General features: G+C 32.5%; 1 protein-coding gene across 1 annotated transcript; it reads right to left on the minus strand.

Annotated features, from left to right (window-relative positions):
- Positions 1-42,649: 42,649 nt before the first annotated feature.
- On the minus strand, positions 42,650-47,933 carry LOC142235776 (uncharacterized). The gene is made up of 5 exons (XM_075307035.1): positions 46,889-47,933; positions 46,658-46,837; positions 43,230-46,577; positions 42,810-43,174; positions 42,650-42,742 (listed from the first exon to the last, which is right to left on the minus strand). Exons 1-5 carry the CDS (start codon positions 47,931-47,933, stop codon positions 42,650-42,652), a joined length of 5,031 nt encoding a protein of 1,676 aa, XP_075163150.1.
- Positions 47,934-71,525: the final 23,592 nt, after the last annotated feature.

The raw sequence follows: 71,525 nt of genomic DNA on the forward strand, positions 1-71,525 counted from the left end.
CCTCCAAATAGTTGAATGAGCCCTTGAATATTTGTAGGTTTTTACCCACCATAGAAATATCGAATTGAGCCATAGTTGGTAAATTTCTTATTTCCTTTATATCTTTTGTTTTCACTTGTTCAAGTAGTAGCCAAACTTCCTCTTTCAATTCATAAAATTCTACTTTTAACTCGGATAATTCCTTGCAATCGAAATCAGTATCATCCACCGTATCTTGTAAAACCTTTATCCTTTTTAATTTAGATTCTTTATAATCTATAGAAAATACTGTATTTTTACTTTTCTTTAAATTGGACTTCAATGATTCTAATTCTTTTATATATTCTTTCAACTTTTCCATTAATTCGTTTTTTTTTATACTTTTTTTTTTGCAACTATACAAATGTTCTTATCATACTATTTCTTTTATATTGTACACTTTTCTTTTTCTACTATCTGACTTCCTTTAAAATCTTAGAAATTCAAATACATATAATTCCAGTGTGAACATTAAAATGTGAATGCAAGATTTTATGTGTGAACGCAAATTTATATTCAAGTGTGAATGCAAAACATAAGTGTGAACGCAAAATTGTACAATGTGAACGACAAACTTTAAGTGTGAACAGCAAATATTTTACAACCCTATTCAGTGTAAACCCTCTTCTACGTTATAATCGATTATTTAGTATTCGATAATCGATTACCATTCATAATATTTGACGTTTTACTTTTACTTTCGTGTTTTGATGACGATCATTGTTACATTCGCGCGTGTTCTACAAATATTTCATTTAATTTTATAATAAATCTCTGCCGCTTGTAAATTATTTCATAGTGCTAAGAATAACAATAATGAAAATTTTAATTCATTGTGATTTTTGTATTTCTTTTTTCAATTAATAAATAAATATATGTAATACATATACAAAATGTATATCAGTGTTGTATTTTATGGTGTTTGTACGGTGTTTATTGTTTCATTGTTGGTTTTTTCTTTGGCATCTGTGTCTCAAGCTCATCAATCCTTTGCCATATTTCGCATGCACGATTCCAAGGTGGTGGTGGATCTGCATTTACCAGTTCTCTCAATGCAGCCAGCTCCCGACGCAATCGTACAATTCTTCCACCTCTTCTGTGTTTGGGTTTTTGTGTCTGTGGTATACGGGTCAGTCGCTCTTCCACAGCTCGCTGCTGTCTCTTTAAATAATCTTCAATGGATAGCTTCCTTGGGCCTACGTTCAACGCAGCTGGAGTAGCTTCCTCTTTTGGCAGCAGCTTTTGGTCCGATGTGGGCAGGATCGCCATGAAATGTTTGTCGTTTTAATATTGTTTTGTTGTGGATTAGTTGGTGAAATAGTGTTTTTTTCTTTTGTTTATAAATGCCTGCCTATGTGGTTTTGCCGGCGCTTAATAACGCCACGGGCAGAAAAGGGGTTTTTGCTTTCCTTTGCAGGCACAACCAGGTGCCACAGCAAAAATAATTATTTAAATAGAAAATGCCGGTTTAGGCTTTCAAAACTGAATGATTTTCTTTATTGAAAAATGTCCTCTTTTATACTTAAATAACGGTATTTCTAATTTCTAATTCTTTTTTCATATTTATCCTTAAAAATAAACAACAATCCTTAAACATAACATATGATCTAAACTTATAACTAAACAGCTGATTAAAAATACAATTATTCTCAAACTACTTAACAGCTGATTCATACATATAATACCGTTTACACTACATAGGTTTTGGGTGGATTTTTCAATTTTTTGGGGGTGGTCACGAATTAAAGTCCTTTTCGCTCTAGGACGCATATTTAAGGAGATATGGGCAAAAGAAGTTTTTCATATAAAAATTTCAATTTTTTTAGGTTTTGGCTGGATTTTTTAATTTTTTGAGGGTGGTCACGAATTAAAGTCCTTTTCGCTCTAGGACGTATATTTAAGGAGATATGGGCAAAAGAAGTTTTTCATATAAAAATTTCAATTTTTTTTAGGTTTTGGGTGAATTTTTTAATTTTTTGGGGGTGGTCACGAATTAAAGTCCTTTTCGCTCTAGGACGCTTAGTTTAGGAGATATGGGCAAAAGAAGTTTTTCATATAAAAATTTCAATTTTTTTAGGTTTTGGGTGGATTTTTCAATTTTTTGGGGGTGGGCACGAATTAAAGTCCTTTTCGCTCTAGGACGCATATTTAAGGAGATATGGGCAAAAGAAGTTTTTCATATAAAAATTTCAATTTTTTTAGGTTTTAGGTGGATTTTCAATTTTTTGAGGGTGGTCACGAATTAAAGTCCTTTTCGCTCTAGGGCGCATATTTAAGGAGATATGGGCAAAAGAAGGTTTTCATATAAAAATTTAAATTTTTTTAGGTTTTGGGTGGATTTTTCAATTTTTTGAGGGTGGTCACGAATTAAAGTCATTTTCGCTCTAGGACGCTTAGTTTAGGAGATATGGGCAACAGAAGTTTTTCATATAAAAATTTCAATTTTTTTTAGGTTTTGGGTGGAATTTTCAATTTTTCGAGGGTGGTCACGAATTAAAGTCCTTTTCGCTCTAGGGCGCATATTTAAGGAGATATGGGCAAAAGAAGTTTTTCATATAAAAATTTCAATTTTTTTAGGTTTTGGGTAGATTTTTCAATTTTTTGGGGGTGGTCACGAATTAAAGTCCTTTTCGCTCTAGGACGCATATTTAAGGAGATATGGGCAAAAGAAGTTTTTCATATAAAAATTTAAATTTTTTTAGGTTTTGGGTGGATTTTTCAATTTTTTGAGGGTGGTCACGAATTAAAGTCCTTTTCGCTCTAGGACGCATATTTAAGGAGATATGGGCAAAAGAAGTTTTTCATATAAAAATTTCAATTTTTTTTAGGTTTTGGGTGGATTTTTAAATTTTTTGAGGGTGGTCACGAATTAAAGTCCTTTTCGCTCTAGGACGCATATTTAAGGAGATATGGGCAAAAGAAGTTTTTCATATAAAAATTTAAATTTTTTTAGGTTTTGGGTGGATTTTTCAATTTTTTGGGGGTGGTCACGAATTAAAGTCCTTTTCGCTCTAGGACGCATATTTAAGGAGATATGGGCAAAAGAAGTTTTTCATATAAAAATTTCAATTTTTTTAGGTTTTGGGTGGATTTTTCAATTTTTTGAGGGTGGTCACGAATTAAAGTCCTTTTCGCTCTAGGACGCTTAGTTTAGGAGATATGGGCAAAATAAGTTTTTCATATAAAAATTTAATTTTTTTTAGGTTTTGGGTGGATTTTTCATTTTTTTGGGAGTGGTCATGAATTAAAGTCCTTTTCGCTCTAGTACGCATATTTAAGGAGATATGGGCAAAAGAAGTTTTTCATATAAAAATTTCAATTTTTTTAGGTTTTGGGTGGATTTTTCAATTTTTTGAGGGTGGTCACGAATTAAAGTCCTTTTCACTCTAGGACGCATATTTAAGGAGATATGGACAAAAGAAGTTTTTCATATAAAAATTTCAATTTTTTTAGGTTTTGGGTGGATTTTTCAATTTTTTGGGAGTGGTCACGAATTAAAGTCCTTTTCGCTCTAGGACGCATATTTAAGGAGATATGGACAAAAGAAGTTTTTCATATAAAAATTTCAATTTTTTTAGGTTTTGGGTGGATTTTTCAATTTTTTGGGGGTGGTCACGAATTAAAGTCCTTTTCGCTCTAGGACGCATATTTAAGGAGATATGGGCAAAAGAAGTTTTTCATATAAAAATATAAATTTTTTTAGGTTTTGGGTGGATTTTTCAATTTTTTGGGGGTGGTCACGAATTAAAGTCCTTTTCGCGCTACGACGCATATTTAAGGAGATATGGGCAAAAGAAGTTTTTCATATAAAAATTTCAATTTTTTTAGGTTTTGGGTGGATTTTTCAATTTTTTGAGGGTGGTCACGAATTAAAGTCCTTTTCGCTCTAGGACGCTTAGTTTAGGAGATATGGGCAAAAGAAGTTTTTCATATAAAAATTCAAATTTTTTTAGGTTTTGGGTGGATTTTTCAATTTTTTTTAGGGTGGTCATGAATTAAAGTCCTTTTCGCTCTAGGACGCATATTTAAGGAGATATGGGCAAAAGAAGTTTTTCATATAAAAATTTCAATTTTTTTAGGTTTTGGGTGGATTTTTCAATTTTTTGAGGGTGGTCACGAATTAAAGTCCTTTTCGCTCTAGGACGCTTAGTTTAGGAGATATGGGCAAAAGAAGTTTTTCATATAAAAATTTAAATTTTTTTTAGGTTTTGGGTGGATTTTTCAATTTTTTGGGGGTGGTTACGAATTAAAGTCCTTTTCGCTCTAGGACGCATATTTAAGGAGATATGGGCAAAAGAAGTTTTTCATATAAAAATTTCAATTTTTTTTAGGTTTTGGGTGGATTTTTCAATTTTTTGAGGGTGGTCACGAATTAAAGTCCTTTTCGCTCTAGGACGCATATTTAAGGAGATATGGGCGAAAGAAGTTTTTCATATAAAAATTTAAATTTTTGTAGGTTTTGGGTGGATTTTTAAATTTTTTGTGGGTGGTCACGAATTAAAGTCCTTTTCGCTCTAGGACGCATATTTAAGGAGATATGGGCAAAAGAAGTTTTTCATATAAAAATTTCAATTTTTTTTAGGTTTTGGGTGGATTTTTTTAATGTTTTGAGGGTGGTCACGAATTAAAGTCCTTTTCGCTCTAGGACGCATATTTAAGGAGATATGGGCAAAAGAAGTTTTTCATATAAAAATTTAAATTTTTTTAGGTTTTGGGTGGATTTTTCAATTTTTTGAGGGTGGTCACGAATTAAAGTCCTTTTCGCTCTAGGACGCTTAGTTTAGCAGATATGGGCAAAAGAAGTTTTTCATATAAAAATTTCAATTTTTTTAGGTTTTGGGTGGATTTTTCAATTTTTTGAGGGTGGTCACGAATTAAAGTCCTTATCGCTCTAGGACGCTTAGTTTAGGAGATATGGGCAAAAGAAGTTTTTCATATAAAAATTTCAATTTTTTTTAGGTTTTGGGTGGATTTTTTAATTTTTTGAGGGTGGTAACGAATTAAAGTCCTTTTCGCTCTAGGGCGCATATTTAAGGAGATATGGGCAAAAGAAGTTTTTCATATAAAAATTTAAATTTTTTTAGGTTTTGGGTGGATTTTTCAATTTTTTGGGGGTGGTCATGAATTAAAGTCCTTTTCGCTCTAGGACGCATATTTAAGGAGATATGGGCAAAAGAAGTTTTTCATATAAAAATTTCAATTTTTTTAGGTTTTGGGTGGATTTTTCAATTTTTTGAGGGTGGTCACGAATTAAAGTCCTTTTCGCTCTAGGACGCATATTTAAGGAGATATGGGCAAAAGAAGTGTTTCATATAAAAATTTAAATTTTTTTAGGTTTTGGGTGGATTTTTCAATTTTTTGAGGGTGGTCACGAATTAAAGTCATTTTCGCTCTAGGACGCTTAGTTTAGGAGATATGGGCAAAAGAAGTTTTTCATATAAAAATTTCAATTTTTTTTAGGTTTTGGGTGGATTTTTTAATTTTTTGGGGGTGGTCACGAATTAAAGTCCTTTTCGCTCTAGGACGCTTAGTTTAGGAGATATGGGCAAAAGAAGTTTTTCATATAAAAATTTCAATTTTTTTAGGTTTTGGGTGGATTTTTCAATTTTTTGGGGGTGGTCACGAATTAAAGTCCTTTTCGCTCTAGGACGCATATTTAAGGAGATATGAACAAAAGAAGTTTTTCATATAAAAATTTCAATTTTTTTAGGTTTTAGGTGGATTTTTCAATTTTTTGAGGGTGGTCACGAATTAAAGTCCTTTTCGCTCTAGGACGCATATTTAAGGAGATATGGGCAAAAGAAGTTTTTCATATAAAAATTTCAATTTTTTTAGGTTTTGGGTGGATTTTTCAATTTTTTGGGGGTGGTCACGAATTAAAGTCCTTTTCGCTCTAGGACGCTTAGTTTAGGAGATAAGGGCAAAAGAAGTTTTTCATATAAAAATTTCAATTTTTTTAGGTTTTGGGTGGATTTTTCAATTTTTTGGGGGTGGTCACGAATTAAAGTCCTTTTCGCTCTAGGACGCATATTTAAGGAGATATGGGCAAAAGAAGTTTTTCATATAAAAATTTCAATTTTTTTAGGTTTTGGGTGGATTTTTCAATTTTTTGAGCGTGGTCACGAATTAAAGTCCTGTTCGCTCTAGGACGCTTAGTTTAGGAGATATGGGCAAAAGAAGTTTTTCATTTAAAAATTTCAATTTTTTTAGGTTTTGGGTAGATTTTTCAATTTTTTGGGGGTGGTCACGAATTAAAGTCCTTTTCGCTCTAGGACGCATATTTAAGGAGATATGGGCAAAAGAAGTCTTTCATATAAAAATTTAATTTTTTTTAGGTTTTGGGTGGATTTTTTAATTTTTTGAGGGTGGTCACGAATTAAAGTCCTTTTCGCTCTAGGACGCATATTTAAGGAGATATGGGCAAAAGAAGTTTTTCATATAAAAATTTCAATTTTTTTAGGTTTTGGGTGGATTTTTCAATTTTTTGAGGGTGGTCACGAATTAAAGTCCTTTTCGCTCTAGGACGCATATTTAAGGAGATATGGGCAAAAGAAGTTTTTCATATAAAAATTTAAATTTTTTTAGGTTTTGGGTGGATTTTTCAATTTTTTGAGGGTGGTCACGAATTAAAGTCATTTTCGCTCTAGGACGCTTAGTTTAGGAGATATGGGCAACAGATGTTTTTCATATAAAAATTTCAATTTTTTTTAGGTTTTGGGTGGATTTTTCAATTTTTTGAGGGTGGTCACGAATTAAAGTCCTTTTCGCTCTAGGACGCTTAGTTTAGGAGATATGGGCAAAAGAAGTTTTTCATATAAAAATTTAATTTTTTTTAGGTTTTGGGTGGATTTTTCAATTTTTTGAGGGTGGTCATGAATTAAAGTCCTTTTCGCTCTAGTACGCATATTTAAGGAGATATGGGCAAAAGAAGTTTTTCATATAAAAATTTAAATTTTTTTAGGTTTTGGGTGGATTTTTCAATTTTTTGGGGGTGGTCACGAATTAAAGTCCTTTTCGCTCTAGGACGCATATTTAAGGAGATATGGACTAAAGAAGTTTTTCATATAAAAATTTCAATTTTTTTAGGTTTTGGGTGGATTTTTCAATTTTTTGGGGGTAGTCACGAATTAAAGTCCTTTTCGCTCTAGGACGCTTAGTTTAGGAGATATGGGCAAAAGAAGTTTTTCATATAAAAATTTAAATTTTGTTAGGTTTTGGGTGGATTTTTCAATTTTTTGGGGGTGGTCACGAATTAAAGCCCGTTTCGCTCTATGACGCATATTTAAGGAGATATGGGCAAAAGAAGTTTTTCATATAAAAATTTCAATTTTTTTAGGTTTTGGGTGGATTTTTCAATTTTTTGAGGGTGGTCACGAATTAAAGTCCTTTTCGCTCTAGGACGCTTAGTTTAGGAGATATGGGCAAAAGAAGTTTTTCATATAAAAATTTCAATTTTTTTAGGTTTTGGGTGGATTTTTCAATTTTTTGAGGGTGGTCACGAATTAAAGTCCTTTTCGCTCTAGGACGCTTAGTTTAGGAGATATGGGCAAAAGAAGTTTTTCATATAAAAATTTAAATTTTTTTAGGTTTTGGGTGGATTTTTCAATTTTTTGGGGGTGGTTACGAATTAAAGTCCTTTTCGCTCTAGGACGCATATTTAAGGAGATATGGGCAAAAGAAGTTTTTCATATACAAATTTAAATTTTGTTAGGTTTTGGGTGGATTTTTCAATTTTTTGGGGGTGGTCACGAATTAAAGTCCTTTTCGCTCTAGGACGCATATTTAAGGAGATATGGGCAAAAGAAGTTTTTCATATAAAAATTTAAATTTTTTTAGGTTTTGGGTGGATTTTTCAATTTTTTTAGGGTGGTCATGAATTAAAGTCCTTTTCGCTCTAGGACGCATATTTAAGGAGATATGGGCAAAAGAAGTTTTTCATATAAAAATTTCAATTTTTTTAGGTTTTGGGTGGATTTTTCAATTTTTTGAGGGTGGTCACGAATTAAAGTCCTTTTCGCTCTAGGACGCTTAGTTTAGGAGATATGGGCAAAAGAAGTTTTTCATATAAAAATTTAAATTTTTTTAGGTTTTGGGTGGATTTTTCAATTTTTTGGGGGTGGTTACGAATTAAAGTCCTTTTCGCTCTAGGACGCTTAGTTTAGGAGATATGGGCAAAAGAAGTTTTTCATATAAAAATTTCAATTTTTTTTAGGTTTTGGGTGGATTTTTTAATTTTTTGAGGGTGGTAACGAATTAAAGTCCTTTTCGCTCTAGGGCGCATATTTAAGGAGATATGGGCAAAAGAAGTTTTTCATATAAAAATTTAAATTTTTTTAGGTTTTGGGTGGATTTTTCAATTTTTTGGGGGTGGTCATGAATTAAAGTCCTTTTCGCTCTAGGACGCATATTTAAGGAGATATGGGCAAAAGAAGTTTTTCATATAAAAATTTCAATTTTTTTAGGTTTTGGGTGGATTTTTCAATTTTTTGAGGGTGGTCACGAATTAAAGTCCTTTTCGCTCTAGGACGCATATTTAAGGAGATATGGGCAAAAGAAGTTTTTCATATAAAAATTTCAATTTTTTTAGGTTTTGGGTGGATTTTTCAATTTTTTGAGGGTGGTCACGAATTAAAGTCATTTTCGCTCTAGGACGCTTAGTTTAGGAGATATGGGCAAAAGAAGTTTTTCATATAAAAATTTCAATTTTTTTTAGGTTTTGGGTGGATTTTTTAATTTTTTGAGGGTGGTCACGAATTAAAGTCCTTTTCGCTCTAGGACGCATATTTAAGGAGATATGGGCAAAAGAAGTTTTTCATATAAAAATTTCATTTTTTTTAGGTTTTGGGTGGATTTTTTAATGTTTTGAGGGTGGTCACGAATTAAAGTCCTTTTCGCTCTAGGACGCATATTTAAGGAGATATGGGCAAAAGAAGTTTTTCATATAAAAATTTCAATTTTTTTAGGTTTTGGGTGGATTTTTTAATTTTTTGGGGGTGGTCACGAATTAAAGTCCTTTTCGCTCTAGGATGCATATTTAAGGAGATATGGGCAAAAGAAGTTTTTCATATAAAAATTTCAATTTTTTTAGGTTTTGGGTGGATTTTTTAATTTTTTGAGGGTGGTAACGAATTAAAGTCCTTTTCGCTCTAGGGCGCATATTTAAGGAGATATGGGCAAAAGAAGTTTTTCATATAAAAATTTAAATTTTTTTAGGTTTTGGGTGGATTTTTTAATTTTTTGGGGGTGGTCACGAATTAAAGTCCTTTTCGCTCTAGGACGCATATTTAAGGAGATATGGGCAAAAGAAGTTTTTCAAATAAAAATTTCAATGTTTTTAGGTTTTGGGTGGATTTTTCAATTTTTTGAGGGTGGTCACGAATTAAAGTCTTTTTCGCTCTAGGACGCTTAGTTTAGGAGATATGGGCAAAAGAAGTTTTTCATATAAAAATTTAAATTTTTTTAGGTTTTGGGTGGATTTTTCAATTTTTTGAGGGTGGTCACGAATTAAAGTCCTTTTCGCTCTAGGACGCTTAGTTTAGTAGATATGGGCAAAATAAGTTTTTCATATAAAAATTTAAATTTTTTTAGGTGTTGGGTGGATTTTTCAATTTTTTGAGGGTGGTCACGAATTAAAGTCATTTTCGCTCTAGGGCGCATATTTAAGGAGATATGGGCAAAAGAAGTTTTTCATGTAAAAATTTCAATTTTTTTAGGTTTTGGGTGGATTTTTCAATTTTTTGGGGGTGGTCACGAATTAAAGTCCTTTTCGCTCTAGGACGCATATTTAAGGAGATATGGGCAAAAGAAGTTTTTCATATAAAAATTTCAATTTTTTTTAGGTTTTGGGTGGATTTTTTAATTTTTTGAGGGTGGTCACGAATTAAAGTCCTTTTCGCTCTAGGACGCATATTTAAGGAGATATGGGCAAAAGAAGTTTTTCATATAAAAATTTAAATTTTTTTAGGTTTTGGGTGGATTTTTCAATTTTTTGAGGGTGGTCACGAATTAAAGTCCTTTTCGCTCTAGGACGCTTAGTTTAGGAGATATGGGCAAAAGAAGTTTTTCATATAAAAATTTAATTTTTTTTAGGTTTTGGGTGGATTTTTCAATTTTTGGGGGTGGTCACGAATTAAAGTCCTTTTCGCTCTAGGACGCTTAGTTTAGGAGATATGGGCAAAAGAAGTTTTTCATACTAAAATTTCAAGTTTTTTAGGTTTTGGGTGGATTTTTCAATTTTTTGGGGGTGGTCACGAATTAAAGTCCTTTTCGCTCTAGGACGCTTAGTTTAGGAGATATGGGCAAAAGAAGTTTTTCATATAAAAATTTCAATTTTTTTTAGGTTTTGGGTGGATTTTGCAATTTTTTGGGGGTGGTCACGAATTAAAGTCCTTTTCGCTCTAGGACGCTTAGTTTAGGAGATATGGGCAAAAGAAGTTTTTCATATAAAAATTTCAATTTGTTTAGGTTTTGGGTGGATTTGTCAATTTTTTGGGGGTGGTCACGAATTAAAGTCCTTTTTCGCTCTAGGACGCTTAGTTTAGGAGATATGGGCAAAAGAAGTTTTTCATATAAAAATTTCAATTTTTTTAGGTTTTGGGTGGATTTTTCAATTTTTTGGGGGTGGTCACGAATTAAAGTCCTTTTCGCTCCAGGACGCTTAGTTTAGGAGATATGGGCAAAAGAAGTTTTTCATATAAAAATTTCAATTTTTTAGGTTTTGGGTGGATTTTTCAATTTTTTGGGGGTGGTCACGAATTAAAGTCCTTTTCGCTCTAGGACGCTTAGTTTAGGAGATATGGGCAACAGAAGTTTTTCATATAAAAATTTCAATTTGTTAGGTTTTGGGTGGATTTTTCAATTTTTTGGGGGTGGTCACGAATTAAAGTCCTTTTCGCTATAGGACGCTTAGTTTAGGAGATATATGCAAAAGAAGTTTTTAATATAAAAATTTCAAATTTTTTAGGTTTTGGGTGGATTTTTCAATTTTTTGGGGTGGTCATGAATTAAAGTCCTTTTCGCTCTAGGACGCTTAGTTTAGGAGATATGGACAAAAGAAGGTTTTCATATAAAAATTTAATTTTTTTTAGGTTTTGGGTGGATTTTTCAATTTTTTGGGGGTGGTCACGAATTAAAGTCCTTTTCGCTCTAGGACGCTTAGTTTAGGAGATATGGGCAAAAGAAGCTTTTAATATAAAAATTTCAATTTTTTTAGGTTTTGGGTGGATTTTTCAATTTTTTGAGGGTGGTCATGAATTAAAGTCCTTTTCGCTCTAGGACGCATATTTAAGGAGATATGGGCAAAAGAAGTTTTTCATATAAAAATTTCAATTTTTTTAGGTTTTGGGTGGATTTTTCAATTTTTTGGGGGTGGTCGCGAATTAAAGTCCTTTTCGCTCTAGGACGCTTAGTTTAGGAGATATGGGCAACAGAAGTTTTTCATATAAAAATTTTAATTTTTTTAAATTTTGGGTGGATTTGTCAATTTTTTGGGGGTGGTCACGAATTAAAGTCCTTTTTCGCTCTAGGACGCTTAGTTTAGGAGATATGGGCAACAGATGTTTTTCATATAAAAATTTCAATTTTTTTTAGGTTTTGGGTGGATTTTTCAATTTTTTGAGGGTGGTCACGAATTAAAGTCCTTTTCGCTCTAGGGCGCATATTTAAGGAAATATGGGCAAAAGAAGTTTTTCATATAAAAATTTCAATTTTTTTAGGTTTTGGGTAGATTTTTCAATTTTTTGGGGGTGGTCACGAATTAAAGTCCTTTTCGCTCTAGGACGCATATTTAAGGAGATATGGGCAAAAGAAGTTTTTCATATAAAAATTTAAATTTTTTTAGATTTTGGGTGGATTTTTCAATTTTTTGAGGGTGGTAACGAATTAAAGTCCTTTTCGCTCTAGGACGCATATTTAAGGAGATATGGACAGAAGAAGTTTTTCATATAAAAATTTAAATTTTTTTAGGTTTTGGGTGGATTTTTTAATTTTTTGAGGGTGGTCACGAATTAAAGTCCTTTTCGCTCTAGGATGCATATTTAAGGAGATATGGGCAAAAGAAGTTTTTCATATAAAAATTTCAATTTTTTTAAGTTTTGGGTAGATTTTTCAATTTTTTGGGGGTGGTCACGAATTAAAGTCCTTTTCGCTCTAGGACGCATATTTAAGGAGATATGGGCAAAAGAAGTTTTTCATATAAAAATTTAAATTTTTTTAGGTTTTGGGTGGATTTTTCAATTTTTTGAGGGTGGTCACGAATTAAAGTCCTTTTCGCTCTAGGACGCATATTTAAGGAGATATGGGCAAAAGAGTTTTTCATATAAAAATTTCAATTTTTTTAGGGTTTGGGTGGATTTTTTAATTTTTTGAGGGTGGTCACGAATTAAAGTCCTTTTCGCTCTAGGACGCATATTTAAGGAGATATGGGCAAAAGAAGTTTTTCATATAAAAATTTCAATTTTTTTAGGTTTTGGGTAGATTTTTCAATTTTTTGGGGGTGGTCACGAATTAAAGTCCTTTTCGCTCTAGGACGCATATTTAAGGAGATATGGGCAAAAGAAGTTTTTCATATAAAAATTTAAATTTTTTTAGGTTTTGGGTGGATTTTTTAATTTTTTGAGGGTGGTCACGAATTAAAGTCCTTTTCGCTCTAGGACGCATATTTAAGGAGATATGGGCAAAAGAAGTTTTTCATATAAAAATTTCAATTTTTTTAGGTTTTGGGTGGATTTTTCAATTTTTTGAGGGTGGTCACGAATTAAAGTCCTTTTCACTCTAGGACGCATATTTAAGGAGATATGGGCAAAAGAAGTTTTTCATATAAAAATTTCAATTTTTTTAGGTTTTGGGTGGATTTTTCAATTTTTTGAGGGTGGTCACGAATTAAAGTCATTTTCCCTCTAGGACGCTTAGTTTAGGAGATATGGGCAACAGATGTTTTTCATATAAAAATTTCAATTTTTTTAGGTTTTGGGTGGATTTTTCAATTTTTTGAGGGTGGTCACGAATTAAAGTCCTTTTCGCTCTAGGGCGCATATTTAAGGAGATATGGGCAAAAGAAGTTTTTCATATAAAAATTTCAATTTTTTTAGGTTTTGGGTAGATTTTTCAATTTTTTGGGGGTGGTCACGAATTAAAGTCCTTTTCGCTCTAGGACGCATATTTAAGGAGATATGGGCAAACGAAGTTTTTCATATAAAAATTTAAATTTTTTTAGGTTTTGGGTGGATTTTTTAATTTTTTGAGGGTGGTCACGAATTAAAGTCCTTTTCGCTCTAGGACGCATATTTAAGGAGATATGGGCAAAAGAAGTTTTTCATATAAAAATTTCAATTTTTTTAGGTTTTGGGTGGATTTTTCAATTTTTTGAGGGTGGTCACGAATTAAAGTCCTTTTCGCTCTAGGACGCTTAGTTTAGGAGATATGGGCAAAATAAGTTTTTCATATAAAAATTTAAATTTTGTTAGGTTTTGGGTGGATTTTTCAATTTTTTGGGGGTGGTCACGAATTAAAGTCCTTTTCGCTCTAGGACGCATATTTAAGGAGATATGGGCAAAAGAAGTTTTTCATATAAAAATTTCAATTTTTTTAGGTTTTGGGTGGATTTTTCAATTTTTTGAGGGTGGTCACGAATTAAAGTCCTTTTCGCTCTAGGACGCATATTTAAGGAGATATGGGCAAAAGATTTTTCAATTTTTTTAGGGTGGTCATGAATTAAAGTCCTTTTCGCTCTAGGACGCATATTTAAGGAGATATGGGCAAAAGAAGTTTTTCATATAAAAATTTAAATTTTTTTAGGTTTTGGGTGGATTTTTCAATTTTTTGAGGGTGGTCACGAATTAAAGTCCTTTTCGCTCTAGGACGCTTAGTTTAGGAGATATGGGCAAAAGAAGTTTCTCATATAAAAATTTAAATTTTTTTAGGTTTTGGGTGGATTTTTCAATTTTTTGGGGGTGGTTACGAATTAAAGTCCTTTTCGCTCTAGGACGCATATTTATGGAGATATGGGCAAAAGAAGTTTTTCATATAAAAATTTCAATTTTTTTAGGTTTTGGGTGGATTTTTCAATTTTTTGAGGGTGGTCTCGAATTAAAGTCCTTTTCGCTCTAGGACGCTTAGTTTAGGAGATATGGGCAAAAGAAGTTTTTCATATAAAAATTTCAATTTTTTTTAGGTTTTGGGTGGATTTTTTAATTTTTTGAGGGTGGTAACGAATTAAAGTCCTTTTCGCTCTAGGGCGCATATTTAAGGAGATATGGGCAAAAGAAGTTTTTCATATAAAAATTTAAATTTTTTTAGGTTTTGGGTGGATTTTTCAATTTTTTGGGGGTGGTCATGAATTAAAGTCCTTTTCGCTCTAGGACGCATATTTAAGGAGATATGGGCAAAAGAAGTTTTTCATATAAAAATTTCAATTTTTTTAGGTTTTGGGTGGATTTTTCAATTTTTTGAGGGTGGTCACGAATTAAAGTCCTTTTCGCTCTAGGACGCATATTTAAGGAGATATGGGCAAAAGAAGTTTTTCATATAAAAATTTCAATTTTTTTAGGTTTTGGGTGGATTTTTCAATTTTTTGAGGGTGGTCACGAATTAAAGTCATTTTCGCTCTAGGACGCTTAGTTTAGGAGATATGGGCAAAAGAAGTGTTTCATATAAAAATTTCAATTTTTTTTAGGTTTTGGGTGGATTTTTTAATTTTTTGGGGGTGGTCACGAATTAAAGTCCTTTTCGCTCTAGGACGCATATTTAAGGAGATATGGGCAAAAGAAGTTTTTCATATAAAAATTTCATTTTTTTTAGGTTTTGGGTGGATTTTTTAATGTTTTGAGGGTGGTCACGAATTAAAGTCCTTTTCGCTCTAGGACGCATATTTAAGGAGATATGGGCAAAAGAAGTTTTTCATATAAAAATTTCAATTTTTTTAGGTTTTGGGTGGATTTTTTAATTTTTTGGGGGTGGTCACGAATTAAAGTCCTTTTCGCTCTAGGACGCATATTTAAGGAGATATGGGCAAAAGAAGTTTTTCATATAAAAATTTCAATTTTTTTAGGTTTTGGGTGGATTTTTTAATTTTTTGAGGGTGGTAACGAATTTAAGTCCTTTTCGCTCTAGGGCGCATATTTAAGGAGATATGGGCAAAAGAAGTTTTTCATATAAAAATTTCAATTTTTTTAGGTTTTGGGTGGATTTTTTAATTTTTTGGGGGTGGTCACGAATTAAAGTCCTTTTCGCTCTAGGACGCATATTTAAGGAGATATGGGCAAAAGAAGTTTTTCAAATAAAAATTTCAATTTTTTTAGGTTTTGGGTGGATTTTTCAATTTTTTGAGGGTGGTCACGAATTAAAGTCCTTTTCGCTCTAGGACGCATATTTAAGGAGATATGAACAAAAGAAGTTTTTCATATAAAAATTTCAATTTTTTTAGGTTTTAGGTGGATTTTTCAATTTTTTGAGGGTGGTCACGAATTAAAGTCCTTTTCGCTCTAGGACGCTTAGTTTAGGAGATATGGGCAAAAGAAGTTTTTCATATAAAAATTTAAATTTTTTTAGGTTTTGGGTGGATTTTTCAATTTTTTGAGGGTGGTCACGAATTAAAGTCCTTTTCGCTCTAGGACGCATATTTAAGGAGATATGAACAAAAGAAGTTTTTCATATAAAAATTTCAATTTTTTTTAGGTTTTAGGTGGATTTTTCAATTTTTTGAGGGTGGTCACGAATTAAAGTCCTTTTCGCTCTAGGACGCTTAGTTTAGGAGATATGGGCAAAAGAAGTTTTTCATATAAAAATTTCAATTTTTTTAGGTTTTGGGTGGATTTTTCAATTTTTTGGGGGTGGTCACGAATTAAAGTCCTTTTCGCTCTAGGACGCATATTTAAGGAGATATGAACAAAAGAAGTTTTTCATATAAAAATTTCAATTTTTTTTAGGTTTTAGGTGGATTTTTCAATTTTTTGAGGGTGGTCACGAATTAAAGTCCTTTTCGCTCTAGGACGCTTAGTTTAGGAGATATGGGCAAAAGAAGTTTTTCATATAAAAATTTCAATTTTTTTAGGTTTTGGGTGGATTTTTCAATTTTTTGAGGGTGGTCACGAATTAAAGTCCTTTTCGCTCTAGGACGCTTAGTTTAGTAGATATGGGCAAAATAAGTTTTTCATATAAAAATTTAAATTTTTTTAGGTGTTGGGTGGATTTTTCAATTTTTTGAGGGTGGTCACGAATTAAAGTCATTTTCGCTCTAGGGCGCATATTTAAGGAGATATGGGCAAAAGAAGTTTTTCATATAAAAATTTCAATTTTTTTAGGTTTTGGGTGGATTTTTAAATTTTTTGGGGGTGGTCACGAATTAAAGTCCTTTTCGCTCTAGGACGCATATTTAAGGAGATATGGGCAAAAGAAGTTTTTCATATAAAAATTTCAATTTTTTTTAGGTTTTGGGTGGATTTTTTAATTTTTTGAGGGTGGTCACGAATTAAAGTCCTTTTCGCTCTAGGACGCATATTTAAGGAGATATGGGCAAAAGAAGTTTTTCATATAAAAATTTAAATTTTTTTAGGTTTTGGGTGGATTTTTCAATTTTTTGAGGGTGGTCACGAATTAAAGTCCTTTTCGCTCTAGGACGCTTAGTTTAGGAGATATGGGCAAAAGAAGTTTTTCATATAAAAATTTAAATTTTTTTAGGTTTTGGGTGGATTTTTCAATTTTTTGAGGGTGGTCATGAATTAAAGTCCTTTTCGCTCTAGGACGCATATTTAAGGAGATATGGGCAAAAGAAGTTTTTCATATAAAAATTTCAATTTTTTTAGGTTTTGGGTGGATTTTTCAATTTTTTGGGGGTGGTCACGAATTAAAGTCCTTTTCGCTCTAGGACGCTTAGTTTAGGAGATATGGGCAAAAGAAGTTTTTCATATAAAAATTTCAATTTTTTTAGGTTTTGGGTGGATTTTTCAATTTTTTGGGGGCGTCGCAGTAGGACGCATATTTAAGGAGATATGGGCAAAAGAAGTTTTTCATATAAAAATTTCAATTTTTTTTAGGTTTTGGGTGGATTTTTTAATTTTTTGAGGGTGGTCACGAATTAAAGTCCTTTTCGCTCTAGAACGCATATTTAAGGAGATATGGGCAAAAGAAGTTTTTCATATAAAAATTTCAATTTTTTTAGGTTTTGGGTGGATTTTTTAATTTTTTGAGGGTGGTCACGAATTAAAGTCCTTTTCGCTCTAGGACGCATATTTAAGGAGATATGGGCAAAAGAAGTTTTTCATATAAAAATTTCAATTTTTTAGGTTTTGGGTGGATTTTTCAATTTTTTGAGGATGGTCACGAATTAAAGTCCTTTTCGCTCTAGGACGCATATTTAAGGAGATATGGGCAAAAGAAGTTTTTCATATAAAAATTTCAATTTTTTTAGGTTTTGGGTGAATTTTTCAATTTTTTGAGGGTGGTCACGAATTAAAGTCATTTTCGCTCTAGGACGCTTAGTTTAGGAGATATGGGCAACAGAAGTTTTTCATATAAAAATTTCAATTTTTTTTTAGGTTTTGGGTGGATTTTTTAATTTTTTGGGGGTGGTCACGAATTAAAGTCCTTTTCGCTCTAGGACGCTTAGTTTAGGAGATATGGGCAAAAGAAAGTTTTCAATTTTTTGGGGGTGGTCACGAATTAAAGTCCTTTTCGCTCTAGGACGCATATTTAAGGAGATATGGACAAAAGAAGTTTTTCATATAAAAATTTCAATTTTTTTAGGTTTTAGGTGGATTTTTCAATTTTTTGAGGGTGGTCTCGAATTAAAGTCCTTTTCGCTCTAGGACGCTTAGTTTAGGAGATATGGGCAAAAGAAGTTTCTCATATAAAAATTTCAATTTTTTTAGGTTTTGGGTGGATTTTTCAATTTTTTGGGGGTGGTTACGAATTAAAGTCCTTTTCGCTCTAGGACGCATATTTAAGGAGATATGGGCAAAAGAAGTTTTTCATATAAAAATTTCAATTTTTTTAGGTTTTGGGTGGATTTTTCAATTTTTTGAGGGTGGTCTCGAATTAAAGTCCTTTTCGCTCTAGGACGCTTAGTTTAGGAGATATGGGCAAAAGAAGTTTTTCATATAAAAATTTCAATTTTTTTTAGGTTTTGGGTGGATTTTTTAATTTTTTGAGGGTGGTAACGAATTAAAGTCCTTTTCGCTCTAGGGCGCATATTTAAGGAGATATGGGCAAAAGAAGTTTTTCATATAAAAATTTAAATTTTTTTAGGTTTTGGGTGGATTTTTCAATTTTTTGGGGGTGGTCATGAATTAAAGTCCTTTTCGCTCTAGGACGCATATTTAAGGAGATATGGGCAAAAGAAGTTTTTCATATAAAAATTTCAATTTTTTTAGGTTTTGGGTGGATTTTTCAATTTTTTGAGGGTGGTCACGAATTAAAGTCCTTTTCGCTCTAGGACGCATATTTAAGGAGATATGGGCAAAAGAAGTTTTTCATATAAAAATTTCAATTTTTTTAGGTTTTAGGTGGATTTTTCAATTTTTTGAGGGTGGTCACGAATTAAAGTCCTTTTCGCTCTAGGACGCTTAGTTTAGGAGATATGGGCAAAAGAAGTTTTTCATATAAAAATTTCAATTTTTTTAGGTTTTGGGTGGATTTTTCAATTTTTTGGGGGTGGTCACGAATTAAAGTCCTTTTCGCTCTAGGACGCATATTTAAGGAGATATGAACAAAAGAAGTTTTTCATATAAAAATTTCAATTTTTTTTAGGTTTTAGGTGGATTTTTCAATTTTTTGAGGGTGGTCACGAATTAAAGTCCTTTTCGCTCTAGGACGCTTAGTTTAGGAGATATGGGCAAAAGAAGTTTTTCATATAAAAATTTCAATTTTTTTAGGTTTTGGGTGGATTTTTCAATTTTTTGAGGGTGGTCACGAATTAAAGTCCTTTTCGCTCTAGGACGCTTAGTTTAGTAGATATGGGCAAAATAAGTTTTTCATATAAAAATTTAAATTTTTTTAGGTGTTGGGTGGATTTTTCAATTTTTTGAGGGTGGTCACGAATTAAAGTCATTTTCGCTCTAGGGCGCATATTTAAGGAGATATGGGCAAAAGAAGTTTTTCATATAAAAATTTCAATTTTTTTAGGTTTTGGGTGGATTTTTCAATTTTTTGGGGGTGGTCACGAATTAAAGTCCTTTTCGCTCTAGGACGCATATTTAAGGAGATATGGGCAAAAGAAGTTTTTCATATAAAAATTTCAATTTTTTTTAGGTTTTGGGTGGATTTTTTAATTTTTTGAGGGTGGTCACGAATTAAAGTCCTTTTCGCTCTAGGACGCATATTTAAGGAGATATGGGCAAAAGAAGTTTTTCATATAAAAATTTAAATTTTTTTAGGTTTTGGGTGGATTTTTCAATTTTTTGAGGGTGGTCACGAATTAAAGTCCTTTTCGCTCTAGGACGCTTAGTTTAGGAGATATGGGCAAAAGAAGTTTTTCATATAAAAATTTAAATTTTTTTAGGTTTTGGGTGGATTTTTCAATTTTTTGAGGGTGGTCATGAATTAAAGTCCTTTTCGCTCTAGGACGCATATTTAAGGAGATATGGGCAAAAGAAGTTTTTCATATAAAAATTTCAATTTTTTTAGGTTTTGGGTGGATTTTTCAATTTTTTGGGGGTGGTCACGAATTAAAGTCCTTTTCGCTCTAGGACGCTTAGTTTAGGAGATATGGGCAAAAGAAGTTTTTCATATAAAAATTTCAATTTTTTTAGGTTTTGGGTGGATTTTTCAATTTTTTGGGGGCGTCGCAGTAGGACGCATATTTAAGGAGATATGGGCAAAAGAAGTTTTTCATATAAAAATTTCAATTTTTTTTAGGTTTTGGGTGGATTTTTTAATTTTTTGAGGGTGGTCACGAATTAAAGTCCTTTTCGCTCTAGAACGCATATTTAAGGAGATATGGGCAAAAGAAGTTTTTCATATAAAAATTTCAATTTTTTTAGGTTTTGGGTGGATTTTTTAATTTTTTGAGGGTGGTCACGAATTAAAGTCCTTTTCGCTCTAGGACGCATATTTAAGGAGATATGGGCAAAAGAAGTTTTTCATATAAAAATTTCAATTTTTTAGGTTTTGGGTGGATTTTTCAATTTTTTGAGGATGGTCACGAATTAAAGTCCTTTTCGCTCTAGGACGCATATTTAAGGAGATATGGGCAAAAGAAGTTTTTCATATAAAAATTTCAATTTTTTTAGGTTTTGGGTGGATTTTTCAATTTTTTGAGGGTGGTCACGAATTAAAGTCATTTTCGCTCTAGGACGCTTAGTTTAGGAGATATGGGCAACAGAAGTTTTTCATATAAAAATTTCAATTTTTTTTTAGGTTTTGGGTGGATTTTTTAATTTTTTGGGGGTGGTCACGAATTAAAGTCCTTTTCGCTCTAGGACGCTTAGTTTAGGAGATATGGGCAAAAGAAAGTTTTCAATTTTTTGGGGGTGGTCACGAATTAAAGTCCTTTTCGCTCTAGGACGCATATTTAAGGAGATATGGACAAAAGAAGTTTTTCATATAAAAATTTCAATTTTTTTAGGTTTTAGGTGGATTTTTCAATTTTTTGAGGGTGGTCTCGAATTAAAGTCCTTTTCGCTCTAGGACGCTTAGTTTAGGAGATATGGGCAAAAGAAGTTTCTCATATAAAAATTTCAATTTTTTTAGGTTTTGGGTGGATTTTTCAATTTTTTGGGGGTGGTTACGAATTAAAGTCCTTTTCGCTCTAGGACGCATATTTAAGGAGATATGGGCAAAAGAAGTTTTTCATATAAAAATTTCAATTTTTTTAGGTTTTGGGTGGATTTTTCAATTTTTTGAGGGTGGTCTCGAATTAAAGTCCTTTTCGCTCTAGGACGCTTAGTTTAGGAGATATGGGCAAAAGAAGTTTTTCATATAAAAATTTCAATTTTTTTTAGGTTTTGGGTGGATTTTTTAATTTTTTGAGGGTGGTAACGAATTAAAGTCCTTTTCGCTCTAGGGCGCATATTTAAGGAGATATGGGCAAAAGAAGTTTTTCATATAAAAATTTAAATTTTTTTAGGTTTTGGGTGGATTTTTCAATTTTTTGGGGGTGGTCATGAATTAAAGTCCTTTTCGCTCTAGGACGCATATTTAAGGAGATATGGGCAAAAGAAGTTTTTCATATAAAAATTTCAATTTTTTTAGGTTTTGGGTGGATTTTTCAATTTTTTGAGGGTGGTCACGAATTAAAGTCCTTTTCGCTCTAGGACGCATATTTAAGGAGATATGGGCAAAAGAAGTTTTTCATATAAAAATTTCAATTTTTTTAGGTTTTGGGTGGATTTTTCAATTTTTTGAGGGTGGTCACGAATTAAAGTCATTTTCGCTCTAGGACGCTTAGTTTAGGAGATATGGGCAAAAGAAGTGTTTCATATAAAAATTTCAATTTTTTTTAGGTTTTGGGTGGATTTTTTAATTTTTTGGGGGTGGTCACGAATTAAAGTCCTTTTCGCTCTAGGACGCATATTTAAGGAGATATGGGCAAAAGAAGTTTTTCATATAAAAATTTCATTTTTTTTAGGTTTTGGGTGGATTTTTTAATGTTTTGAGGGTGGTCACGAATTAAAGTCCTTTTCGCTCTAGGACGCATATTTAAGGAGATATGGGCAAAAGAAGTTTTTCATATAAAAATTTCAATTTTTTTAGGTTTTGGGTGGATTTTTTAATTTTTTGGGGGTGGTCACGAATTAAAGTCCTTTTCGCTCTAGGACGCATATTTAAGGAGATATGGGCAAAAGAAGTTTTTCATATAAAAATTTCAATTTTTTTAGGTTTTGGGTGGATTTTTTAATTTTTTGAGGGTGGTAACGAATTTAAGTCCTTTTCGCTCTAGGGCGCATATTTAAGGAGATATGGGCAAAAGAAGTTTTTCATATAAAAATTTAAATTTTTTTAGGTTTTGGGTGGATTTTTTAATTTTTTGGGGGTGGTCACGAATTAAAGTCCTTTTCGCTCTAGGACGCATATTTAAGGAGATATGGGCAAAAGAAGTTTTTCAAATAAAAATTTCAATTTTTTTAGGTTTTGGGTGGATTTTTCAATTTTTTGAGGGTGGTCACGAATTAAAGTCCTTTTCGCTCTAGGACGCATATTTAAGGAGATATGAACAAAAGAAGTTTTTCATATAAAAATTTAAATTTTTTTAGGTTTTAGGTGGATTTTTCAATTTTTTGAGGGTGGTCACGAATTAAAGTCCTTTTCGCTCTAGGACGCTTAGTTTAGGAGATATGGGCAAAAGAAGTTTTTCATATAAAAATTTAAATTTTTTTAGGTTTTGGGTGGATTTTTCAATTTTTTGAGGGTGGTCACGAATTAAAGTCCTTTTCGCTCTAGGACGCATATTTAAGGAGATATGAACAAAAGAAGTTTTTCATATAAAAATTTCAATTTTTTTTAGGTTTTAGGTGGATTTTTCAATTTTTTGAGGGTGGTCACGAATTAAAGTCCTTTTCGCTCTAGGACGCTTAGTTTAGGAGATATGGGCAAAAGAAGTTTTTCATATAAAAATTTCAATTTTTTTAGGTTTTGGGTGGATTTTTCAATTTTTTGGGGGTGGTCACGAATTAAAGTCCTTTTCGCTCTAGGACGCATATTTAAGGAGATATGAACAAAAGAAGTTTTTCATATAAAAATTTCAATTTTTTTTAGGTTTTAGGTGGATTTTTCAATTTTTTGAGGGTGGTCACGAATTAAAGTCCTTTTCGCTCTAGGACGCTTAGTTTAGGAGATATGGGCAAAAGAAGTTTTTCATATAAAAATTTCAATTTTTTTAGGTTTTGGGTGGATTTTTCAATTTTTTGAGGGTGGTCACGAATTAAAGTCCTTTTCGCTCTAGGACGCTTAGTTTAGTAGATATGGGCAAAATAAGTTTTTCATATAAAAATTTAAATTTTTTTAGGTGTTGGGTGGATTTTTCAATTTTTTGAGGGTGGTCACGAATTAAAGTCATTTTCGCTCTAGGGCGCATATTTAAGGAGATATGGGCAAAAGAAGTTTTTCATATAAAAATTTCAATTTTTTTAGGTTTTGGGTGGATTTTTCAATTTTTTGGGGGTGGTCACGAATTAAAGTCCTTTTCGCTCTAGGACGCATATTTAAGGAGATATGGGCAAAAGAAGTTTTTCATATAAAAATTTCAATTTTTTTTAGGTTTTGGGTGGATTTTTTAATTTTTTGAGGGTGGTCACGAATTAAAGTCCTTTTCGCTCTAGGACGCATATTTAAGGAGATATGGGCAAAAGAAGTTTTTCATATAAAAATTTAAATTTTTTTAGGTTTTGGGTGGATTTTTCAATTTTTTGAGGGTGGTCACGAATTAAAGTCCTTTTCGCTCTAGGACGCTTAGTTTAGGAGATATGGGCAAAAGAAGTTTTTCATATAAAAATTTCAATTTTTTTAGGTTTTGGGTGGATTTTTCAATTTTTTGGGGGTGGTCACGAATTAAAGTCCTTTTCGCTCTAGGACGCTTAGTTTAGGAGATATGGGCAAAAGAAGTTTTTCATATAAAAATTTCAATTTTTTTAGGTTTTGGGTGGATTTTTCAATTTTTTGGGGGCGTCGCAGTAGGACGCATATTTAAGGAGATGTGGGCAAAAGAAGTTTTTCATATAAAAATTTCAATTTTTTTTAGGTTTTGGGTGGATTTTTTAATTTTTTGAGGGTGGTCACGAATTAAAGTCCTTTTCGCTCTAGAACGCATATTTAAGGAGATATGGGCAAAAGAAGTTTTTCATATAAAAATTTCAATTTTTTTAGGTTTTGGGTGGATTTTTTAATTTTTTGAGGGTGGTCACGAATTAAAGTCCTTTTCGCTCTAGGACGCATATTTAAGGAGATATGGGCAAAAGAAGTTTTTCATATAAAAATTTCAATTTTTTAGGTTTTGGGTGGATTTTTCAATTTTTTGAGGATGGTCACGAATTAAAGTCCTTTTCGCTCTAGGACGCATATTTAAGGAGATATGGGCAAAAGAAGTTTTTCATATAAAAATTTCAATTTTTTTAGGTTTTGGGTGGATTTTTCAATTTTTTGAGGGTGGTCACGAATTAAAGTCATTTTCGCTCTAGGACGCTTAGTTTAGGAGATATGGGCAACAGAAGTTTTTCATATAAAAATTTCAATTTTTTTTTAGGTTTTGGGTGGATTTTTAAATTTTTTGGGGGTGGTCACGAATTAAAGTCCTTTTCGCTCTAGGACGCTTAGTTTAGGAGATATGGGCAAAAGAAAGTTTTCAATTTTTTGGGGGTGGTCACGAATTAAAGTCCTTTTCGCTCTAGGACGCATATTTAAGGAGATATGGACAAAAGAAGTTTTTCATATAAAAATTTCAATTTTTTTAGGTTTTAGGTGGATTTTTCAATTTTTTGAGGGTGGTCACGAATTAAAGTCCTTTTCGCTCTAGGACGCATATTTAAGGAGATATGGGCAAAAGAAGTTTTTCATATAAAAATTTCAATTTTTTTAGGTTTTGGGTGGATTTTTCAATTTTTTGAGGGTGGTCACGAATTAAAGTCATTTTCGCTCTAGGACGCTTAGTTTAGGAGATATGGGCAACAGAAGTTTTTCATATAAAAATTTCAATTTTTTTTAGGTTTTGGGTGGATTTTTTAATTTTTTGAGGGTGGTCACGAATTAAAGTCCTTTTCGCTCTAGGGCGCATATTTAAGGAGATATGGGCAAAATAAGTTTTTCATATAAAAATTTCAATTTTTTTAGGTTTTGGGTGGATTTTTCAATTTTTTGGGGGTGGTCACGAATTAAAGTCCTTTTCGCTCTAGGGCGCATATTTAAGGAGATATGGGCAAAAGAAGTTTCTCATATAAAAATTTCAATTTTTGTAGGTTTTGGGTGGATTTTTCAATTTTTTGAGGGTGGTCACGAATTAAAGTCCTTTTCGCTCTAGGACGCATATTTAAGGAGATATGGGCAAAAGAAGTTTTTCATATAAAAATTTCAATTTTTTTAGGTGTTGGGTGGATTTTTCAATTTTTTGAGGGTGGTCACGAATTAAAGTCCTTTTCGCTCTAGGACGCTTAGTTTAGGAGATATGGGCAAAAGAAGTTTTTCATATAAAAATTTCAATTTTTTTTAGGTTTTGGGTGGATTTTTTAATTTTTTGGGGGTGGTCACGAATTAAAGTCCTTTTCGCTCTAGGACGCTTAGTTTAGGAGATATGGGCAAAAGAAGTTTTTCATATAAAAATTTAAATTTTTTTAGGTTTTGGGTGGATTTTTCAATTTTTTGAGGGTGGTCACGAATTAAAGTCCTTTTCGCTCTAGGACGCTTAGTTTAGGAGATATGGGCAAAAGAAGTTTTTCATATAAAAATTTTAATTTTTTTTAGGTTTTGGGTGGATTTTTCAATTTTTTGAGGGTGGTCATGAATTAAAGTCCTTTTCGCTCTAGGACGCTTAGTTTAGGAGATATGGGCAAAATAAGTTTTTCATATAAAAATTTCAATTTTTTTAGGTTTTGGGTGGATTTTTTAATTTTTTGAGGGTGGTCACGAATTAAAGTCCTTTTCGCTCTAGGACGCATATTTAAGGAGATATGGACAAAAGAAGGTTTTCATATAAAAATTTCAATTTTTTTAGGTTTTGGGTGGATTTTTCAATTTTTTGGGGGTGGTCACGAATTAAAGTCCTTTTCGCTCTAGGACGCATATTTAAGGAGATATGGGCAAAAGAAGTTTTTCATATAAAAATTTCAATTTTTTTTAGGTTTTGGGTGGATTTTTTAATTTTTTGAGGGTGGTCACGAATTAAAGTCCTTTTCGCTCTAGGGCGCATATTTAAGGAGATATGGGCAAAAGAAGTTTTTCATATAAAAATTTCAATTTTTTTAGGTTTTGGGTGGATTTTTCAATTTTTTGAGGGTGGTCACGAATTAAAGTCCTTTTCGCTCTAGGACGCTTAGTTTAGGAGATATGGGCAACAGAAGTTTTTCATATAAAAATTTCAATTTTTTTTAGGTTTTGGGTGGATTTTTTAATTTTTTGAGGGTGGTCACGAATTAAAGTCTTTTTCGCTCTAGGACGCATATTTAAGGAGATATGGGCAAAAGAAGTTTTTCATATAAAAATTTCAATTTTTTTAGGTTTTGGGTGGATTTTTTAATTTTTTGAGGGTGGTCACGAATTAAAGTCCTTTTCGCTCTAGGGCGCATATTTAAGGAGATATGGGCAAAAGAAGTTTTTCATATAAAAATTTCAATTTTTTTAGGTTTTGGGTGGATTTTTAAATTTTTTGAGGGTGGTCACGAATTAAAGTCCTTTTCGCTCTAGGACGCATATTTAAGGAGATATGGACAAAAGAAGTTTTTCATATAAAAAATTAAATTTTTTTAGGTTTTGGGTGGATTTTTCAATTTTTTGGGGGTGGTCATGAATTAAAGTCCTTTTCGCTCTAGGACGCATATTTAAGGAGATATGGACAAAAGAAGTTTTTCATATAAAAAATTAAATTTTTTTAGGTTTTGGGTGGATTTTTCAATTTTTTGAGGGTGGTCATGAATTAAAGTCCTTTTCGCTCTAGGACGCTTAGTTTAGGAGATATATGCAAACGAAGTTTTTCATATAAAAATTTCAATTTTTTTAGGTTTTGGGTGGATTTTTAAATTTTTTGGGAGTGGTCAAGAATTAAAGTCCTTTTCGCTCTAGGACGCATATTTAAGGAGATATGGGCAAAAGAAGTTTTTCATATAAAAATTTCAATTTTTTTTAGGTTTTGGGTGGATTTTTTAATTTTTTGAGGGTGCTCACGAATTAAAGTCCTTTTCGCTCTAGGGCGCATATTTAAGGAGATATGGGCAAAGAAGTTTTTCATATAAAAATTTCAATTTTTTTAGGTTTTGGGTGGATTTTTCAATTTTTTGAGGGTGGTCACGAATTAAAGTCCTTTTCGCTCTAGGGCGCATATTTAAGGAGATATGGGCAAAAGAAGTTTTTCATATAAAAATTTAAATTTTTTTAGGTTTTGGGTGGATTTTTCAATTTTTTGAGGGTGGTCACGAATTAAAGTCCTTTTCGCTCTAGGACGCATATTTAAGGAGATATGGACAAAAGAAGTTTTTCATATAAAAATTTCAATTTTTTTAGGTTTTGGGTGGATTTTTCAATTTTTTGAGGGTGGTCACGAATTAAAGTCCTTTTCGCTCTAGGACGCATATTTAAGGAGATATGGGCAAAAGAAGTTTTTCATATAAAAATTTCAATTTTTTTAGGTTTTGGGTGGATTTTTCAATTTTTTGAGGGTGGTCATGAATTAAAGTCCTTTTCGCTCTAGGACGCATATTTAAGGAGATATGGACAAAAGAAGTTTTTCATATAAAAATTTCAATTTTTTTAGGTTTTGGGTGGATTTTTCAATTTTTTGAGGGTGGTCACGAATTAAAGTCCTTTTCGCTTTAGGACGCATATTTAAGGAGATATGGACAAAAGAAGTTTTTCATATAAAAATTTCAATTTTTTTAGGTTTTGGGTGGATTTTTAAATTTTTTGGGGGTGGTCACGAATTAAAGTCCTTTTCGCTCTAGGACGCTTAGTTTAGGAGATATGGGCAAAAGAAGTTTTTCATATAAAAATTTAAATTTTTTTAGGTTTTGGGTGGATTTTTCAATTTTTTGAGGGTGGTCATGAATTAAAGTCCTTTTCGCTCTAGGACGCTTAGTTTAGGAGATATGGGCAAAAGAAGTTTTTCATATAAAAATTTAAATTTTTTTAGGTTTTGGGTGGATTTTTCAATTTTTTGGGGGTGGTCACGAATTAAAGTCCTTTTCGCTCTAGGACGCATATTTAAGGAGATATGGGCAAAAGAAGTTTTTCATATAAAAATTTCAATTTTTTAGGTATTGGTTGGATTTTTCAATTTTTTGAGGGTGGTCACGAATAAAGTCCTTTTCGCTCTAGGATGCATATTTAAGGAGATATGGGCAAAAGAAGTTTTTCATATAAAAATTTCAATTTTTTTAGGTTTTGGGTGGATTTTTCAATTTTTTGAGGGTGGTCACGAATTAAAGTCCTTTTCGCTCTAGGACGCATATTTAAGGAGATATGGGCAAAAGAAGTTTTTCATATAAAAATTTAAAGTTTTTTAGGTTTTGGGTGGATTTTTCAATTTTTTGAGGGTGGTCACGAATTAAAGTCCTTTTCGCTCTAGGACGCATATTTAAGGAGATATGGGCAAAAGAAGTTTTTCATATAAAAATTTAAATTTTTTTAGGTTTTGGGTGGATTTTTCAATTTTTTGAGGGTGGTCACGAATTAAAGCCCTTTTCGCTTTAGGACGCTTAGTTTAGGAGATATGGGCAAATGAAGTTTTTCATATAAAAATTTCAATTTTTTTTAGGTTTTGAGTGGATTTTTCAATTTTTTGAGGGTGGTCATGAATTAAAGTCCTTTTCGCTCTAGGACGCTTAGTTTAGGAGATATGGGCAAAAGAAGTTTTTCATATAAAAATTTAAATTTTTTTAGGTTTTGGGTGGATTTTTCAATTTTTTGAGGGTGGTCACGAATTAAAGTCCTTTTCGCTCTAGGACGCATATTTAAGGAGATATGAACAAAAGAAGTTTTTCATATAAAAATTTCAATTTTTTTAGGTTTTGGGTGGACTTTTCAATTTTTTGAGGGTGGTCACGAATTAAAGTCCTTTTCGCTCTAGGACGCTTAGTTTAGGAGATATGGGCAAAAGAAGTTTTTCATATAAAAATTTTAATTTTTTTAGGTTTTGGGTGGATTTTTCAATTTTTTGGGGGTGGTCACGAATTAAAGTCCTTTTCGCTCTAGGACGCATATTTAAGGAGATATGGGCAACAGAAGTTTTTCATATAAAAATTTCAATTTTTTTTAGGTTTTGGGTGGATTTTTTAATTTTTTGAGGGTGGTCACGAATTAAAGTCCTTTTCGCTCTAGGGCGCATATTTAAGGAGATATGGGCAAAAGAAGTTTTTCATATAAAAATTTCAATTTTTTTAGGTTTTGGGTGGATTTTTCAATTTTTTGAGGGTGGTCATGAATTAAAGTCCTTTTCGCTCTAGGACGCTTAGTTTAGGAGATATGGGCAAAAGAAGTTTTTCATATAAAAATTTCAATTTTTTTAGGTTTTGGGTGGATTTTTCAATTTTTTGAGGGTGGTCATGAATTAAAGTCCTTTTCGCTCTAGGACGCTTAGTTTAGGAGATATGGGCAAAAGAAGTTTTTCATATAAAAATTTCAATTTTTTTAGGTTTTGGGTGGATTTTTCAATTTTTTGGGGGTGGTCACGAATTAAAGTCCTTTTCGCTCTAGGACGCTTAGTTTAGGAGATATGAGCAAAAGAAGTTTTTCATATAAAAATTTAATTTTTTTTAGGTTTTGGGTGGATTTCTCAATTTTTTGAGGGTGGTCATGAATTAAAGTCCTTTTCGCTCTAGGACGCTTAGTTTAGGAGATATGGGCAAAAGAAGTTTTTCATATAAAAATTTCAATTTTTTAGGTTTTGGGTGGATTTTTCAATTTTTTGAGGATGGTCATGAATTAAAGTCCTTTTCGCTCTAGGACGCATATTTAAGGAGATATGGGCAAAAGAAGTTTTTCATATAAAAATTTCAATTTTTTTAGGTTTTGGGTGGATTTTTCAATTTTTTGGGGGTGGTCACGAATTAAAGTCCTTTTCGCTCTAGGACGCTTAGTTTAGGAGATATGGGCAAAAGAAGTTTTTCATATAAAAATTTCAATTTTTTTAGATTTTGGGTGGATTTTTCAATTTTTTGGTGGTGGTCACGAATTAAAGTCCTTTTCGCTCTAGGACGCTTAGTTTAGGAGATATGGGCAAAAGAAGTTTTTCATATAAAAATTTCAATTTTTTTAGGTTTTGGGTGGATTTTTCAATTTTTTGGGGGTGGTCACGAATTAAAGTCCTTTTCGCTCTAGGACGCATATTTAAGGAGATATGGGCAAAAGAAGTTTTTCATATAAAAATTTCAATTTTTTTAGGTTTTGGGTGGATTTTTCAATTTTTTGAGGGTGGTCATGAATTAAAGTCCTTTTCGCTCTAGGACGCTTAGTTTAGGAGATATGGGCAAAAGAAGTTTTTCATATAAAAATTTAAATTTTTTTTTAGGTTTTGGGTGGATTTTTCAATTTTTGAGGGTGGTCACGAATTAAAGTCCTTTTTGCTCTAGGACGCATATTTAAGGAGATATGGGCAAAAGAAGTTTTTCATATAAAAATTTCAATTTTTTTAGGTTTTGGGTGGATTTTTCAGGTTTTGGGTGGATTTTTCAATTTTTTGAGGGTGGTCACGAATTAAAGTCCTTTTCGCTCTAGGACGCATATTTAAGGAGATATGGGCAAAAGAAGTTTTTCATATAAAAATTTCAATTTTTTTAGGTTTTGGGTGGATTTTTCAATTTTTTGAGGGTGGTCACGAATTAAAGTCCTTTTCGCTCTAGGGCGCATATTTAAGGAGATATGGGCAAAAGAAGTTTTTCATATAAAAATTTCAATTTTTTTAGGTTTTGGGTGGATTTTTCAATTTTTTGAGGGTGGTCATGAATTAAAGTCCTTTTCGCTCTAGGACGCTTAGTTAAGGAGATATGGGCAAAAGAAGTTTTTCATATAAAAATTAAAATTTTTTTAGGTTTTGGGTGGATATTTCAATTTTTTGAGGGTGGTCATGAATTAAAGTCCTTTTCGCTCTAGGACGCTTAGTTTAGGAGATATGGGCAAAAGAAGTTTTTCATATAAAAATTTCAATTTTTTTAGGTTTTGGGTGGATTTTTTAATTTTTTGAGGGTGGTCACGAATTAAAGTCCTTTTCGCTCTAGGGCGCATATTTAAGGAGATATGGGCAAAAGAAGTTTTTCATATAAAAATTTCATTTTTTTTTAGGTTTTGGGTGGATTTTTTAATTTTTTGAGGGTGGTCACGAATTAAAGTCCTTTTCGCTCTAGGGCGCATATTTAAGGAGATATGGGCAAAAGAAGTTTTTCATATAAAAATTTCAATTTTTTTAGGTTTTGGGTGGATTTTTCAATTTTTTGAGGGTGGTCACGAATTAAAGTCCTTTTCGCTCTAGGGCGCATATTTAAGGAGATATGCGCAAAAGAAGTTTTTCATATAAAAATTTCAATTTTTTTAGGTTTTGGGTGGATTTTTCAATTTTTTGGGGGTGGTCACGAATTAAAGTCCTTTTCGCTCTAGGACGCGTAGTTTAGGAGATATGGGCAAAAGAAGTTTTTCATATAAAAATTTAAATTTTTTTTAGGTTTTGGGTGGATTTTTCAATTTTTTGAGGGTGGTCACGAATTAAAGTCATTTTCGCTCTAGGACGCTTAGTTTAGAAGATATGGGCAACAGAAGTTTTTCATATAAAAATTTCAATTTTTTTTAGGTTTTGGGTGGATTTTTTAATTTTTTGAGGGTGGTCACGAATTAAAGTCCTTTTCGCTCTAGGGCGCATATTTAAGGAGATATGGGCAAAAGAAGTTTTTCATATAAAAATTTAAATTTTTTTAGGTTTTGGGTGGATTTTTCAATTTTTTGAGGGTGGTCATGAATTAAAGTCCTTTTCGCTCTAGGACGCTTAGTTAAGGAGATATGGGCAAAAGAAGTTTTTCATATAAAAATTTAAATTTTTTTAGGTTTTGGGTGGATATTTCAATTTTTTGAGGGTGGTCATGAATTAAAGTCCTTTTCGCTCTAGGACGCTTAGTTTAGGAGATATGGGCAAAAGAAGTTTTTCATATAAAAATTTCAATTTTTTTAGGTTTTGGGTGGATTTTTTAATTTTTTGAGGGTGGTCACGAATTAAAGTCCTTTTCGCTCTAGGGCGCATATTTAAGGAGATATGGGCAAAAGAAGTTTTTCATATAAAAATTTCAATTTTTTTAGGTTTTGGGTGGATTTTTCAATTTTTTGGGGGTGGTCACGAATTAAAGTCCTTTTCGCTCTAGGACGCATATTTAAGGAGATATGGGCAAAAGAAGTTTTTCATATAAAAATTTCAATTTTTTTAGGTTTTGGGTGGATTTTTCAATTTTTTGAGGGTGGTCATGAATTAAAGTCCTTTTCGCTCTAGGACGCTTAGTTAAGGAGATATGGGCAAAAGAAGTTTTTCATATAAAAATTTAAATTTTTTTAGGTTTTGGGTGGATTTTTCAATTTTTTGGGGGTGGTCACGAATTAAAGTCCTTTTCGCTCTAGGACGCTTAGTTTAGGAGATATGGGCAAAAGAAGTTTTTCATATAAAAATTTCAATTTGTTTAGGTTTTGGGTGGATTTTTAAATTTTTTGGGGGTGGTCACGAATTAAAGTACTTTTCGCTCTAGGACGCTTAGTTTAGGAGATATGGGCAAAAGAAGTTTTTCATATAAAAATTTAAATTTTTTTAGGTTTTGGGTGGATTTTTCAATTTTTTGAGGGTGGTCACGAATTAAAGCCCTTTTCGCTCTAGGACGCTTAGTTTAGGAGATATGGGCAAATGAAGTTTTTCATATAAAAATTTCAATTTTTTTTAGGTTTTGAGTGGATTTTTCAATTTTTTGAGGGTGGTCATGAATTAAAGTCCTTTTCGCTCTAGGACGCTTAGTTTAGGAGATATGGGCAAAAGAAGTTTTTCATATAAAAATTTAAATTTTTTTAGGTTTTGGGTGGATTTTTCAATTTTTTGAGGGTGGTCACGAATTAAAGTCCTTTTCGCTCTAGGACGCATATTTAAGGAGATATGAACAAAAGAAGTTTTTCATATAAAAATTTCAATTTTTTTAGGTTTTGGGTGGACTTTTCAATTTTTTGAGGGTGGTCACGAATTAAAGTCCTTTTCGCTCTAGGACGCTTAGTTTAGGAGATATGGGCAAAAGAAGTTTTTCATATAAAAATTTTAATTTTTTTAGGTTTTGGGTCGATTTTTCAATTTTTTGGGGGTGGTCACGAATTAAAGTCCTTTTCGCTCTAGGGCGCATATTTAAGGAGATATGGGCAAAAGAAGTTTTTCATATAAAAATTTCAATTTTTTTAGGTTTTGGGTGGATTTTTCAATTTTTTGAGGGTGGTCATGAATTAAAGTCCTTTTCGCTCTAGGACGCTTAGTTTAGGAGATATGGGCAAAAGAAGTTTTTCATATAAAAATTTCAATTTTTTTAGGTTTTGGGTGGATTTTTCAATTTTTTGAGGGTGGTCATGAATTAAAGTCCTTTTCGCTCTAGGACGCTTAGTTTAGGAGATATGGGCAAAAGAAGTTTTTCATATAAAAATTTCAATTTTTTTAGGTTTTGGGTGGATTTTTCAATTTTTTGGGGGTGGTCACGAATTAAAGTCCTTTTCGCTCTAGGACGCTTAGTTTAGGAGATATGGGCAAAAGAAGTTTTTCATATAAAAATTTAAATTTTTTTAGGTTTTGGGTGAATTTCTCAATTTTTTGAGGGTGGTCATGAATTAAAGTCCTTTTCGCTCTAGGACGCTTAGTTTAGGAGATATGGGCAAAAGAAGTTTTTCATATAAAAATTTCAATTTTTTAGGTTTTGGGTGGATTTTTCAATTTTTTGAGGATGGTCATGAATTAAAGTCCTTTTCGCTCTAGGACGCATATTTAAGGAGATATGGGCAAAAGAAGTTTTTCATATAAAAAATTCAATTTTTTTAGGTTTTGGGTGGATTTTTCAATTTTTTGGGGGTGGTCACGAATTAAAGTCCTTTTCGCTCTAGGACGCTTAGTTTAGGAGATATGGGCAAAAGAAGTTTTTCATATAAAAATTTCAATTTTTTTAGGTTTTGGGTGGATTTTTAAATTTTTTGAGGGTGGTCACGAATTAAAGTCCTTTTCGCTCTAGGACGCATATTTAAGGAGATTTGGGCAAAAGAAGTTTTTCATATAAAAATTTCAATTTTTTTAGGTTTTGGATGGATTTTTCAATTTTTTGAGGGTGGTCATGAATTAAAGTCCTTTTCGCTCTAGGACGCTTAGTTAAGGAGATATGGGCAAAAGAAGTTTTTCATATAAAAATTTAAATTTTTTTAGGTTTTGGGTGGATATTTCAATTTTTTGAGGATGGTCATGAATTAAAGTCCTTTTCGCTCTAGGACGCATATTTAAGGAGATATGGGCAAAAGAAGTTTTTCATATAAAAATTTCAATTTTTTTAGGTTTTGGGTGGATTTTTCAATTTTTTGGGGGTGGTCACGAATTAAAGTCCTTTTCGCTCTATGACGCTTAGTTTAGGAGATATGGACAAAAGAAGTTTTTAATATAAAAATTTCAATTTTTTTAGGTTTTGGGTGGATTTTTCAATTTTTTGGGGGTGGTCACGAATTAAAGTCCTTTTCGCTCTAGGACGCTTAGTTTAGGAGATATGGGCAAAAGAAGTTTTTCATATAAAAATTTCAATTTTTTTAGATTTTGGGTGGATTTTTCAATTTTTTGGTGGTGGTCACGAATTAAAGTCCTTTTCGCTCTAGGACGCTTAGTTTAGGAGATATGGACAAAAGAAGTTTTTAATATAAAAATTTCAATTTTTTTAGGTTTTGGGTGGATTTTTCAATTTTTTGGGGGTGGTCACGAATTAAAGTCCTTTTCGCTCTAGGACGCTTAGTTTAGGAGATATGGGCAAAAGAAGTTTTTCATATAAAAATTTCAATTTTTTAGGTTTTGGGTGGATTTTTCAATTTTTTGAGGATGGTCATGAATTAAAGTCCTTTTCGCTCTAGGACGCATATTTAAGGAGATATGGGCAAAAGAAGTTTTTCATATAAAAATTTCAATTTTTTTAGGTTTTGGGTGGATTTTTCAATTTTTTGGGGGTGGTCACGAATTAAAGTCCTTTTCGCTCTAGGACGCTTAGTTTAGGAGATATGGGCAAAAGAAGTTTTTCATATAAAAATTTCAATTTTTTTAGATTTTGGGTGGATTTTTCAATTTTTTGGTGGTGGTCACGAATTAAAGTCCTTTTCGCTCTAGGACGCTTAGTTTAGGAGATATGGGCAAAAGAAGTTTTCATATAAAAATTTCAATTTTTTTAGGTTTTGGGTGGATTTTTAAATTTTTTGAGGGTGGTCACGAATTAAAGTCCTTTTCGCTCTAGGACGCATATTTAAGGAGATATGGGCAAAAGAAGTTTTTCATATAAAAATTTCAATTTTTTTAGGTTTTGGGTGGATTTTTCAATTTTTTGAGGGTGGTCATGAATTAAAGTCCTTTTCGCTCTAGGACGCTTAGTTAAGGAGATATGGGCAAAAGAAGTTTTTCATATAAAAATTTAAATTTTTTTAGGTTTTGGGTGGATATTTCAATTTTTTGAGGGTGGTCATGAATTAAAGTCCTTTTCGCTCTAGGACGCTTAGTTTAGGAGATATGGGCAAAAGAAGTTTTTCATATAAAAATTTCAATTTTTTTAGGTTTTGGGTGGATTTTTTAATTTTTTGAGGGTGGTCACGAATTAAAGTCCTTTTCGCTCTAGGGCGCATATTTAAGGAGATATGGGCAAAAGAAGTTTTTCATATAAAAATTTCAATTTTTTTAGGTTTTGGGTGGATTTTTCAATTTTTTGGGGGTGGTCACGAATTAAAGTCCTTTTCGCTCTAGGACGCATATTTAAGGAGATATGGGCAAAAGAAGTTTTTCATATAAAAATTTCAATTTTTTTAGGTTTTGGGTGGATTTTTCAATTTTTTGAGGGTGGTCATGAATTAAAGTCCTTTTCGCTCTAGGACGCTTAGTTAAGGAGATATGGGCAAAAGAAGTTTTTCATATAAAAATTTAAATTTTTTTAGGTTTTGGGTGGATTTTTCAATTTTTTGGGGGTGGTCACGAATTAAAGTCCTTTTCGCTCTAGGACGCTTAGTTTAGGAGATATGGGCAAAAGAAGTTTTTCATATAAAAATTTCAATTTGTTTAGGTTTTGGGTGGATTTTTAAATTTTTTGGGGGTGGTCACGAATTAAAGTACTTTTCGCTCTAGGACGCTTAGTTTAGGAGATATGGGCAAAAGAAGTTTTTCATATAAAAATTTAAATTTTTTTAGGTTTTGGGTGGATTTTTCAATTTTTTGAGGGTGGTCACGAATTAAAGCCCTTTTCGCTCTAGGACGCTTAGTTTAGGAGATATGGGCAAATGAAGTTTTTCATATAAAAATTTCAATTTTTTTTAGGTTTTGAGTGGATTTTTCAATTTTTTGAGGGTGGTCATGAATTAAAGTCTTTTTCGCTCTAGGACGCTTAGTTTAGGAGATATGGGCAAAAGAAGTTTTTCATATAAAAATTTCAATTTGTTTAGGTTTTGGGTGGATTTTTCAATTTTTTGAGGGTGGTCACGAATTAAAGTCCTTTTCGCTCTAGGACGCATATTTAAGGAGATATGAACAAAAGAAGTTTTTCATATAAAAATTTCAATTTTTTTAGGTTTTGGGTGGACTTTTCAATTTTTTGAGGGTGGTCACGAATTAAAGTCCTTTTCGCTCTAGGACGCTTAGTTTAGGAGATATGGGCAAAAGAAGTTTTTCATATAAAAATTTTAATTTTTTTAGGTTTTGGGTGGATTTTTCAATTTTTTGGGGGTGGTCACGAATTAAAGTCCTTTTCGCTCTAGGGCGCATATTTAAGGAGATATGGGCAAAAGAAGTTTTTCATATAAAAATTTCAATTTTTTTAGGTTTTGGGTGGATTTTTCAATTTTTTGAGGGTGGTCATGAATTAAAGTCCTTTTCGCTCTAGGACGCTTAGTTTAGGAGATATGGGCAAAAGAAGTTTTTCATATAAAAATTTCAATTTTTTTAGGTTTTGGGTGGATTTTTCAATTTTTTGAGGGTGGTCATGAATTAAAGTCCTTTTCGCTCTAGGACGCTTAGTTTAGGAGATATGGGCAAAAGAAGTTTTTCATATAAAAATTTCAATTTTTTTAGGTTTTGGGTGGATTTTTCAATTTTTTGGGGGTGGTCACGAATTAAAGTCCTTTTCGCTCTAGGACGCTTAGTTTAGGAGATATGGGCAAAAGAAGTTTTTCATATAAAAATTTAAATTTTTTTAGGTTTTGGGTGAATTTCTCAATTTTTTGAGGGTGGTCATGAATTAAAGTCCTTTTCGCTCTAGGACGCTTAGTTTAGGAGATATGGGCAAAAGAAGTTTTTCATATAAAAATTTCAATTTTTTAGGTTTTGGGTGGATTTTTCAATTTTTTGAGGATGGTCATGAATTAAAGTCCTTTTCGCTCTAGGACGCATATTTAAGGAGATATGGGCAAAAGAAGTTTTTCATATAAAAATTTCAATTTTTTTAGGTTTTGGGTGGATTTTTCAATTTTTTGGGGGTGGTCACGAATTAAAGTCCTTTTCGCTCTAGTACGCTTAGTTTAGGAGATATGGGCAAAAGAAGTTTTTCATATAAAAATTTCAATTTTTTTAGGTTTTGGGTGGATTTTTAAATTTTTTGAGGGTGGTCACGAATTAAAGTCCTTTTCGCTCTAGGACGCATATTTAAGGAGATTTGGGCAAAAGAAGTTTTTCATATAAAAATTTCAATTTTTTTAGGTTTTGGATGGATTTTTCAATTTTTTGAGGGTGGTCATGAATTAAAGTCCTTTTCGCTCTAGGACGCTTAGTTAAGGAGATATGGGCAAAAGAAGTTTTTCATATAAAAATTTAAATTTTTTTAGGTTTTGGGTGGATATTTCAATTTTTTGAGGATGGTCATGAATTAAAGTCCTTTTCGCTCTAGGACGCATATTTAAGGAGATATGGGCAAAAGAAGTTTTTCATATAAAAATTTCAATTTTTTTAGGTTTTGGGTGGATTTTTCAATTTTTTGGGGGTGGTCACGAATTAAAGTCCTTTTCGCTCTATGACGCTTAGTTTAGGAGATATGGACAAAAGAAGTTTTTAATATAAAAATTTCAATTTTTTTAGGTTTTGGGTGGATTTTTCAATTTTTTGGGGGTGGTCACGAATTAAAGTCCTTTTCGCTCTAGGACGCTTAGTTTAGGAGATATGGGCAAAAGAAGTTTTTCATATAAAAATTTCAATTTTTTTAGATTTTGGGTGGATTTTTCAATTTTTTGGTGGTGGTCACGAATTAAAGTCCTTTTCGCTCTAGGACGCTTAGTTTAGGAGATATGGACAAAAGAAGTTTTTAATATAAAAATTTCAATTTTTTTAGGTTTTGGGTGGATTTTTCAATTTTTTGGGGGTGGTCACGAATTAAAGTCCTTTTCGCTCTAGGACGCTTAGTTTAGGAGATATGGGCAAAAGAAGTTTTTCATATAAAAATTTCAATTTTTTTAGGTTTTGGGTGGATTTTTAAATTTTTTGAGGGTGGTCACGAATTAAAGTCCTTTTCGCTCTAGGACGCATATTTAAGGAGATATGGGCAAAAGAAGTTTTTCATATAAAAATTTCAATTTTTTTAGGTTTTGGGTGGATTTTTCAATTTTTTGAGGGTGGTCATGAATTAAAGTCCTTTTCGCTCTAGGACGCTTAGTTAAGGAGATATGGGCAAAAGAAGTTTTTCATATAAAAATTTAAATTTTTTTAGGTTTTGGGTGGATATTTCAATTTTTTGAGGGTGGTCATGAATTAAAGTCCTTTTCGCTCTAGGGCGCTTAGTTTAGGAGATATGGGCAAAAGAAGTTTTTCATATAAAAATTTCAATTTGTTTAGGTTTTGGGTGGATTTTTTAATTTTTTGAGGGTGGTCACGAATTAAAGTCCTTTTCGCTCTAGGGCGCATATTTAAGGAGATATGGGCAAAAGAAGTTTTTCATATAAAAATTTCAATTTTTTTAGGTTTTGGGTGGATTTTTCAATTTTTTGGGGGTGGTCACGAATTAAAGTCCTTTTCGCTCTAGGACGCATATTTAAGGAGATATGGGCAAAAGAAGTTTTTCATATAAAAATTTCAATTTTTTTAGGTTTTGGGTGGATTTTTCAATTTTTTGAGGGTGGTCACGAATTAAAGTCCTTTTCGCTCTAGGACGCATATTTAAGGAGATATGGGCAAAAGAAGTTTTTCATATAAAAATTTAAATTTTTTTAGGTTTTGGGTGGATTTTTCAATTTTTTGGGGGTGGTCACGAATTAAAGTCCTTTTCGCTCTAGGACGCTTAGTTTAGGAGATATGGGCAAAAGAAGTTTTTCATATAAAAATTTCAATTTTTTTAGGTTTTGGGTGGATTTTTCAATTTTTTGGGGGTGGTCACGAATTAAAGTCCTTTTCGCTCTAGGACGCTTAGTTTAGGAGATATGGGCAAAAGAAGTTTTTCATATAAAAATTTAAATTTTTTTTAGGTTTTGGGTGGATTTTTCAATTTTTTGGGGGTGGTCATGAATTAAAGTACTTTTCGCTCTAGGACGCTTAGTTTAGGAGATATGGACAAAAGAAGTTTTTAATATAAAAATTTCAATTTTTTTAGGTTTTGGGTGGATTTTTCAATTTTTTGGGGGTGGTCACGAATTAAAGTCCTTTTCGCTCTAGGACGCTTAGTTTAGGAGATATGGGCAAAAGAAGTTTTTCATATAAAAATTTAAATTTTTTTATGTTTTGGGTGGATTTTTCAATTTTTTGGTGGTGGTCACGAATTAAAGTCCTTTTCGCTCTAGGACGCTTAGTTTAGGAGATATGGGCAAAAGAAGTTTTTCATATAAAAATTTCAATTTTTTTAGGTTTTGGGTGGATTTTTAAATTTTTTGAGGGTGGTCACGAATTAAAGTCCTTTTCGCTCTAGGACGCATATTTAAGGAGATATGGGCAAAAGAAGTTTTTCATATAAAAATTTCAATTTTTTTAGGTTTTGGGTGGATTTTTCAATTTTTTGAGGGTGGTCATGAATTAAAGTCCTTTTCGCTCTAGGACGCTTAGTTAAGGAGATATGGGCAAAAGAAGTTTTTCATATAAAAATTTAAATTTTTTTAGGTTTTGGGTGGATATTTCAATTTTTTGAGGGTGGTCATGAATTAAAGTCCTTTTCGCTCTAGGGCGCTTAGTTTAGGAGATATGGGCAAAAGAAGTTTTTCATATAAAAATTTCAATTTGTTTAGGTTTTGGGTGGATTTTTTAATTTTTTGAGGGTGGTCACGAATTAAAGTCCTTTTCGCTCTAGGGCGCATATTTAAGGAGATATGGGCAAAAGAAGTTTTTCATATAAAAATTTCAATTTTTTTAGGTTTTGGGTGGATTTTTCAATTTTTTGGGGGTGGTCACGAATTAAAGTCCTTTTCGCTCTAGGACGCATATTTAAGGAGATATGGGCAAAAGAAGTTTTTCATATAAAAATTTCAATTTTTTTAGGTTTTGGGTGGATTTTTCAATTTTTTGAGGGTGGTCACGAATTAAAGTCCTTTTCGCTCTAGGACGCATATTTAAGGAGATATGGGCAAAAGAAGTTTTTCATATAAAAATTTAAATTTTTTTAGGTTTTGGGTGGATTTTTCAATTTTTTGGGGGTGGTCACGAATTAAAGTCCTTTTCGCTCTAGGACGCTTAGTTTAGGAGATATGGGCAAAAGAAGTTTTTCATATAAAAATTTCAATTTTTTTAGGTTTTGGGTGGATTTTTCAATTTTTTGGGGGTGGTCACGAATTAAAGTCCTTTTCGCTCTAGGACGCTTAGTTTAGGAGATATGGGCAAAAGAAGTTTTTCATATAAAAATTTAAATTTTTTTTAGGTTTTGGGTGGATTTTTCAATTTTTTGGGGGTGGTCATGAATTAAAGTACTTTTCGCTCTAGGACGCTTAGTTTAGGAGATATGGACAAAAGAAGTTTTTAATATAAAAATTTCAATTTTTTTAGGTTTTGGGTGGATTTTTCAATTTTTTGAGGGTGGTCACGAATTAAAGTCCTTTTCGCTCTAGGACGCTTAGTTTAGGAGATATGGGCAAAGGAAGTTTTTCATATAAAAATTTCAATTTTTTTAGGTTTTGGGTGGATTTTTCAATTTTTTGGGGGTGGTCACGAATTAAAGTCCTTTTCGCTCTAGGACGCTTAGTTTAGGAGATATGGACAAAAGAAGTTTTTAATATAAAAATTTAAATTTTTTTAGGTTTTGGGTGGATTTTTCAATTTTTTGGGGGTGGTCACGAATTAAAGTCCTTTTCGCTCTAGGACGCTTAGTTTAGGAGATATGGGCAAAAGAAGTTTTTCATATAAAAATTTCAATTTTTTTAGGTTTTGGGTGGATTTTTCAATTTTTTGGGGGTGGTCACGAATTAAAGTCCTTTTCGCTCTAGGACGCATATTTAAGGAGATATGGGCAAAAGAAGTTTTTCATATAAAAATTTAATTTTTTTAGGTTTTGGGTGGATTTTTCATTTTTTTGGGGGTGGTCACGATTTAAAGTCCTTTTCGCTCTAGGACGCATATTTAAGAAGATATGGGCAAAAGAAGTTTTTCATATAAAAATTTCAATTTTTTTTAGGTTTTGGGTGGATTTTTTAATTTTTTGAGGGTGGTCACGAATTAAAGTCCTTTTCGCTCTAGGGCGCATATTTAAGGAGATATGGGCAAAAGAAGTTTTTCATAAAAAAATTTAAATTTTTTTAGGTTTTGGGTGGATTTTTCAATTTTTTGGGGGTGGTCACGAATTAAAGTCCTTTTCGCTCTAGGACGCATATTTAAGGAGATATGGGCTGTCAAAGAATTTTCGTTTTTCAGAAAAATAAAACCGATAAAAAACTTTCAATTCCCAATACACATGCAAAGAAAAATTTCATCAAAATTCAATGAATTTTGGTCACAAATTTATTTTATTCATGTATATACATGTAGGTATATACATATGTTCAAGAACAAATTTGCTGAAATGAAAAGAACAGAAATTGTTAGTTTGTAAAGCTACTTAGCGCTGCTGGTTGTTGTCTCGTCCACTGCCAAAAACAGAGAGAGTGAATTGAAGCAAACAATGTTGGATGAAACCATGTTGCAAAAATTTAAATTGAGTCAAAACTCTGCGAACCGCTATAAAAATATTGGAATATGAAAAAAATATTGAAACATTAATCTACAAAGCAACAACAATTTAAGCGCAAGTCCATTCAATGCATGCAAACATTGTTCGTATACAAGAATGCACTGAGAGCAACAATGTTCGATCAAACCGTTTGATCGAACCTGGCAGCAACTGAGCAAACATTGTAGCTTTCAAACAAAACAATTGCATTTGTTCCAGCAAACATATGTATATATATTAATCAGTATGTTAATATGTCATTCAAATTTTACATATATATAAATATATTAATAAGTGTGTTAATATGTAATTCAAGTTGGATATATATATTAATCTGTATGTTAATGAAATAGTGAAGAAATGTAAATGTACTTTTTTATGAATTAAAAGAAATGGAAAATAACAAAAATATATTGATTTTTAACTTAAATAAAATAAAAAATATAAATAAATGTAAAATATAAGATGCGTTGGTGGTTTCACTGTATTTCCACCAACATTCTCCCCCTAAAGAACGGATGTTCTTAAGTCTGATGAATATAGTCCAGATTGGCCTACCGTTGGGAGTACTTTAGTCGAGCTTCGCTCCGCTGTGCTCCGACTCACAGCGCTATGGTGTAGGCTCCATTCGTGGACATATGGCAAAGTGGAATACTGATGAAATTTGAAAATGTTTGTTGATGATGAAGATGAAATCATGTATTTGCAGTTGATGTGATGATGATATAATTGATGCTGGCGGTATGACACGAAATGATTTTGTGATTATCAGTTGATATGATTGTTAGCTGGAAGAAAAGATATTTTAGAAATAGGTCTTTTTAAGATTTTGTTTTTAGTAGAAACTGATACAACCCTTGTTCTACCATCTCCTCCAGGATGGATTTCTTTAATTCGGCCAAGTAGCCACTGTCCCGGTCCAATACGTTCATCAGCAACCAATACTAAGTCTCCGACTTTAGCATTTTCACTTTGCTTTAGCCATTTGGGACGCGATTGGAGACGGTTGAGGTACTCACTATGCCAGCGTTTCCAAAAATGTTGCTTGATTTTTTCAATGCATTTCCATCTAGTCAGCCGGTTTATATTGACGTCAAGCAAAGTCTCATCTTGAATGCAATTTGTGGGCTCGCCAATCAGAAAATGAGCTGGGGTAAGTGCATCGAAGTCAGCTGGGTCCGGTGATAGTGGACATAGTGGCCTGGAGTTCAGGATACTTTCTATTTGACACAACAATGTGGACAATTCTTCAAAACTAAGAAGTCTGTCATGTACCACTCGTATTTAAATGATATTTGACAGACTTTACGCCAGCTTCCCATAATCCTCCAAAATTAGGAGAAGCTGGCGGAATAAAATGCCATGTCGTACCATCAATACTTAGCGCATGTCGTAGCTCTTCTGGTAAAGATTTCTGTGACCTATTGTGGAGCACCTGTAGTTCCTTTGATGCTCCTACGAAGTTGGTACCACAGTCCGAGTATATATCGGTGCAGGCACCTCGACGTGACACAAATCTTTTAAACGCAGCCAGAAAAGCGCTAGTGCTCAAATCTGAAACTGCTTCCAAATGAAGGGCTTTCGTAACCATGCAAACAAACAGGCAAATATACCCTTTTGTAACAACAGCAGATCTGATAGTGGAAATTTTTAACATAATGGGGCCTGCAAAGTCCACCCCACTGTGTTTGAAAGGTCTAGTGGCGTTCAAACGAACAGAAGGCAAATTACCCATTATTTGTTGAGCCGTTTTCGCAGATTGTCGGAAGCACCTCATACATTTGTGGATAATTGACTTTGCCAACTGGTTACCAGATAAGATCCAGTACCTGCGGTTAACATATGACATTGTCAATGTAATTCCACCATGTAGAGTTTTTTCGTGCGAATCCGTTATTATTAGTCTAGACAGGGGGTTATTTTTCGACAAAATAATGGGGTGCTTAATATCATAGTCAAAACTAGAGTTTTGCAGCCTGCCACCTACCCGTATTAGACCATATGTATCGAGAAAGGGCATGAGTTTCAGTAGTGAACTACTCCTAATGGGACGATTTTTTAAAAGCTGGTCAATTTCTATAGGAAAATCAACTTTTTGAGCAACTTTCAAAATTCTGTAAAGTGTATCATTTATCTCAGTGGACGTTAAAACTCCTGTGCGCCTTGCATCAGGCTTTCTACAATTATATATGAATCGATAGCATAATGACAAGCTACGAATCAAATTGTTAAATTTCGAGTATCTCAAAAAAATCTCAGGATAGGTTTTTTCGTTCAAAGCATGAGTCGAAATTTTCGTTCTCTGCTCCTCCGTAGTATTGAATTGAGGTAAATTACGAGGCCACGAATCCGTGGATTCCCTCAAAAATCTTGGGCCAAACCACCAAGTGTCATTATTCAAAAGTTCCGTGCCAGAAATTCCCCGTGACGCACAGTCAGCGGGATTAAGCGACGTCGGTACATACCTCCATTGAAAAGGGTCGCTAAGTCTTTGAATGTCCGCTACTCTATTCGCCACATAAACTGCCCAATGGGACGGAGACTTTCTGATCCAGCTCAAAACTGTTGAGCTATCACTCCAAAAGTAAGTGGTCTCTATAGGTAAATTCTTTAGTGACTCTTTAACATTTTGAACCAATAATGCTAAAAGCTTAGCAGCACATAGTTCGAGACGTGGTATCGAAACTGTCTTAACTGGTGCAACTTTCGATTTTGCCTGCAAAATAGAAACTCGAATACCACCTGGAGTCAAAATTCGTGCATAAACTACTGCCGCATATGCCACAGAGGAAGCATCACAAAAACAATGGAGCTCCACGACAGAATTTGGAGACCAGCCAATCCACCTTGGGACTTTGAGGTTTGATAAATCCTTTAGTGAAGATCGATGATTTATCCAATCCCTCTCAATATCAGTTGGAATCTTAGAATCCCAATCAATGCTATCCTCCCAGAGCCTCTTGAATATAGTCTTCGAGACAACTGTAGACGGAGTCAATAGCCCCAGAGGGTCGTAAATTCTTGCCGACTCTGAAAGGATAGATCTTTTCGAGAAAGATTCTCGCTCATCAAAGTTAACCCTGATCGAAAATGTGTCATCGCTTGTATTCCATTGAATACCTAGCGTTTTGACAACATTGTTGTTTCGATCGAAATCAATGGAAATCGATGGGTCCCTGCAATCAAAGGGTATTGCAGAAAGAAGCTCTTGCGAATTCGTAACCCATTTCCGTAAATTGCAGCCACCCTTATTTAAAAGGGCACACAAATCCTTTTGTAATTTACTTGCTTCTGAGAGATTATCAGACCCGGAAATAATGTCATCAACATATGACTCTGACATTAAAACCTCAGCAGCGCTTGGAAAATGGGATCTGTAATCCTCAGCAAGTTTTTGTAAAACACGAATAGCCAAATATGGTGCACTGGTGGTACCATAAGTGACTGTATTCAACTCGAAAATTGAAATATCTTCAAAAGGATTTGCTCGCCATAATATCTGCTGATATTTTCGATGTTCTGGATGAACATCGATTTGGCGGAACATCTTTTCTATGTCTGCTCCAAAGGCAATCCTATGTCTCCGCCATTTTGTTAAAATGGATGAGATATCATTCTGAAGAGCAGGTCCAGCGGCAAGTTCCTCATTGAGTGACTTGTGGCCTTGGCTATGACTACTGCCATCAAACACCACGCGGAGTTTGGTAGTAGTACTCTGCTCCTTGAAAATACCATGATGCGGTAAAAAATATGAGTCCCGACGGACATGATCAGGATAATGACCAATTCTAGTCATATGACCTAATGACTCGTATTCACTCATAAAGTTTTTATAACTTTGAGCGAATTCTGGTCTTCTGGAAAATGAAATTTCCAATTGACGCAACCGTCTAAATGCATTCAAAATATTGTTTTGAATTTCTGGACTTGAACCATCAGATAGAATGGATTTAAATGGCAATTTCACCATATATCGTCCAGTTTCAGTCTGATTTGTGGTGTCAACAAAATAAGATTCACAAGCCAATTCCTCATTTGACATGTCTCCATCGGAGCATATTTCCTCCTGTTCCCAGAAAGAACGTAATATGGCGTCCAAATTGACGTGATGTATATGAAGCCTATGGGTAGATAAGCTTCTATCCGATCCAGAAAATACCCAACCGAAGTGAGTATTTTGGAAAAACATACCATTATGTATGAAAGACTGGGACGGAATTTTCACCTCGAAACACACATCTGAACCTAGAATCAAATCAATGGGATCAGAATCATAAAAACGCGGATCCGCCAAATCATCCTCACTGATGTCAGGCATAGAAATGCTCTTTGCACAGGCATCAGGCGTATACGATGATAACTTGGTAAGGACTAGCGCAGTACATGAAAGTACTGATATGTTTCTCCTCGAAAACAATTCAATGTCCACCATAAATTTAGAGACGCTCCCACTACCATCACCTATGCCCACAACAGTGCAGTGAGATTTGGTCCTCTTAAGGCCCATCAGCTGTACCGCCGATTCGGAAATCAAACATCCCTGAGAGCCGGGATCTAAAAGGGCCCTTAAAGGAAATGTGCCACGATTCGTGCAAACATGCAATCGTATCGTGTACAACAACACTGATCGAATTACATTCGCGTTATGTGTCGTAAATCGATTGGAAGGATTGGTGTCAGAATTCGAAGTAGATGAAACCAACGGTTCCGCTGAAAAACCTGTCCCGATAAACCATCAGCATGTAAAACAGAGTGGTGCTTTTGTTTGCAAATAACGCAACGAAAGGGTGAACCACAATTGTTTTGGTCATGTCCAACCGAAAGACAATTGCGGCAAATTGATTTATCGGACAGAAATTCATTTCTGCCATGCACAGATAATGCTAAAAATTTATAGCATTTTGAAATAGAATGGGACTTTCCGCAATAAATACACTCAGTCGGAGTCTGTTTCGAAATTTTTCCAGTGTGACAAGAAGTCTTTTTGAACGAGTTAGAATTCTTTGTGGATTTCGAAAATTTCGAGTGAGACTTCGAAGTTGATGAGGAGGAAAACTCATTTCCCAATGACTCCAAAGTACGGAATGTTCTATCAAGAAATGTAAATAATTCACTACGTGAAGGCAAATTGGTACTCGATTTCAAAGAATTTTCCCATTCTTTCCTTGTCTGCAAATCAAGTTTTTGCACCAACAAATGAACAAGAATGGGATCCCAATTGGAAGTGTCTATGTCTAAATTCCCCAAAGAGGAAAGACATTCCCTGGCGAAATCTAGCAAAACCCTAATTGACTGGCAACCCCCATCGGATTTCGGTATATTAAAAAGTTTGGAAACTAGATTCCCAACAAGCATTCTCCTGTTATGGTATCTAGATTCCAAAACTTCCCATGCCGAGTCATAATTAGCTTCAGTGACCGGGATGGTCTTAATAAGGTTAGCGGCTTCGCCCGAAAGTGTTCCCTTCAAATAATAAAATTTCTGAACCCTATTTAGCGATCCATTGTTGTGGACCAAGGAACAATACATGTCGCGAAATGGTACCCATTCAACGTATTCTCCAGAAAACTTCGGTAAATTAATTTTTGGCAAACGTGAATCAGAAATAAAAGCGGCATCAGTACGATTACTAGGGGCAACAAAAGTGCTCGCCAATGGAGAATTAGTTATCGAATTTTCCGGTAAAGCGTCAATAATTCGACCTTTAAATTCCAAATATTTTTCCGTAAAATCGAAATAAACATCTTCCTTCATATAAGGAACATCGTCCACGTCTAGCGACGTATCGCGAATTACACTCACAATTTTATCATGTTGGTCCTCAAATTTATTGAAAATTTCGTCAACTCGTTGTGCTAAAGTGTTCAAATAACCATGAGTTTTCTCGCTTTTTGCTTTCTTTTCAAATCGTTTTGCATATTTCACAAGCAATTGCAATGTGTCCCTTTGATTAATTATTAAAACTTCGAGCGAACTCATAATTATTTATTTAACGTGCACAAATTTTCCAATAAATTCACTTGGTCACACAACAAATTTTCACCAAATAAGCCTACACGTGTTGAAATCCTAGCCAATGAGTTATGAAATAGAAAAAATGGAACGAGGTTCCCGGGTTTCGGCACCAAATAATTATGTCAAAGAATTTTCGTTTTTCAGAAAAATAAAACCGATAAAAAACTTTCAATTCCCAATACACATTCAAAGAAAAATTTCATCAAAATTCAATGAATTTTGGTCACAAATTTATTTTATTCATGTATATACATGTAGGTATATACATATGTTCAAGAACAAATTTGCTGAAATGAAAAGAACAGAAATTGTTAGTTTGTAAAGCTACTTAGCGCTGCTGGTTGTTGTCTCGTCCACTGCCAAAAACAGAGAGAGTGAATTGAAGCAAACAATGTTGGATGAAACCATGTTGCAAAAATTTAAATTGAGTCAAAACTCTGCGAACCGCTATAAAAATATTGGAATATGAAAAAAATATTGAAACATTAATCTACAAAGCAACAACAATTTAAGCGCAAGTCCATTCAATGCATGCAAACATTGTTCGTATACAAGAATGCACTGAGAGCAACAATGTTCGATCAAACCGTTTGATCGAACCTGGCAGCAACTGAGCAAACATTGTAGCTTTCAAACAAAACAATTGCATTTGTTCCAGCAAACATATGTATATATATTAATCAGTATGTTAATATGTCATTCAAATTTTACATATATATAAATATATTAATAAGTGTGTTAATATGTAATTCAAGTTGGATATATATATTAATCTGTATGTTAATGAAATAGTGAAGAAATGTAAATGTACTTTTTTATGAATTAAAAGAAATGGAAAATAACAAAAATATATTGATTTTTAACTTAAATAAAATAAAAAATATAAATAAATGTAAAATATAAGATGCGTTGGTGGTTTCACTGTATTTCCACCAACATGGGCAAAAGAAGTTTTTCATATAAAAATTTCAATTTTTTTAGGTTTTGGGTGGATTTTTCAATTTTTTGAGGGTGGTCACGAATTAAAGTCCTTTTCGCTCTAGGACGCATATTTAAGGAGATATGGGCAAAAGAAGTTTTTCATATAAAAATTTAAATTTTTTTAGGTTTTGGGTGGATTTTTCAATTTTTTGGGGGTGGTCACGAATTAAAGTCCTTTTCGCTCTAGGACGCTTAGTTTAGGAGATATGGGCAAAAGAAGTTTTTCATATAAAAATTTCAATTTTTTTAGGTTTTGGGTGGATTTTTCAATTTTTTGAGGGTGGTCACGAATTAAAGTCCTTTTCGCTCTAGGACGCTTAGTTTAGGAGATATGGGCAAAAGAAGTTTTTCATATAAAAATTAAAATTTTTTTTAGGTTTTGGGTGGATTTTTCAATTTTTTGAGGGTGGTCATGAATTAAAGTACTTTTCGCTCTAGGACGCTTAGTTTAGGAGATATGGACAAAAGAAGTTTTTCATATAAAAATTTCAATTTTTTTAGGTTTTGGGTGGATTTTTCAATTTTTTGAGGGTGGTGAAAGTCCTTTTCGCTCTAGGACGCTTAGTTTAGGAGATATGGGCAAAAGAAGTTTTTCATATAAAAATTTCAATTTTTTTTAGGTTTTGGGTGGATTTTTCAATTTTTTTGGGGGTGGTCATGAATTAAAGTCCTTTTCGCTCTAGGACGCATATTTAAGGAGATATGGGCAAAAGAAGTTTTTCATATAAAAATTTAATTTTTTTAGGTTTTGGGTGGATTTTTCATTTTTTTGGGGGTGGTCACGATTTAAAGTCCTTTTCGCTCTAGGACGCTTAGTTTAGGAGATATGGACAAAAGAAGGTTTTCATATAAAAATTTCAATTTTTTTAGGTTTTGGGTGGATTTTTCAATTTTTTGAGGGTGGTCACGAATTAAAGTCCTTTTCGCTCTAGGACGCATATTTAAGGAGATATGGACAAAAGAAGTTTTTCATATAAAAATTTCAATTTTTTTAGGTTTTTGGTGGATTTTTCAATTTTTTGGGGGTGGTCACGAATTAAAGTCCTTTTCGCTCTAGGACGCATATTTAAGGAGATATGGGCAACAGAAGTTTTTCATATAAAAATTTCAATTTTTTTTTAGGTTTTGGGTGGATTTTTTAATTTTTTGAGGGTGGTCACGAATTAAAGTCCTTTTCGCTCTAGGGCGCATATTTAAGGAGATATGGGAAAAGAAGTTTTTCATATAAAAATTTCAATTTTTTTAGGTTTTGGGTGGATTTTTCAATTTTTTGAAGGTGGTCATGAATTAAAGTCCTTTTCGCTCTAGGACGCTTAGTTTAGGAGATATGGGCAAAAGAAGTTTTTCATATAAAAATTTAAATTTTTTTAGGTTTTGGGTGGATTTTTCAATTTTTTGAGGGTGGTCATGAATTAAAGTCCTTTTCGCTCTAGGACGCTTAGTTTAGGAGATATGGGCAAAAGAAGTTTTTCATATAAAAATTTAAATTTTTTTAGGTTTTGGGTGGATTTTTCAATTTTTTGGGGGTGGTCACGAATTAAAGTCCTTTTCGCTCTAGGACGCTTAGTTTAGGAGATATGGGCAAAAGAAGTTTTTCATATAAAAATTTCAATTTTTTTAGGTTTTGGGTGGATTTTTCAATTTTTTGAGGATGGTCATGAATTAAAGTCCTTTTCGCTCTAGGACGCATATTTAAGGAGATATGGGCAAAAGAAGTTTTTCATATAAAAATTTCAATTTTTTTAGGTTTTGGGTGGATTTTTCAATTTTTTGGGGGTGGTCACGAATTAAAGTCCTTTTCGCTCTAGGACGCTTAGTTTAGGAGATATGGGCAAAAGAAGTTTTTCATATAAAAATTTCAATTTTTTTAGGTTTTGGGTGGATTTTTCAATTTTTGAGGGTGGTCACGAATTAAAGTCCTTTTTGCTCTTGGACGCATATTTAAGGAGATATGGGCAAAAGAAGTTTTTCATATAAAAATTTCAATTTTTTTAGGTTTTGGGTGGATTTTTCAGGTTTTGGGTGGATTTTTCAATTTTTTGAGGGTGGTCACGAATTAAAGTCCTTTTCGCTCTAGGACGCATATTTAAGGAGATATGGGCAAAAGAAGTTTTTCATATAAAAATTTCAATTTTTTTAGGTTTTGGGTGGATTTTTCAATTTTTTGAGGGTGGTCACGAATTAAAGCCCTTTTCGCTCTAGGACGCTTAGTTTAGGAGATATGGGCAAAAGAAGTTTTTCATATAAAAATTTCAATTTTTTTAGGTTTTGGGTGGATTTTTCAATTTTTTGGGGGTGGTCACGAATTAAAGTCCTTTTCGCTCTAGGACGCGTAGTTTAGGAGATATGGGCAAAAGAAGTTTTTCATATAAAAATTTCAATTTTTTTAGGTTTTGGGTGGATTTTTCAATTTTTTGGGGGTGGTCACGAATTAAAGTCCTTTTCGCTCTAGGACGCATATTTAAGGAGATATGGGCAAAAGAAGTTTTTCATATAAAAATTTCAATTTTTTTAGGTTTTGGGTGGATTTTTCAATTTTTTGAGGGTGGTCACGAATTAAAGCCCTTTTCGCTTCAAATAATAAAATTTCTGAACCCTATTTAGCGATCCATTGTTGTGGACCAAGGAACAATACATGTCGCGAAATGGTACCCATTCTACGTATTCTCCAGAAAACTTCGGTAAATTAATTTTTGGCAAACGTGAATCAGAAATAAAAGCGGCATCAGTACGATTACTAGGGGCAACAAAAGTGCTCGCCAATGGAGAATTAGTTATCGAATTTTCCGGTAAAGCGTCAATAATTCGACCTTTAAATTCCAAATATTTTTCCGTAAAATCGAAATAAACATCTTCCTTCATATAAGGAACATCGTCCACGTCTAGCGACGTATCGCGAATTACACTCACAATTTTATCATGTTGGTCCTCAAATTTATTGAAAATTTCGTCAACTCGTTGTGCTAAAGTGTTCAAATAACCATGAGTTTTCTCGCTTTTTGCTTTCTTTTCAAATCGTTTTGCATATTTCACAAGCAATTGCAATGTGTCCCTTTGATTAATTATTAAAACTTCGAGCGAACTCATAATTATTTATTTAACGTGCACAAATTTTCCAATAAATTCACTTGGTCACACAACAAATTTTCACCAAATAAGCCTACACGTGTTGAAATCCTAGCCAATGAGTTATGAAATAGAAAAAATGGAACGAGGTTCCCGGGTTTCGGCACCAAATAATTATGTCAAAGAATTTTCGTTTTTCAGAAAAATAAAACCGATAAAAAACTTTCAATTCCCAATACACATTCAAAGAAAAATTTCATCAAAATTCAATGAATTTTGGTCACAAATTTATTTTATTCATGTATATACATGTAGGTATATACATATGTTCAAGAACAAATTTGCTGAAATGAAAAGAACAGAAATTGTTAGTTTGTAAAGCTACTTAGCGCTGCTGGTTGTTGTCTCGTCCACTGCCAAAAACAGAGAGAGTGAATTGAAGCAAACAATGTTGGATGAAACCATGTTGCAAAAATTTAAATTGAGTCAAAACTCTGCGAACCGCTATAAAAATATTGGAATATGAAAAAAATATTGAAACATTAATCTACAAAGCAAAAACAATTTAAGCGCAAGTCCATTCAATGCATGCAAACATTGTTCGTATACAAGAATGCACTGAGAGCAACAATGTTCGATCAAACCGTTTGATCGAACCTGGCAGCAACTGAGCAAACATTGTAGCTTTCAAACAAAACAATTGCATTTGTTCCAGCAAACATATGTATATATATTAATCAGTATGTTAATATGTCATTCAAATTTTACATATATATAAATATATTAATAAGTGTGTTAATATGTAATTCAAGTTGGATATATATATTAATCTGTATGTTAATGAAATAGTGAAGAAATGTAAATGTACTTTTTTATGAATTAAAAGAAATGGAAAATAACAAAAATATATTGATTTTTAACTTAAATAAAATAAAAAATATAAATAAATGTAAAATATAAGATGCGTTGGTGGTTTCACTGTATTTCCACCAACATGGGCAAAAGAAGTTTTTCATATAAAAATTTCAATTTTTTTAGGTTTTGGGTGGATTTTTCAATTTTTTGAGGGTGGTCACGAATTAAAGTCCTTTTCGCTCTAGAACGCATATTTAAGGAGATATGGGCAAAAGAAGTTTTTGATATAAAAATTTAAATTTTTTTAGGTTTTGGGTGGATTTTTCAATTTTTTGGGGGTGGTCACGAATTAAAGTCCTTTTCGCTCTAGGACGCTTAGTTTAGGAGATATGGGCAAAAGAAGTTTTTCATATAAAAATTTCAATTTTTTTAGGTTTTGGGTGGATTTTTCAATTTTTTGAGGGTGGTCACGAATTAAAGTCCTTTTCGCTCTAGGACGCTTAGTTTAGGAGATATGGGCAAAAGAAGTTTTTCATATAAAAATTAAAATTTTTTTTAGGTTTTGGGTGGATTTTTCAATTTTTTGAGGGTGGTCATGAATTAAAGTACTTTTCGCTCTAGGACGCTTAGTTTAGGAGATATGGACAAAAGAAGTTTTTCATATAAAAATTTCAATTTTTTTAGGTTTTGGGTGGATTTTTCAATTTTTTGAGGGTGGTGAAAGTCCTTTTCGCTCTAGGACGCTTAGTTTAGGAGATATGGGCAAAAGAAGTTTTTCATATAAAAATTTCAATTTTTTTTAGGTTTTGGGTGGATTTTTCAATTTTTTTGGGGGTGGTCATGAATTAAAGTCCTTTTCGCTCTAGGACGCATATTTAAGGAGATATGGGCAAAAGAAGTTTTTCATATAAAAATTTAATTTTTTTAGGTTTTGGGTGGATTTTTCATTTTTTTGGGGGTGGTCACGATTTAAAGTCCTTTTCGCTCTAGGACGCTTAGTTTAGGAGATATGGACAAAAGAAGGTTTTCATATAAAAATTTCAATTTTTTTAGGTTTTGGGTGGATTTTTCAATTTTTTGAGGGTGGTCACGAATTAAAGTCCTTTTCGCTCTAGGACGCATATTTAAGGAGATATGGACAAAAGAAGTTTTTCATATAAAAATTTCAATTTTTTTAGGTTTTTGGTGGATTTTTCAATTTTTTGGGGGTGGTCACGAATTAAAGTCCTTTTCGCTCTAGGACGCATATTTAAGGAGATATGGGCAACAGAAGTTTTTCATATAAAAATTTCAATTTTTTTTTAGGTTTTGGGTGGATTTTTTAATTTTTTGAGGGTGGTCACGAATTAAAGTCCTTTTCGCTCTAGGGCGCATATTTAAGGAGATATGGGAAAAGAAGTTTTTCATATAAAAATTTCAATTTTTTTAGGTTTTGGGTGGATTTTTCAATTTTTTGAAGGTGGTCATGAATTAAAGTCCTTTTCGCTCTAGGACGCTTAGTTTAGGAGATATGGGCAAAAGAAGTTTTTCATATAAAAATTTAAATTTTTTTAGGTTTTGGGTGGATTTTTCAATTTTTTGAGGGTGGTCATGAATTAAAGTCCTTTTCGCTCTAGGACGCTTAGTTTAGGAGATATGGGCAAAAGAAGTTTTTCATATAAAAATTTAAATTTTTTTAGGTTTTGGGTGGATTTTTCAATTTTTTGGGGGTGGTCACGAATTAAAGTCCTTTTCGCTCTAGGACGCTTAGTTTAGGAGATATGGGCAAAAGAAGTTTTTCATATAAAAATTTCAATTTTTTTAGGTTTTGGGTGGATTTTTCAATTTTTTGAGGATGGTCATGAATTAAAGTCCTTTTCGCTCTAGGACGCATATTTAAGGAGATATGGGCAAAAGAAGTTTTTCATATAAAAATTTCAATTTTTTTAGGTTTTGGGTGGATTTTTCAATTTTTTGGGGGTGGTCACGAATTAAAGTCCTTTTCGCTCTAGGACGCTTAGTTTAGGAGATATGGGCAAAAGAAGTTTTTCATATAAAAATTTCAATTTTTTTAGGTTTTGGGTGGATTTTTCAATTTTTGAGGGTGGTCACGAATTAAAGTCCTTTTTGCTCTTGGACGCATATTTAAGGAGATATGGGCAAAAGAAGTTTTTCATATAAAAATTTCAATTTTTTTAGGTTTTGGGTGGATTTTTCAGGTTTTGGGTGGATTTTTCAATTTTTTGAGGGTGGTCACGAATTAAAGTCCTTTTCGCTCTAGGACGCATATTTAAGGAGATATGGGCAAAAGAAGTTTTTCATATAAAAATTTCAATTTTTTTAGGTTTTGGGTGGATTTTTCAATTTTTTGAGGGTGGTCACGAATTAAAGCCCTTTTCGCTCTAGGACGCTTAGTTTAGGAGATATGGGCAAAAGAAGTTTTTCATATAAAAATTTCAATTTTTTTAGGTTTTGGGTGGATTTTTCAATTTTTTGGGGGTGGTCACGAATTAAAGTCCTTTTCGCTCTAGGACGCGTAGTTTAGGAGATATGGGCAAAAGAAGTTTTTCATATAAAAATTTCAATTTTTTTAGGTTTTGGGTGGATTTTTCAATTTTTTGGGGGTGGTCACGAATTAAAGTCCTTTTCGCTCTAGGACGCATATTTAAGGAGATATGGGCAAAAGAAGTTTTTCATATAAAAATTTCAATTTTTTTAGGTTTTGGGTGGATTTTTCAATTTTTTGAGGGTGGTCACGAATTAAAGCCCTTTTCGCTTCAAATAATAAAATTTCTGAACCCTATTTAGCGATCCATTGTTGTGGACCAAGGAACAATACATGTCGCGAAATGGTACCCATTCTACGTATTCTCCAGAAAACTTCGGTAAATTAATTTTTGGCAAACGTGAATCAGAAATAAAAGCGGCATCAGTACGATTACTAGGGGCAACAAAAGTGCTCGCCAATGGAGAATTAGTTATCGAATTTTCCGGTAAAGCGTCAATAATTCGACCTTTAAATTCCAAATATTTTTCCGTAAAATCGAAATAAACATCTTCCTTCATATAAGGAACATCGTCCACGTCTAGCGACGTATCGCGAATTACACTCACAATTTTATCATGTTGGTCCTCAAATTTATTGAAAATTTCGTCAACTCGTTGTGCTAAAGTGTTCAAATAACCATGAGTTTTCTCGCTTTTTGCTTTCTTTTCAAATCGTTTTGCATATTTCACAAGCAATTGCAATGTGTCCCTTTGATTAATTATTAAAACTTCGAGCGAACTCATAATTATTTATTTAACGTGCACAAATTTTCCAATAAATTCACTTGGTCACACAACAAATTTTCACCAAATAAGCCTACACGTGTTGAAATCCTAGCCAATGAGTTATGAAATAGAAAAAATGGAACGAGGTTCCCGGGTTTCGGCACCAAATAATTATGTCAAAGAATTTTCGTTTTTCAGAAAAATAAAACCGATAAAAAACTTTCAATTCCCAATACACATTCAAAGAAAAATTTCATCAAAATTCAATGAATTTTGGTCACAAATTTATTTTATTCATGTATATACATGTAGGTATATACATATGTTCAAGAACAAATTTGCTGAAATGAAAAGAACAGAAATTGTTAGTTTGTAAAGCTACTTAGCGCTGCTGGTTGTTGTCTCGTCCACTGCCAAAAACAGAGAGAGTGAATTGAAGCAAACAATGTTGGATGAAACCATGTTGCAAAAATTTAAATTGAGTCAAAACTCTGCGAACCGCTATAAAAATATTGGAATATGAAAAAAATATTGAAACATTAATCTACAAAGCAACAACAATTTAAGCGCAAGTCCATTCAATGCATGCAAACATTGTTCGTATACAAGAATGCACTGAGAGCAACAATGTTCGATCAAACCGTTTGATCGAACCTGGCAGCAACTGAGCAAACATTGTAGCTTTCAAACAAAACAATTGCATTTGTTCCAGCAAACATATGTATATATATTAATCAGTATGTTAATATGTCATTCAAATTTTACATATATATAAATATATTAATAAGTGTGTTAATATGTAATTCAAGTTGGATATATATATTAATCTGTATGTTAATGAAATAGTGAAGAAATGTAAATGTACTTTTTTATGAATTAAAAGAAATGGAAAATAACAAAAATATATTGATTTTTAACTTAAATAAAATAAAAAATATAAATAAATGTAAAATATAAGATGCGTTGGTGGTTTCACTGTATTTCCACCAACATGGGCAAAAGAAGTTTTTCATATAAAAATTTCAATTTTTTTAGGTTTTGGGTGGATTTTTCAATTTTTTGAGGGTGGTCACGAATTAAAGTCCTTTTCGCTCTAGAACGCATATTTAAGGAGATATGGGCAAAAGAAGTTTTTCATATAAAAATTTAAATTTTTTTAGGTTTTGGGTGGATTTTTCAATTTTTTGGGGGTGGTCACGAATTAAAGTCCTTTTCGCTCTAGGACGCTTAGTTTAGGAGATATGGGCAAAAGAAGTTTTTCATATAAAAATTTCAATTTTTTTAGGTTTTGGGTGGATTTTTCAATTTTTTGAGGGTGGTCACGAATTAAAGTCCTTTTCGCTCTAGGACGCTTAGTTTAGGAGATATGGGCAAAAGAAGTTTTTCATATAAAAATTTCAATTTTTTTTAGGTTTTGGGTGGATTTTTCAATTTTTTTGGGGGTGGTCATGAATTAAAGTCCTTTTCGCTCTAGGACGCATATTTAAGGAGATATGGGCAAAAGAAGTTTTTCATATAAAAATTTAATTTTTTTAGGTTTTGGGTGGATTTTTCATTTTTTTGGGGGTGGTCACGATTTAAAGTCCTTTTCGCTCTAGGACGCATATTTAAGGAGATATGGGCAAAAGAAGTTTTTCATATAAAAATTTCAATTTTTTTAGGTTTTGGGTGGATTTTTCAATTTTTTGAGGGTGGTCACGAATTAAAGTCCTTTTCGCTCTAGGACGCATATTTAAGGAGATATGGACAAAAGAAGTTTTTCATATAAAAATTTCAATTTTTTTAGGTTTTTGGTGGATTTTTCAATTTTTTGGGGGTGGTCACGAATTAAAGTCCTTTTCGCTCTAGGACGCATATTTAAGGAGATATGGGCAACAGAAGTTTTTCATATAAAAATTTCAATTTTTTTTTAGGTTTTGGGTGGATTTTTAATTTTTTGAGGGTGGTCACGAATTAAAGTCCTTTTCGCTCTAGGGCGCATATTTAAGGAGATATGGGAAAAAGAAGTTTTTCATATAAAAATTTCAATTTTTTTAGGTTTTGGGTGGATTTTTCAATTTTTTGAAGGTGGTCATGAATTAAAGTCCTTTTCGCTCTAGGACGCTTAGTTTAGGAGATATGGGCAAAAGAAGTTTTTCATATAAAAATTTAAATTTTTTTAGGTTTTGGGTGGATTTTTCAATTTTTTGAGGGTGGTCATGAATTAAAGTCCTTTTCGCTCTAGGACGCTTAGTTTAGGAGATATGGGCAAAAGAAGTTTTTCATATAAAAATTTAAATTTTTTTAGGTTTTGGGTGGATTTTTCAATTTTTTGGGGGTGGTCACGAATTAAAGTCCTTTTCGCTCTAGGACGCTTAGTTTAGGAGATATGGGCAAAAGAAGTTTTTCATATAAAAATTTCAATTTTTTTAGGTTTTGGGTGGATTTTTCAATTTTTTGAGGATGGTCATGAATTAAAGTCCTTTTCGCTCTAGGACGCATATTTAAGGAGATATGGGCAAAAGAAGTTTTTCATATAAAAATTTCAATTTTTTTAGGTTTTGGGTGGATTTTTCAATTTTTTGGGGGTGGTCACGAATTAAAGTCCTTTTCGCTCTAGGACGCTTAGTTTAGGAGATATGGGCAAAAGAAGTTTTTCATAAAAAATTTCAATTTTTTTAGGTTTTGGGTGGATTTTTCAATTTTTGAGGGTGGTCACGAATTAAAGTCCTTTTTGCTCTAGGACGCATATTTAAGGAGATATGGGCAAAAGAAGTTTTTCATATAAAAATTTCAATTTTTTTAGGTTTTGGGTGGATTTTTCAGGTTTTGGGTGGATTTTTCAATTTTTTGAGGGTGGTCACGAATTAAAGTCCTTTTCGCTCTAGGACGCATATTTAAGGAGATATGGGCAAAAGAAGTTTTTCATATAAAAATTTCAATTTTTTTAGGTTTTGGGTGGATTTTTCAATTTTTTGAGGGTGGTCACGAATTAAAGCCCTTTTCGCTCTAGGACGCTTAGTTTAGGAGATATGGGCAAAAGAAGTTTTTCATATAAAAATTTCAATTTTTTTAGGTTTTGGGTGGATTTTTCAATTTTTTGGGGGTGGTCACGAATTAAAGTCCTTTTCGCTCTAGGACGCGTAGTTTAGGAGATATGGGCAAAAGAAGTTTTTCATATAAAAATTTAAATTTTTTTAGGTTTTGGGGGTGGTCACGAATTAAAGTCCTTTTCGCTCTAGGACGCTTAGTTTAGGAGATATGGGCAAAAGAAGTTTTTCATATAAAAATTTAATTTTTTTTAGGTTTTGGGTGGATTTTTCAATTTTTTGAGGATGGTCATGAATTAAAGTCCTTTTCGCTCTAGGACGCATATTTAAGGAGATATGGGCAAAAGAAGTTTTTCATGTAAAAATTTCAATTTTTTTAGGTTTTGGGTGGATTTTTCAATTTTTTGGGGGTGGTCACGAATTAAAGTCCTTTTCGCTCTAGGACGCTTAGTTTAGGAGATATGGGCAAAAGAAGTTTTTAATATAAAAATTTCAATTTTTTTAGGTTTTGGGTGGATTTTTCAATTTTTTGAGGGTGGTCACGAATTAAAGTCCTTTTCGCTCTAGGACGCATATTTAAGGAGATATGGGCAAAAGAAGTTTTTCATATAAAATTTTCAATTTTTTTAGGTTTTGGGTGGATTTTTCAATTTTTTGAGGGTGGTCATGAATTAAAGTCCTTTTCGCTCTAGGACGCTTAGTTTAGGAGATATGGGCAAAAGAAGTTTTTCATATAAAAATTTAAATTTTTTTAGGTTTTGGGTGGATTTTTCAATTTTTGAGGGTGGTCACGAATTAAAGTCCTTTTCGCTCTAGGGCGCATATTTAAGGAGATATGAGCAAAAGAAGTTTTTCATATAAAAATTTCAATTTTTTTAGGTTTTGGGTGGATTTTTCAATTTTTTGGGGGTGGTCATGAATTAAAGTCCTTTTCGCTCTAGGACGCTTAGTTTAGGAGATATGGGCAAAAGAAGTTTTTCATATAAAAATTTAAATTTTTTTAGGTTTTGGGTGGATTTTTCAATTTTTGAGGGTGGTCACGAATTAAAGTCCTTTTCGCTCTAGGGCGCATATTTAAGGAGATATGGGCAAAAGAAGTTTTTCATATAAAAATTTCAATTTTTTTAGGTTTTGGGTGGATTTTTCAATTTTTTGAGGGTGGTCACGAATTAAAGTCCTTTTCGCTCTAGGGCGCATATTTAAGGAGATATGGGCAAAAGAAGTTTTTCATATAAAAATGTCAATTTTTTAGGTTTTGGGTGGATTTTTCAATTTTTTGGGGGTGGTCACGAATTAAAGTCCTTTTCGCTCTAGGACGCTTAGTTTAGGAGATATGGGCAAAAGAAGTTTTTCATATAAAAATTTAATTTTTTTAAGGTTTTGGGTGGATTTTTTAATTTTTTGAGGGTGGTCACGAATTAAAGTCCTTTTCGCTCTAGGGCGCATATTTAAGGAGATATGGGAAAAAGAAGTTTTTCATATAAAAATTTCAATATTTTTAGGTTTTGGGTGGATTTTTCAATTTTTTGAGGGTGGTCATGAATTAAAGTCCTTTTCGCTCTAGGACGCTTAGTTTAGGAGATATGGGCAAAAGAAGTTTTTCATATGAAAATTTCAATTTTTTTAGGTTTTGGGTGGATTTTTCAATTTTTTGAGGGTGGTCATGAATTAAAGTCCTTTTCGCTCTAGGACGCATATTTAAGGAGATATGGGCAAAAGAAGTTTTTCATATAAAAATTTCAATTTTTTTAGGTTTTGGGTGGATTTTTCAATTTTTTGGGGGTGGTCACGAATTAAAGTCCTTTTCGCTCTAGGACGCTTAGTTTAGGAGATATGGGCAAAAGAAGTTTTTCATATAAAAATTTCAATTTTTTTAGATTTTGGGTGGATTTTTCAATTTTTGAGGGTGGTCACGAATTAAAGTCCTTTTTGCTCTAGGACGCATATTTAAGGAGATATGGGCAAAAGAAGTTTTTCATATAAAAATTTCAATTTTTTTAGGTTTTGGGTGGATTTTTCAATTTTTTGAGGGTGGTCACGAATTAAAGTCCTTTTCGCTCTAGGACGCATATTTAAGGAGATATGGGCAAAAGAAGTTTTTCATATAAAAATTTCAATTTTTTTAGGTTTTGGGTGGATTTTTCAATTTTTTGAGGGTGGTCACGAATTAAAGCCCTTTTCGCTCTAGGACGCTTAGTTTAGGAGATATGGGCAAAAGAAGTTTTTCATATAAAAATTTCAATTTTTTTAGGTTTTGGGTGGATTTTTCAATTTTTTGGGGGTGGTCACGAATTAAAGTCCTTTTCGCTCTAGGACGCGTAGTTTAGGAGATATGGGCAAAAGAAGTTTTTCATATAAAAATTTAAATTTTTTTAGGTTTTGGGGGTGGTCACGAATTAAAGTCCTTTTCGCTCTAGGACGCTTAGTTTAGGAGATATGGGCAAAAGAAGTTTTTCATATAAAAATTTAATTTTTTTTAGGTTTTGGGTGGATTTTTCAATTTTTTGAGGATGGTCATGAATTAAAGTCCTTTTCGCTCTAGGACGCATATTTAAGGAGATATGGGCAAAAGAAGATTTTCATGTAAAAATTTCATTTTTTTTAGGTTTTGGGTGGATTTTTCAATTTTTTGGGGGTGGTCACGAATTAAAGTCCTTTTCGCTCTAGGACGCTTAGTTTAGGAGATATGGGCAAAAGAAGTTTTTCATATAAAAATTTCAATTTTTTTAGGTTTTGGGTGGATTTTTCAATTTTTTTGGGGGTGGTCACGAATTAAAGTCCTTTTCGCTCTAGGACGCTTAGTTTAGGAGATATGGGCAAAAGAAGTTTTTCATATAAAAATTTCAATTTTTTTAGGTTTTGGGTGGATTTTTCAATTTTTTGAGGGTGGTCACGAATTAAAGTCCTTTTCGCTCTAGGACGCATATTTAAGGAGATATGGGCAAAAGAAGTTTTTCATATAAAAATTTAAATTTTTTTAGGTTTTGGGTGGATTTTTCAATTTTTTGAGGGTGGTCATGAATTAAAGTCCTTTTCGCTCTAGGACGCTTAGTTTAGGAGATATGGGCAAAAGAAGTTTTTCATATAAAAATTTAAATTTTTTTAGGTTTTGGGTGGATTTTTCAATTTTTGAGGGTGGTCACGAATTAAAGTCCTTTTCGCTCTAGGGCGCATATTTAAGGAGATATGGGCAAAAGAAGTTTTTCATATAAAAATTTCAATTTTTTTAGGTTTTGGGTGGATTTTTCAATTTTTTGGGGGTGGTCATGAATTAAAGTCCTTTTCGCTCTAGGACGCTTAGTTTAGGAGATATGGGCAAAAGAAGTTTTTCATATAAAAATTTAAATTTTTTTAGGTTTTGGGTGGATTTTTCAATTTTTGAGGGTGGTCACGAATTAAAGTCCTTTTCGCTCTAGGGCGCATATTTAAGGAGATATGGGCAAAAGAAGTTTTTCATATAAAAATTTCAATTTTTTTAGGTTTTGGGTGGATTTTTCAATTTTTTGAGGGTGGTCACGAATTAAAGTCCTTTTCGCTCTAGGGCGCATATTTAAGGAGATATGGGCAAAAGAAGTTTTTCATATAAAAATGTCAATTTTTTTAGGTTTTGGGTGGATTTTTCAATTTTTTGGGGGTGGTCGCGAATTAAAGTCCTTTTCGCTCTAGGACGCTTAGTTTAGGAGATATGGGCAAAAGAAGTTTTTCATATAAAAATTTAATATTTTTAAGGTTTTGGGTGGATTTTTCAATTTTTTGAGGATGGTCATGAATTAAAGTCCTTTTCGCTCTAGGACGCATATTTAAGGAGATATGGGCAAAAGAAGTTTTTCATATAAAAATTTCAATTTTTTTAGGTTTTGGGTGGATTTTTCAATTTTTTGGGGGTGGTCACGAATTAAAGTCCTTTTCGCTCTAGGACGCTTAGTTTAGGAGATATGGGCAAAAGAAGTTTTTCATATAAAAATTTCAATTTTTTTAGGTTTTAGGTGGATTTTTCAATTTTTGAGGGTGGTCACGAATTAAAGTCCTTTTTGCTCTAGGACGCATATTTAAGGAGATATGGGCAAAAGAAGTTTTTCATATAAAAATTTCAATTTTTTTAGGTTTTGGGTGGATTTTCAGGTTTTGGGTGGATTTTTCAATTTTTTGAGGGTAGTCACGAATTAAAGTCCTTTTCGCTCTAGGACGCATATTTAAGGAGATATGGGCAAAAGAAGTTTTTCATATAAAAATTTCAATTTTTTTAGGTTTTGGGTGGATTTTTCAATTTTTTGAGGGTGGTCACGAATTAAAGCCCTTTTCGCTCTAGGACGCTTAGTTTAGGAGATATGGGCAAAAGAAGTTTTTCATATAAAAATTTCAATTTTTTTAGGTTTTGGGTGGATTTTTCAATTTTTTGGGGGTGGTCACGAATTGAAGTCCTTTTCGCTCTAGGACGCGTAGTTTAGGAGATATGGGCAAAAGAAGTTTTTCATATAAAAATTTAAATTTTTTTAGGTTTTGGGTGGATTTTTCAATTTTTTGAGGGTGGTCATGAATTAAAGTCCTTTTCGCTCTAGGACGCTTAGTTTAGGAGATATGGGCAAAAGAAGTTTTTCATATAAAAATTTAAATTTTTTTTGGTTTTGGGTGGATTTTTCAATTTTTTGAGGGTGGTCACGAATTAAAGTCCTTTTCGCTCTAGGGCGCATATTTAAGGAGATATGGGCAAAAGAAGTTTTTCATATAAAAATGTCAATTTTTTTAGGTTTTGGGTGGATTTTTCAATTTTTTGGGGGTGGTCACGAATTAAAGTCCTTTTCGCTCTAGGACGCTTAGTTTAGGAGATATGGGCAAAAGAAGTTTTTCATATAAAAATTTAATTTTTTTTAGGTTTTGGGTGGATTTTTCAATATTTTGAGGATGGTCATGAATTAAAGTCCTTTTCGCTCTAGGACGCATATTTAAGGAGATATGGGCAAAAGAAGTTTTTCATATAAAAATTTCAATTTTTTTAGGTTTTGGGTGGATTTTTCAATTTTTTGGGGGTGGTCACGAATTAAAGTCCTTTTCGCTCTAGGACGCTTAGTTTAGGAGATATGGGCAAAAGAAGTTTTTCATATAAAAATTTCAATTTTTTTAGGTTTTGGGTGGATTTTTCAATTTTTTGGGGGTGGTCACGAATTAAAGTCCTTTTCGCTCTAGGACGCTTAGTTTAGGAGATATGGGCAAAAGAAGTTTTTCATATAAAAATTTCAATTTTTTAGGTTTTGGGTGGATTTTTCAATTTTTTGAGGGTGGTCACGAATTAAAGTCCTTTTCGCTCTAGGACACATATTTAAGGAGATATGGGCAAAAGAAGTTTTTCATATAAAAATTTCAATTTTTTTAGGTTTTGGGTGGATTTTTCAATTTTTTGAGGGTGGTCATGAATTAAAGTCCTTTTCGCTCTAGGACGCTTAGTTTAGGAGATATGGGCAAAAGAAGTTTTTCATATAAAAATTTAAATTTTTTTAGGTTTTGGGTGGATTTTTCAATTTTTGAGGGTGGTCACGAATTAAAGTCCTTTTCGCTCTAGGGCGCATATTTAAGGAGATATGGGCAAAAGAAGTTTTTCATATAAAAATTTCAATTTTTTTAGGTTTTGGGTGGATTTTTCAATTTTTTGGGGGTGGTCACGAATTAAAGTCCTTTTCGCTCTAGGACGCTTAGTTTAGGAGATATGGGCAAAAGAAGTTTTTCATATAAAAATTTCAATTTTTTTAGGTTTTGGGTGGATTTTTCAATTTTTTGAGGGTGGTCACGAATTAAAGTCCTTTTCGCTCTAGGACGCATATTTAAGGAGATATGGGCAAAAGAAGTTTTTCATATAAAAATTTCAATTTTTTTAGGTTTTGGGTGGATTTTTCAATTTTTTGAGGGTGGTCATGAATTAAAGTCCTTTTCGCTCTAGGACGCTTAGTTTAGGAGATATGGGCAAAAGAAGTTTTTCATATAAAAATTTAAATTTTTTTAGGTTTTGGGTGGATTTTTCAATTTTTGAGGGTGGTCACGAATTAAAGTCCTTTTCGCTCTAGGGCGCATATTTAAGGAGATATGGGCAAAAGAAGTTTTTCATATAAAAATTTCAATTTTTTTAGGTTTTGGGTGGATTTTTCAATTTTTTGGGGGTGGTCACGAATTAAAGTCCTTTTCGCTCTAGGACGCTTAGTTTAGGAGATATGGGCAAAAGAAGTTTTTCATATAAAAATTTAAATTTTTTTAGGTTTTGGGTGGATTTTTCAATTTTTTGAGGATGGTCATGAATTAAAGTCCTTTTCGCTCTAGGACGCATATTTAAGGAGATATGGGCAAAAGAAGTTTTTCATATAAAAATTTCAATTTTTTTAGGTTTTGGGTGGATTTTTCAATTTTTGAGGGTGGTCACGAATTAAAGTCCTTTTTGCTCTAGGACGCATATTTAAGGAGATATGGGCAAAAGAAGTTTTTCATATAAAAATTTAAATTTTTTTAGGTTTTGGGTGGATTTTTCAATTTTTTGAGGGTGGTCATGAATTAAAGTCCTTTTCGCTCTAGGACGCTTAGTTTAGGAGATATGGGCAAAAGAAGTTTTTCATATAAAAATTTAAATTTTTTTAGGTTTTGGGTGAATTTTTCAATTTTTTGGGGGTGGTCACGAATTAAAGTCCTTTTCGCTCTAGGACGCATATTTAAGGAGATATGGACAAAAGAAGTTTTTCATATAAAAATTTCAAATTTTTTAGGTTTTGGGTGGATTTTTCAATTTTTTGAGGGTGGTCACGAATTAAAGTCCTTTTCGCTCTAGGACGCTTAGTTTAGGAGATATGGGCAAAAGAAGTTTTTCATATAAAAATTTAAATTTTTTTAGGTTTTGGGTGGATTTGTCAATTTTTTGGGGGTGGTCACGAATTAAAGTCCTTTTCGCTCTAGGACGCTTAGTTTAGGAGATATGGGCAAAAGAAGTTTTTCATATAAAAATTTCAATTTTTTTAGGTTTAAGGTGGATTTTTCAATTTTTTGAGGGTGGTCATGAATTAAAGTTCTTTTCGCTCTAGGGCGCATATTTAAGGAGATATGGGCAAAATAAGTTTTTCATATAAAAATTTCAATTTTTTTAGGTTTTGGGTGGATTTTTCAATTTTTTGAGGGTGGTCACGAATTAAAGTCATTTTCGCTCTAGGACGCTTAGTTTAGGAGATATGGGCAAAAGAAGTTTTTCATATAAAAATTTCAATTTTTTTTAGGTTTTGGGTGGATTTTTCAATTTTTTTGGGGGTGGTCATGAATTAAAGTCCTTTTCGCTCTAGGACGCATATTTAAGGAGATATGGGCAAAAGAAGTTTTTCATATAAAAATTTAATTTTTTTTAGGTTTTGGGTGGATTTTTCATTTTTTTGGGGGTGGTCACGATTTAAAGTCCTTTTCGCTCTAGGACGCATATTTAAGGAGATATGGGCAAAAGAAGTTTTTCATATAAAAATTTCAATTTTTTTAGGTTTTTGGTGGATTTTTCAATTTTTTGGGGGTGGTCACGAATTAAAGTCCTTTTCGCTCTAGGACGCATATTTAAGGAGATATGGGCAAAAGAAGTTTTTCATATAAAAATTTCAATTTTTTTAGGTTTTGGGTGGATTTTTCAATTTTTTGAGGGTGGTCATGAATTAAAGTCCTTTTCGCTCTAGGACGCTTAGTTTAGGAGATATGGGCAAAAGAAGTTTTTCATATAAAAATTTCAATTTTTTTAGGATTTGGGTGGATTTTTCAATTTTTTGGGGGTGGTCACGAATTAAAGTCCTTTTCGCTCTAGGACGCTTAGTTTAGGAGATATGGGCAAAAGAAGTTTTTCATATAAAAATTTAATTTTTTTAGGTTTTGGGTGGATTTTTCAATTTTTTGAGGGTGGTCACGAATTAAAGTCCTTTTCGCTCTAGGACGCATATTTAAGGAGATATGGGCAAAAGAAGTTTTTCATATAAAAATTTCAATTTTTTTAGGTTTTGGGTGGATTTTTCAATTTTTTGAGGGTGGTCACGAATTAAAGTCCTTTTCGCTCTAGGACGCATATTTAAGGAGATATGGGCAAAAGAAGTTTTTCATATAAAAATTTCAATTTTTTTAGGTTTTGGGTGGATTTTTCAATTTTTTGAGGGTGGTCACGAATTAAAGTCCTTTTCGCTCTAGGACGCTTACTTTAGGAGATATGGGCAAAAGAAGTTTTTCATATAAAAATTTCAATTTTTTTAGGTTTTGGGTGGATTTTTCAATTTTTTGGGGGTGGTCACGAATTAAAGTCCTTTTCGCTCTAGGACGCTTAGTTTAGGAGATATGGGCAAAAGAAGTTTTTCATATAAAAATTTAAATTTTTTTTTAGGTTTTGGGTGGATTTTTCAATTTTTTGAGGGTGGTCATGAATTAAAGTCCTTTTCGCTCTAGGACGCTTAGTTTAGGAGATATGGACAAAAGAAGTTTTTCATATAAAAATTTCAATTTTTTTAGGTTTTGGGTGGATTTTTCAATTTTTTGAGGGTGGTCACGAATTAAAGTCCTTTTCGCTCTAGGACGCTTAGTTTAGGAGATATGGGCAAAGGAAGTTTTTCATATAAAAATTTCAATTTTTTTAGGTTTTGGGTGGATTTTGCAATTTTTTGGGGGTGGTCACGAATTAAAGTCCTTTTCGCTCTAGGACGCTTAGTTTAGGAGATATGGGCAAAAGAAGTTTTTCATATAAAAATTTCAATTTTTTTAGGTTTTGGGTGGATTTTTCAATTTTTTGGGGGTGGTCATGAATTAAAGTCCTTTTCGCTCTAGGACGCATATTTAAGGAGATATGGGCAAAAGAAGTTTTTCATATAAAAATTTAATTTTTTTTAGGTTTTGGGTGGATTTTTCATTTTTTTGGGGGTGGTCACGATTTAAAGTCCTTTTCGCTCTAGGACGCATATTTAAGGAGATATGGGCAAAAGAAGTTTTTCATATAAAAATTTCAATTTTTTTAGGTTTTGGGTGGATTTTTCAATTTTTTGAGGGTGGTCACGAATTAAAGTCCTTTTCGCTCTAGGGCGCATATTTAAGGAGATATGGACAAAAGAAGTTTTTCATATAAAAATTTAAATTTTTTTAGGTTTTTGGTGGATTTTTCAATTTTTTGGGGGTGGTCACGAATTAAAGTCCTTTTCGCTCTAGGACGCATATTTAAGGAGATATGGGCAAAAGAAGTTTTTCATATAAAAATTTCAATTTTTTTAGGTTTTGGGTGGATTTTTCAATTTTTTGAGGGTGGTCACGAATTAAAGTCCTTTTCGCTTTAGGACGCATATTTAAGGAGATATGGACAAAAGAAGTTTTTCATATAAAAATTTCAATTTTTTTAGGTTTTGGGTGGATTTTTCAATTTTTTGAGGGTGGTCGCGAATTAAAGTCCTTTTCGCTCTAGGACGCTTAGTTTAGGAGATATGGGCAAAAGAAGTTTTTCATATAAAAATATCAATTTTTTAGGTTTTGGGTGGATTTTTCAATTTTTTGAGGGTGGTCACGAATTAAAGTCCTTTTCGCTCTAGGACGCATATTTAAGGAGATATGGGCAAAAGAAGTATTTCATATAAAAATTTCAATTTTTTTAGGTTTTGGGTGGATTTTTCAATTTTTTGAGGGTGGTCACGAATTAAAGTCCTTTTCGCTCTAGGACGCATATTTAAGGAGATATGGGCAAAAGAAGTTTTTCATATAAAAAATTCAATTTTTTTAGGTTTTGGGTGGATTTTTCAATTTTTTGAGGGTGGTCATGAATTAAAGTCCTTTTCGCTCTAGGACGCTTAGTTTAGGAGATATGGGCAAAAGAAGTTTTTCATATAAAAATTTAAATTTTTTTAGGTTTTGGGTGGATTTTTAAATTTTTTGAGGGTGGTCACGAATCAAAGTCCTTTTCGCTCTAGGACGCATATTTAAGGAGATATGGACAAAAGAAGTTTTTCATATAAAAATTTAAATTATTTAAGGTTTTGGGTGGATTTTTCAATTTTTTGAGGGTGGTCACGAATTAAAGTCCTTTTCGCTCTAGGACGCTTAGTTTAGGAGATATGGGCAAAAGAAGTTTTTCATATAAAAATTTCATTTTTTTTAGGTTTTGGGTGGATTTTTCAATTTTTTGGGGATGGTCACGAATTAAAGTCCTTTTCGCTCTAGGACGCTTAGTTTAGGAGATATGGGCAAAAGAAGTTTTTCATATAAAAATTTCAATTTTTTTAGGTTTTGGGTGGATTTTTCAATTTTTTGAGGGTGGTCATGAATTAAAGTCCTTTTCGCTCTAGGACGCTTAGTTTAGGAGATATGGGCAAAAGAAGTTTTTCATATAAAAATTCAATTTTTTTAGGTTTTGGGTGGATTTTTCAATTTTTTGAGGGTGGTCACGAATTAAAGTCCTTTTCGCTCTAGGACGCATATTTAAGGAGATATGGGCAAAAGAAGTTTTTCATATAAAAATTTCAATTTTTTTAGGTTTTGGGTGGATTTTTCAATTTTTTGAGGGTGGTCACGAATTAAAGTCCTTTTCGCTCTAGGGCGCATATTTAAGGAGATATGGGCAAAAGAAGTTTTTCATATAAAAATTTCAATTTTTTTAGGTTTTGGGTGGATTTTTCAATTTTTTGGGGGTGGTAACGAATTAAAGTCCTTTTCGCTCTAGGACGCTTAGTTTAGGAGATATGGGCAAAAGAAGTTTTTCATATAAAAATTTAAATTTTTTTAAGTTTTGGGTGGATTTTTCAATTTTTTGAGGGTGGTCATGAATTAAAGTCCTTTTCGCTCTAGGACGCTTAGTTTAGGAGATATGGGCAAAAGAAGTTTTTCATATAAAAAATTAATTTTTTTTAGGTTTTGGGTGGATTTTTCAATTTTTTGAGGGTGGTCACGAATTAAAGTCCTTTTCGCTCTAGGGCGCATATTTAAGGAGATATGGGCAAAAGAAGTTTTTCATATAAAAATTTAAATTTTTTTAGGTTTTGGGTGGATTTTTCAATTTTTTGGGGGTGGTCACGAATTAAAGTCCTTTTCGCTCTAGGACGCTTAGTTGAGGAGATATGGGCAAAAGAAGTTTTTCATATAAAAATTTCAATTTTTTTAGGTTTTGGGTGGATTTTTCACTTTTTTGAGGGTGGTCATGAATTAAAGTCCTTTTCGCTCTAGGGCGCATATTTAAGGAGATATGGGCAAAAGAAGTTTTTCATATAAAAATTTCAATTTTTTTAGGTTTTGGGTGGATTTTTCAATTTTTTGAGGGTGGTCATGAATTAAAGTCCTTTTCGCTCTAGGACGCCTAGTTTAGGAGATATGGGCAAAAGAAGTTTTTCATATAAAAATTTAAATTTTTTTAGGTTTTGGGTGGATTTTTCAATTTTTTGAGGGTGGTCATGAATTAAAGTCCTTTTCGCTCTAGGACGCTTAGTTTAGGAGATATGGGCAAAAGAAGTTTTTCATATAAAATTTCATTTTTTTTAGGTTTTGGGTGGATTTTTCAATTTTTTGGGGGTGGTCACGAATTAAAGTCCTTTTCGCTCTAGGACGCATATTTAAGGAGATATGGGAAAAAGAAGTATTTCATATAAAAATTTCAATTTTTTTAGGTTTTGGGTGGATTTTTCAATTTTTTGAGGGTGGTCACGAATTAAAGTCATTTTCGCTCTAGGACGCTTAGTTTAGGAGATATGGGCAACAGAAGTTTTTCATATAAAAATTTCAATTTTTTTTAGGTTTTGGGTGGATTTTTTAATTTTTTGAGGGTGGTCACGAATTAAAGTCCTTTTCGCTCTAGGACGCTTAGTTTAGGAGATATGGGCAAAAGAAGTTTTTCATATAAAAATTTTAATTTTTTTAGGTTTTGGATGGATTTTTCAATTTTTTGAGGGTGGTCATGAATTAAAGTCCTTTTCGCTCTTGGACGCTTAGTTAAGGAGATATGGGCAAAAGAAGTTTTTCATATAAAAATTTCAATTTTTTAGGTTTTGGGTGGATTTTTCAATTTTTTGAGGGTGGTCACGAATTAAAGTCCTTTTCGCTCTAGGACGCATATTTAAGGAGATATGGGCAAAAGAAGTTTTTCATATAAAAATTTCAATTTTTTTAGGTTTTGGGTGGATTTTTCAATTTTTTGAGGGTGGTCACGAATTAAAGTCCTTTTCGCTCTAGGACGCATATTTAAGGAGATATGGGCAAAAGAAGTTTTTCATATAAAAAATTCAATTTTTTTAGGTTTTGGGTGGATTTTTCAATTTTTTGAGGGTGGTCATGAATTAAAGTCCTTTTCGCTCTAGGACGCTTAGTTTAGGAGATATGGGCAAAAGAAGTTTTTCATATAAAAATTTAAATTTTTTTAGGTTTT

Source organism: Haematobia irritans, chromosome 4 (genome assembly GCF_050003625.1).
Source record: "Haematobia irritans isolate KBUSLIRL chromosome 4, ASM5000362v1, whole genome shotgun sequence".
In the NCBI taxonomy this organism is placed as follows: Eukaryota; Metazoa; Arthropoda; class Insecta; order Diptera; family Muscidae; genus Haematobia; species Haematobia irritans.

Excerpts from the sequence above, each read along its gene's own strand:
- LOC142235776 (XM_075307035.1), bottom strand. The coding sequence starts at position 47,933 with ATGAGTTCGCTCGAAGTTTTAATAATTAATCAAAGGGACACATTGCAA. Across the intron at positions 46,838-46,888 it reads GAAACAGACTCCGACTGAGT|CATTATCTGTGCATGGCAGA; the intron begins GTATTTATTGCG and ends ATAAATTTTTAG. Across the intron at positions 42,743-42,809 it reads GAGGAGATGGTAGAACAAGG|CTAACAATCATATCAACTGA; the intron begins GTTGTATCAGTT and ends CTTTTCTTCCAG.